Consider the following 72,089-nt stretch of genomic DNA (forward strand, 5'->3'; position numbering starts at 1 on the left):
GGATTTGAAGCTAAGCCTTCTACTTCGCATTGATTTGAAGCAAAATCATGTGTTTCGCATGGATTTGATGCTAACTCGTTTGTATCGCGTGGATTTGAAGCTACGCCTTCTACTTCGCAGTGATTTGAAGCTAAATCATGTGTTTCGCATGGATTTGATGCTAACTCGTTTGTATCGCATGGATTTGAAGCTAAGCCTTCTACTTCGTATTGATTTGAAATTAAATCATGTGTTTCGCTTGGATTTGAAGCTAGGTCGATTGTTTCGCCTGCAGTTGACACTATATCAATTATATCGCAAGTATGTGAAGCTAAATCATTTGTTTCGCATGGATTTGAAGCTAAGCCTTCTATTTCGCATTGATTTGAAACTAAATCATGTGTTTCGCTTGGATTTGAAGCTAACTCGTTTGTTTCGCCAGCATTTGAAGCTATATTATTTATATCGCAAGTATTTGAAGCTAAATCATTTGTGTCGCATGGATTTGCAGCTAAGCCTTCTACTTCGCATTGATTTGAAACTAAATCATGTGTTTCGCTTGGATTTGAATCTAACTCGTTTGTTTCGCGTGCATATGAAGCTTTATCAATTATATCGCAAGTATTTGAAGCTAAATCATTTGAGTCGCATGGATTTGAAGCTACGCCTTCTACTTCGCATTGATTTGAAGCTAAATCATGCGTTTCGCATGGATTTGAAGCTATATCATTTGATTCCCTTGCATTTGAAGCTAACTCGATTCTTTCGCATGCAGTTGAAGCTAAATCATGTTTATCACAAGTATCTGAAGCTAAACCACTTGTTTCGCAAGAATATGAAGCTAAACCACGTGTTTCGCATTGTTTTGAAGCTAAATCATGTCTTCCGCATGGATTTGACGCTAACTCGTTTGTTTTGCCTGCATTTGAAGCTAGTTCATTTATATCGCAAGTATTTGAAGCTAAATCATTTGTTTCGCATGGATTAGAAGCTAAGCCTACTGCTCCGCATTGATTTGAAGCTAAATGATGTGTTTCGCATGCATTTGTAGATAACTCGCTTGTTTTGCCTGCATCTGAAACTATATCTCTTGTATCGCAAGTATCTGATGCTAAATCATTTGTTTCTCATGTATTTGAAGCTAAGCCTTCTACTTCGTATTGATTTGAAGATAAATCATGTGTTGCTCATGGATTTGAGGCTAACTCGTTTGTTTCGCCTGCATTTGGAGCTATATCACTTATATTCGCAAGTATTTGAATCTAAATCTTTCGTTTTGAACCTAAATAATGTGTTTCGCATGGATTTGAAGATAACTCGTTCTTTACGCCCGCATTTGATGCTATATCACTTACATCGCCAGTATCTGAAGATAAATCGTTTGTTTCGCATGAATTTGAAGCTATGACATCAAATGCGCAGTGATTTGAAATTAAATCATGTGTTTCGCATGGATTAGAAGCTAACTCGTTTGTTTCGCCTGCATTTTAAGCTTTATCAATTATATCGCAAGTATTTGAAGCTAAAACATTTGTGTCGCATGGATTTGAAGCTACGCCTTCTACTTCGCATTGATTTGAACCTAAATCATGCGTTTCGCAAGGATTTGAAGCTAACTCGTTTGTTTCGCATGCAGGTGAATGTAAATCATATATACCACGAGTATTTGAAGCAAAAGCATTTGTTTCGCATGAATTTTAAGCTAAAGCTTCTTCTTCGCATTGATTTGAAACTAAATCATGTGTTTCGCTTGGATTTGAAGCTAATTCGTTTGTTTCGCCAGCATTTGAAGCTATATCAATTATATCGCAAGTATTTGAAGCTAAATCATTTGTGTCGCATGGCTTTGAAGGTAAGCCTTCTGCTTTGCATTAATTTGAAGGTAAATCATGTTTTTCGCTTGGATTTGATGGTAACTCGTTTCTTTCGCCTGCATTTGAAGCTATATCATTTATATCGCAAGTATTTGAAGCTAAATCATTTGTGTCGCATTGATTTGAAGCTAAGCCTTCTACTTCGCATTGATTTGAAACTAAATCATGTATTTCGCTTGGATTTGAAGCTAACTCGTTTGTTTCGCCTGCATTTGAAGCTACAACACTTGTATCGCTAGTATTTGAAGAAAAATCGTTTGATTCGCACGGATATGATGGCAAGCCTTCTACTACGTATTGATTTTAAGATAAATCATGTGTTTCGCATGGATTTGAAGCTAACTCGCGTGTTCCGCCTGCATTTGAAGTTATATCACTTGTATCGCAAGTATCTGAAACTAAATCATGTGTTTCGCTTGGGTTTGAAGCTAACTCGTTTGTTTCGCATGCACTTGAAGCTAAATCATGTATATCATAAGTATTTGAAGCCAAATTATTTGTTTCGCTTGGATTTGAAGCCAAGCCTTCTACTTCGCATTGATTTGAAGCTAAATCATGTGTGTCGCATGAATTTGAATCTAAATCGTGTGTATCGCTTGGATTTGAAGCTAACTCGTCTGTTTCGCATGCAGTTGATTCTAAATCATATATACCACAAGTATCTGAAGCTAAATCATTTGTTTCGCACGAATTTGAATCTAATCCATGTGTTTCGCATGAATTTTAAGCTAAATCATGTGTTTCGCATGGACTTGAAGCTAAGCCTTCTACTTCGCATTGAGTTGAAACTAAATCATGTGTTTCGCTTGGATTTGAAGCTAACACGTTTGTTTCGCCTGCATTTGAAGCTTTATCAATTATATCGCAAGTATTTGAAGCTAAATCGTTTGTGTCGCATGTATTTTAAGCTACGCCTTCTACTTCGCATTGATTTGAAGCAAAATCATGTGTTTCGCATGGATTTGAAGCTAACTCGTTTGTTTCGCGTGTAGTTGAAGCTAAATCATGTATATCACGCGTATTTTAAACTAAGTGATCTGATTCTCATTGATTTGAAGCTACGCCTTCTACTTCGCATTGCTTTGAAGCTAAATCATGTGTTTCGCTTGGATTTGCAGCTAACGCGATTGTTTCGCATGCAGTTGAAGCTAAACCATTTGTTTCGCAAGAATATGAAGCTAAACCATGTGTTTCTCATGGATTTGAAGCTAAATTATGTTTTTCGTATGAATTTGAAGCTAACTCGTTTGTTTCGCCTGCATTTGAAGCTATATCACTTATATCGCAAGTATTTGAAGCTAAGTCATTTGATTCGCATGGATATGAAGCTAAGCCTTCTACTTCGCATTGATTTGAAGCTAAATCATGTGTTTCGCTTGGTTTTAAAGCTAACTCGTTTGTTTCGCATTCGGTAGAAGCTATATCAAGTTTATCACAAGTATAAGAAGCTAAACCATTTGTTTCGCAAGTATGAAACTAAACCATGTGTTTCGCTTGGATTTGAAGCTAAATCATGTGTTTCGCATAGACTTGAAGCTCCCTCGTTTGTTTCGCCTGCATTTGAAGCTATATCAATTATATCGCAAGTATTTGAAGCTAAATCATTTGCGTCGCATGGCTTTGAAGATAAGCCTTCTACTTTGGATTCATTTGAAGGTAAATCATGTGTTTCGCTTGGATTTGAAGCTAACTCGTTTGTTTCGCCTGCATTTGAAGCTATATCATTTTTGTCGGAAGTATGTGAAGCTAAATCATTTGTTTCGCATGGATTTGAAGTTAAGCCATCTACTTCGCATTGTTTTGAAACTAAATCATGTGTTTCGCTTGGATTTGAAGCTAACTCGTTTGTTTCGCCTGCATTTGAAGCTATATCAATTATATCGCAAGTATTTGAATCTAAATCATTTGTGTTGCATGGGTTTAAAGCTAACTCGTTTGTTTCGCCTGAATTGAAGCTATATCACTTCTATCGCAAGTATTTGAAGCTAAACGATTTGTGTCGCATGGCTTTGAGGATAAGCCATCTACTTCGCATTGATTTTAAACTAAACCATGTGTTTCTCTTGGATTTCAAGCTAACTCGTTTGTTTCGCCTGCATTTGAAGCTATATCATTTATATCGCAAGTATATGAAGCTAAACCATTTGTTTCGCAAGAATATGAAGCTATGCCTGCTACTTCGCATTGATTTGAAACTAAATCATGTGTATCGCATGGATTTGAAGCTAAATCAAGGGGTTTCGCATGGATTTGAAACTAACTCGTTTGTTTCGCCTGCATTTGAAGCTAAATCATGTTTATCACAATTATCGGAATCTAAACCATTTGTTTCGCAAGAATGTGAAGCTAAACCATGTGTTTCGCATGAATTTGAAGCTAAATCATGTGTTTCGCACAGATTTGAAGCTAACTCGTTTGTTTCGCCCTTATTTGAAGCTATATCATTTATATCGCAAGTCTGTGAATCTAAATCATTTGTTTCGCATGGAGTTGAAGCTAAGGCTTCTACTTCGCATTGATTTGACACTAAATCATGTGTTTCGCTTGGATTTGAATCTAACTCGATTGTTTCGCCTGCATTTGAAGCTTTATCAATTATATCGCAATTATCTGAAGCTAAATCATTTGTTTCTCATGTATGTGAAGCTAAGCCTTCTACTTCGCATTGATTTGAAACTAAACCATGTGTTTTGCTTGGATTTGGAGCTAACTCGATAGTTTCTCCTGCATTTGAAGCTTTATCACTTATATCGCAAGTATCTGAACCTAAAGCATTTGTTTCGCATGGGTTTGATGCTAACTCGTCTGTTTCACCTGCTTTTGGTGCTATATCATTTATATCGCAATTATCTGAAGCTAAATCATTTGTTTCTCATGTATTTGTAGCTAAGCCTTCTACTTCGCAATGATTTGAAGCTACAATAATTGTTTCGCATGGATTTGAAGCTAACTCGTTTGTTTCGCATGCAGTTGAAGCTATATCACTTATATCGCAAGTATTTGAAGCTAAATCATTTGTGTTGCATGGGTTTAAAGCTAACTCGTTTGTTTCGCCTGAATTGAAGCTATATCACTTCTATCGCAAGTATTTGAAGCTAAACGATTTGTGTCGCATGGCTTGGAGGATAAGCCATCTACTTCGCATTGATTTTAAACTAAACCATGTGTTTCGCTTGGATTTCAAGCTAACTCGTTTGTTTCGCCTGCATTTGAAGCTATATAATTTATATCGCAAGTATATGAAGCTAAACCATTTGTTTCGCAAGAATATGAAGCTATGCCTGCTACTTCGCATTGATTTGAAACTAAATCATGTGTATCGCATGGATTTGAAGCTAAATCAAGGGGTTTCGCATGGATTTGAAACTAACTCGTTTGTTTCGCCTGCATTTGAAGCTAAATCATGTTTATCACAATTATCGGAATCTAAACCATTTGTGTCGCAAGAATGTGAAGCTAAACCATGTGTTTCGCATGAATTTGAAGCTAAATCATGTGTTTCGCACAGATTTGAAGCTAACTCGTTTGTTTCGCCCTTATTTGAAGCTATATCATTTATATCGCAAGTCTGTGAATCTAAATCATTTGTTTCGCATGGAGTTGAAGCTAAGGCTTCTACTTCGCATTGATTTGACACTAAATCATGTGTTTCGCTTGCATTTGAAGTTAACTCGTTTGTTTCGCATGCAGTCGAAGTTGAATCATGAATATCACAAGTATTTGAAGATAACACATTTTTTTCGCAAGAATATGAAGCTAAACAATGTGTTTCGCATCGATATGAAGCTAAATCATGTTTATCACAAGTATCTGAATCTAAACCATTTGTTTCGCAAGAATATGAACTAAACCATGTGTTTCGCATGAATTTAAAGCTAAATCATGTGTTTCGCACAGATTTGTAGCTAACTCATTTGTTTCGCCTGCATTTGAAGCTATATCAATTATATCGCAAGTATTTGAAGCTAAATCATTTGTGTCTCATGGCTTTGAAGATAAGCCATCTACTTTGCATTAATTTGAAGGTAAATAATGTGTTTCGCTTGAATTTGAAGGTAACTCGTTCCTTTCGTCTGCATTTGAAGCTATATCATTTATATCGCAAGTATGTGAAGCTAAATCATTTGTTTCGTATGGATTTGAAGCTAAGCCTTCTACTTCGCATTGATTTGAAACTAAATCATGTGTTTCGCTTGGATTGGAAGCTAACTCGATTGTTTCGCATGCAGTTGAAGCTAAATCATGTTTATCACAAGTATCTGAAGCTGAACCACTTGTTTCGCAAGTATATGAAGCTAATCCATGTATTTCGCATGAATTTGGAGCTAAATCATGTGTTTGGCCTGCATTTGAAGCTAACTCGTTTGTTTCGCCTGCGTTTGAAGCTATATCATGTATATCACAAGAATTTGAAGCAAAATCATTTGATTCGCATGGATTTGAAGCCAAGCCTTCTACTTCGCATTGGTTTGAAGCAAAATCATGTGATTCGCATGAATTTGAAGCTAACTCGTTTGTTTCGCGTGTAGTTGTAGCTAAATCATGTATATCACGAGTATTTGAAGCTAAAGGATCTGATTCTAATGGATTTGAAGCTAAGCCTTCTACTTCGCATTGATTTGTAGCTAAATCATCTGTTTCGCTTGGATTTGATGCTAACTCGTTTGTTTCGGATGCAGTTGAAGCTAAATCCTGTATATCATAAGTATCTGAAGCTAAATAATTTGTTTCGCATGTATTTCATGCTAAACCACGTGTTTCCCATGAATTTGTACCTGAATCATGTGTTTCGCATGCATTTGAAGCTTAATCATGTGTTTTGCATGGATTTGAATCTAAGTCATTTGTTTCGCATGGATTTGAAGCAAATTCGTTTGTTTCGCCTGCATTTGAAGCTTTATCAATTATATCGCAAGTATTTGAAGCAAAATCATTTTTGTCACGTGGATTTGAAGCTTCGCCTTCTACTTCGCATTGATTTGAAACTAAACCATGTGTTGCGCTTGGATTTGAATCTAACTCGTTTGTTTCGCCTGCATTTGAAGCTATATCACTTATATCGCAAGTATTTGAAGCTAAGTCATTTGATTCGCATGGATATGAAGCTAAGCCTTCCACTTCGCATTGATTTGAAGCTAAATCATGTGTTTCGCTTGGTTTTAAAGCTAACTCGTTTGTTTCGCATTCGGTTGAAGCTATATCAAGTTTATCACAAGTATATGAAGCTAAACCATTTGTTTCGCAAGTATGAAACTAAACCATGTGTTTCGCTTGGATTTGAAGCTAAATCATGTGTTTCGCATAGACTTGAAGCTCCCTCGTTTGTTTCGCCTGCATTTGAAGCTACATCAATTATATCGCAAGTATTTGAAGCTAAATCATTTGCGTCGCATGGCTTTGAAGATAAGCCTTCTACTTTGGATTCATTTGAAGGTAAATCATGTGTTTCGCTTGGATTTGAAGCTGACTCGTTTGTTTCGCCTGCATTTGAAGCTATATCATTTTTGTCGCAAGTATGTGAAGCTAAATCATTTGTTTCGCATGGATTTGAAGTTAAGCCATCTACTTCGCATTGTTTTGAAACTAAATCATGTGTTTCGCTTGGATTTGAAGCTAACTCGTTTGTTTCGCATGCAGTCGAAGTTAAATCATGAATATCACAAGTATTTGAAGATAACACATTTTTTTCGCAAGAATATGAAGCTAAACAATGTGTTTCGCATCGATATGAAGCTAAATCATGTGTTCCTCTTGCATTTTAAACTAACTCATTTGTTTTGCATGCAGTTGAAGCTGAATCATGTTTATCACAAGTATCTGAAGCTAAATCACTTGTTTCGCAAGAATATGAAGCTACACCATGTGCATCGCATTGATTTGAAGCTAAATCATGTGTTCCGCATGGATTTGTAGCTAACACGTTTGTTTCGCCTGCAGTTGACTCTATATCATTTAATCGCAAGTATTTGAATCTAAATCATTGGTTCCGCATGGATTTGAAGCTAAGCCTTCTACTTCGCATTGATTTGTAGCTAAATCATTTGTTTCGCATGGATTTGGAGCTAACTCGATAGTTTCTCCTGCATTTGAAGCTTTATCACTTATATCGCAAGTATCTGAACCTAAAGCATTTGTTTCGCATGGGTTTGATGCTAACTCGTCTGTTTCACCTGCTTTTGGTGCTATATCATTTATATCGCAATTATCTGAAGCTAAATCATTTGTTTCTCATGTATTTGTAGCTAAGCCTTCTACTTCGCAATGATTTGAAGCTACAATAATTGTTTCGCATGGATTTGAAGCTAACTCGTTTGTTTCGCATGCAGTTGAAGCTATATCACTTATATCGCAAGTATTTGAAGCTAAGTCATTTGTTTCGAACGGATTTGAAGCTAAGCCTTCTACTTCGCATTGATTTGAAGCTAAGTCATCTGCTTCACTTGGATTTAAAGCTAACACGTTTGTTTCACATACAGTTGAACCTAAATCATGTATATCAACAAGTATTTAAAGCTGACCATTTTGTTTCGCAAGAATATTAAGCTAAGCCATTTGTTTCGCAAGAATATGAAGCTAAATCATGTGTTTCGCATGAGTTTGGAGCTAAATCATGTGTTTTGGATGGATTTGTAGCTAACTCGATTGTTTCCTCTGCATTTGAAGCTACATCACTTATATCGCAAGTATCTGATGATAAATCATTTGTTTCGCATGGATTTGGAGCAAAGCCTTCTACTTCGCATTGATTTTAAACTAAATCATGTGTTTTGCTTGGATTTGAAACTAACTCGTTTGTTTCGCCTGCATTTGAAGCTTTATCAATTATATCGCAAAATATTTGAAGCTAAATAAATTGTGTCGCATGGATTTGAAGCTACGCCTTTTATTTCACATTGATTTGAAACTAAATCATGTGTTTCGCATGGATTTGAAGCAGAATCTTCCACATCGCATTGATTTGTAGCTAAATCATGTGTTTCGCATGGATTTGGATCTAGACATTCTATATCGCATTGATTTGAAGTTAGTCATGTTTTTTGCATGGATTTGTAGCTAACACGTTTGTATCGCCTGCAGTTGACTCTATATCACTTAATCGCAAGTATTTGAATCTAAATTCATTGGTTCCGCATGGATTTAGAGCTGAGCCTTCTACTTGGCATTGATTTTAAGCTAAATCATGTGTTTCGCTTGGATTTGAAGCTAACTCGTTTATTTCGTATGCTGTTGAAGCTAAATCATGTATATATTACAAGTATTAGAAGCTAAACCATTTGATTCGCATGGATATGAAGCTAAGCCTTCTACTTCGCATTGATTTGAAGCTAAATCATGTGTTTCGCTTGGTTTTAAAGCTAACTCGTTTGTTTCGCATTCGGTTGAAGCTATATCAAGTTTATCACAAGTATATGAAGCTAAACCATTTGTTTCGCAAGTATGAAACTAAACCATGTGTTTCGCTTGGATTTGAAGCTAAATCATGTGTTTCGCATAGACTTGAAGCTCCCTCGTTTGTTTCGCCTGCATTTGAAGCTATATCAATTATATCGCAAGTATTTGAAGCTAAATCATTTGCGTCGCATGGCTTTGAAGATAAGCCTTCTACTTTGGATTCATTTGAAGGTAAATCATGTGTTTCGCTTGGATTTGAAGCTGATTCGTTTGTTTCGCCTGCATTTGAAGCTATATCATTTTTGTCGCAAGTATGTGAAGCTAAATCATTTGTTTCGCATGGATTTGAAGTTAAGCCATCTACTTCGCATTGTTTTGAAACTAAATCATGTGTTTCGCTTGAATTTGAAGCTAACTCGTTTGTTTCGCCTGCATTTGAAGCTATATCAATTATATCGCAAGTATTTGAATCTAAATCATTTGTGTTGCATGGGTTTAAAGCTAACTCGTTTGTTTCGCCTGAATTGAAGCTATATCACTTCTATCGCAAGTATTTGAAGCTAAACGATTTGTGTCGCATGGCTTTGAGGATAAGCCATCTACTTCGCATTGATTTTAAACTAAACCATGTGTTTCGCTTGGATTTCAAGCTAACTCGTTTGTTTCGCCTGCATTTGAAGCTATATCATTTATATCGCAAGTATATGAAGCTAAACCATTTGTTTCGCAAGAATATGAAGCTATGCCTGCTACTTCGCATTGATTTGAAACTAAATCATGTGTATCGCATGGATTTGAAGCTAAATCAAGGGGTTTCGCATGGATTTGAAACTAACTCGTTTGTTTCGCCTGCATTTGAAGCTAAATCATGTTTATCACAATTATCGGAATCTAAACCATTTGTTTCGCAAGAATGTGAAGCTAAACCATGTGTTTCGCATGAATTTGAAGCTAAATCATGTGTTTCGCACAGATTTGAAGCTAACTCGTTTGTTTCGCCCTTATTTGAAGCTATATCATTTATATCGCAAGTCTGTGAATCTAAATCATTTGTTTCGCATGGAGTTGAAGCTAAGGCTTCTACTTCGCATTGATTTGACACTAAATCATGTGTTTCGCTTGGATTTGAATCTAACTCGATTGTTTCGCCTGCATTTGAAGCTATATCAATTATATGACAAGTATTTGAAGCTAAATCATTTGTGTCTCATGGCTTTGAAGATAAGCCTTCTACTTTGCATTAATTTGAAGGTAAATAATGTGTTTCGCTTGAATTTGAAGGTAATTCGTTCCTTTCGTCTGCATTTGAAGCTATATCATTTATATCGCAAGTATGTGAAGCTAAATCATTTGTTTCGTATGGATTTGAAGCTAAGCCTTCTACTTCGCATTGATTTGAAACTAAATCATGTGTTTCGCTTGGATTGGAAGCTAACTCGTTTGTTTCGCCTGCATTTGAAGCTATATCAATTATATCGCAAGTATTTGAAGCTAAGTCATTTGTTTCTCATGTATTTGTAGCTAAGCCTTCTACTTCGCAATGATTTGAAGCTAAACCACTTGTTTCGCAAGAATATGAAGCTACACCATGTGCATCGCATTGATTTGAAGCTAATTCATGTGTTCCGCATGGATTTGAAGCTATCTCGTTTGTTTTGCCTGCTGTTGAAGGTATATCATTTATATCGCAAGTATTTGAAGCTAAATCATTTGTGTCGCTTGGCTTTGTGGCTAACCCTTCTACTTCGCATTGATTTGTAGCTAAATCATTTGTTTCCCTTGGATTTGAAGCTAACTCGATTGTTTCGCATGCAGTTGAAGCTAAATCATGTTTATCACAAGTATCTGAAGCTGAACCACTTGTTTCGCAAGTATATGAAGCTAATCCATGTATTTCGCATGAATTTGGAGCTAAATCACGTGTTTGGCCTGCATTTGAAGCTAACTCGTTTGTTTCGCCTGCGTTTGAAGCTATATCATGTATATCACAAGAATTTGAAGCAAAATCATTTGATTCGCATGGATTTGAAGCCAAGCCTTCTACTTCGCATTGGTTTGAAGCAAAATCATGTGTTTCGCATGAATTTGAAGCTAACTCGTTTGTTTCGCGTGTAGTTGTAGCTAAATCATGTATATCACGAGTATTTGAAGCTAAAGGATCTGATTCTAATGGATTTGAAGCTAAGCCTTCTGCTTCGCATTGATTTGTAGCTAAATCATCTGTTTCGCTTGGATTTGATGCTAACTCGTTTGTTTCGGATGCAGTTGAAGCTAAATCCTGTATATCATAAGTATCTGAAGCTAAATAATTTGTTTCGCATGTATTTCATGCTAAACCACGTGTTTCCCATGAATTTGTACCTGAATCATGTGTTTCGCATGCATTTGAAGCTTAATCATGTGTTTTGCATGGATTTGAATCTAAGTCATTTGTTTCGCATGGATTTGAAGCAAATTCGTTTGTTTCGCCTGCATTTGAAGCTTTATCAATTATATCGCAAGTATTTGAAGCAAAATCATTTTTGTCACGTGGATTTGAAGCTTCGCCTTCTACTTCGCATTGATTTGAAACTAAACCATGTGTTGCGCTTGGATTTGAATCTAACTCGTTTGTTTCGCCTGCATTTGAAGCTATATCACTTATATCGCAAGTATTTGAAGCTAAGTCATTTGATTCGCATGGATATGAAGCTAAGCCTTCTACTTCGCATTGATTTGAAGCTAAATCATGTGTTTCGCTTGGTTTTAAAGCTAACTCGTTTGTTTCGCATTCGGTTGAAGCTATATCAAGTTTATCACAAGTATATGAAGCTAAACCATTTGTTTCGCAAGTATGAAACTAAACCATGTGTTTCGCTTGGATTTGAAGCTAAATCATGTGTTTCGCATAGACTTGAAGCTCCCTCGTTTGTTTCGCCTGCATTTGAAGCTATATCAATTATATCGCAAGTATTTGAAGCTAAATCATTTGCGTCGCATGGCTTTGAAGATAAGCCTTCTACTTTGGATTCATTTGAAGGTAAATCATGTGTTTCGCTTGGATTTGAAGCTGACTCGTTTGTTTCGCCTGCATTTGAAGCTATATCATTTTTGTCGCAAGTATGTGAAGCTAAATCATTTGTTTCGCATGGATTTGAAGTTAAGCCATCTACTTCGCATTGTTTTGAAACTAAATCATGTGTTTCGCTTGGATTTGAAGCTAACTCGTTTGTTTCGCCTGCATTTGAAGCTATATCAATTATATCGCAAGTATTTGAATCTAAATCATTTGTGTTGCATGGGTTTAAAGCTAACTCGTTTGTTTCGCCTGAATTGAAGCTATATCACTTCTATCGCAAGTATTTGAAGCTAAACGATTTGTGTCGCATGGCTTTGAGGATAAGCCATCTACTTCGCATTGATTTTAAACTAAACCATGTGTTTCGCTTGGATTTCAAGCTAACTCGTTTGTTTCGCCTGCATTTGAAGCTATATCATTTATATCGCAAGTATATGAAGCTAAACCATTTGTTTCGCAAGAATATGAAGCTATGCCTGCTACTTCGCATTGATTTGAAACTAAATCATGTGTATCGCATGGATTTGAAGATAAATCAAGGGGTTTCGCATGGATTTGAAACTAACTCGTTTGTTTCGCCTGCATTTGAAGCTAAATCATGTTTATCACAATTATCGGAATCTAAACCATTTGTTTCGCAAGAATGTGAAGCTAAACCATGTGTTTCGCATGAATTGAAAGCTAAATCATGTGTTTCGCACAGATTTGTAGCTAACTCATTTGTTTCGCCTGCATTTGAAGCTATATCAATTATATGACAAGTATTTGAAGCTAAATCATTTGTGTCTCATGGCTTTGAAGATAAGCCTTCTACTTTGCATTAATTTGAAGGTAAATAATGTGTTTCGCTTGAATTTGAAGGTAACTCGTTCCTTTCGTCTGCATTTGAAGCTATATCATTTATATCGCAAGTGTGTGAAGCTAAATCATTTGTTTCGTATGGATTTGAAGCTAAGCCTTCTACTTCGCATTGATTTGAAACTAAATCATGTGTTTCGCTTGGATTGGAAGCTAACTCGTTTGTTTCGCCTGCATTTGAAGCTATATCAATTATATCGCAAGTATTTGAAGATAAATCATTTGTGTCGCATGGCTTTGAAGCTAACTCGTTTGTTTCGCCTGCATTTGGAGCTATATCACTTATATTCGCTAGTATTTGAATCTAAATCTTTCATTTTGAACCTAAATAATGTGTTTCGCATGGATTTGAAGATAATTCGTCCTTTACGCCCGCATTTGATGCTAGATCACTTACATCGCCAGTATCTGAAGATAAATCGTTTGTTTCGCATGAATTTGAAGCTATGACATCAAATGCGCATTGATTTGAAACTTAATCATGTGTTTCGCATGGATTAGACGATAACTCGTTTGTTTCGCCTGCATTTGAAGCTGTATCACTTATATCGCAAGTATTTGAAGCTAAGTCATTTGTGTCGCTTGGCTTTGTGGCTAACCCTTCTACTTCGCATTGATTTGTAGCTAAATCATTTGTTTCCCTTGGATTTGAAGCTAACTCGATTGTTTCGCATGCAGTTGCAGCTAAATCATGTTTATCACAAGTATCTGAAGCTGAACCACTTGTTTCGCAAGTATATGAAGCTAATCCATGTATTTCGCATGAATTTGGAGCTAAATCATGTGTTTGGCCTGCATTTGAAGCTAACTCGTTTGTTTCGCCTGCGTTTGAAGCTATATCATGTATATCACAAGAATTTGAAGCAAAATCATTTGATTCGCATGGATTTGAAGCCAAGCCTTCTACTTCGCATTGGTTTGAAGCAAAATCATGTGTTTCGCATGAATTTGAAGCTAACTCGTTTGTTTCGCGTGTAGTTGTAGCTAAATCATGTATATCACGAGTATTTGAAGCTAAAGGATCTGATTCTAATGGATTTGAAGCTAAGCCTTCTACTTCGCATTGATTTGAAACTAAACCATGTGTTGCGCTTGGATTTGAATCTAACTCGTTTGTTTCGCCTGCATTTGAAGCTATATCACTTATATCGCAAGTATTTGAAGCTAAGTCATTTGATTCGCATGGATATGAAGCTAAGCCTTCTACTTCGCATTGATTTGAAGCTAAATCATGTCTTTCGCTTGGTTTTAAAGCTAACTCGTTTGTTTCGCATTCGGTTGAAGCTATATCAAGTTTATCACAAGTATATGAAGCTAAACCATTTGTTTCGCAAGTATGAAACTAAACCATGTGTTTCGCTTGGATTTGAAGCTAAATCATGTGTTTCGCATAGACTTGAAGCTCCCTCGTTTGTTTCGCCTGCATTTGAAGCTATATCAATTATATCGCAAGTATTTGAAGCTAAATCATTTGCGTCGCATGGCTTTGAAGATAAGCCTTCTACTTTGGATTCATTTGAAGGTAAATCATGTGTTTCGCTTGGATTTGAAGCTGACTCGTTTGTTTCGCCTGCATTTGAAGCTATATCATTTTTGTCGCAAGTATGTGAAGCTAAATCATTTGTTTCGCATGGATTTGAAGTTAAGCCATCTACTTCGCATTGTTTTGAAACTAAATCATGTGTTTCGCTTGGATTTGAAGCTAACTCGTTTGTTTCGCATGCAGTCGAAGTTAAATCATGAATATCACAAGTATTTGAAGATAACTCATTTTTTTCGCAAGAATATGAAGCTAAACATTGTGTTTCGCATCGATATGAAGCTAAATCATGTGTTCCCCTTGCATTTTAAACTAACTCATTTGTTTTGCATGCAGTTGAAGCTGAATCATGTTTATCACAAGTATCTGAAGCTAAATCACTTGTTTCGCAAGAATATGAAGCTACACCATGTGCATCGCATTCATTTGAAGCTAAATCATGTGTTCCGCATGGATTTGTAGCTAACACGTTTGTTTCGCCTGCAGTTGACTCTATATCATTTAATCGCAAGTATTTGAATCTAAATCATTGGTTCCGCATGGATTTGAAGCTAAGTCATTTGATTCGCATGGATATGAAGCTAAGCCTTCTACTTCGCATTGATTTGAAGCTAAATCATGTCTTTCGCTTGGTTTTAAAGCTAACTCGTTTGTTTCGCATTCGGTTGAAGCTATATCAAGTTTATCACAAGTATATGAAGCTAAACCATTTGTTTCGCAAGTATGAAACTAAACCATGTGTTTCGCTTGGATTTGAAGCTAAATCATGTGTTTCGCATAGACTTGAAGCTACCTCGTTTGTTTCGCCTGCATTTGAAGCTGTATCAATTATATCGCAAGTATTTGAAGCTAAATCATTTGCGTCGCATGGCTTTGAAGATAAGCCTTCTACTTTGGATTCATTTGAAGGTAAATCATGTGTTTCGCTTGGATTTGAAGCTGACTCGTTTGTTTCGCCTGCATTTGAAGCTATATCATTTTTGTCGCAAGTATGTGAAGCTAAATCATTTGTTTCGCATGGATTTGAAGTTAAGCCATCTACTTCGCATTGTTTTGAAACTAAATCATGTGTTTCGCTTGGATTTGAAGCTAACTCGTTTGTTTCGCATGCAGTCGAAGTTAAATCATGAATATCACAAGTATTTGAAGATAACTCATTTTTTTCGCAAGAATATGAAGCTAAACAATGTGTTTCGCATCGATATGAAGCTAAATCATGTGTTCCCCTTGCATTTTAAACTAACTCATTTGTTTTGCATGCAGTTGAAGCTGAATCATGTTTATCACAAGTATCTGAAGCTAAATCACTTGTTTCGCAAGAATATGAAGCTACACCATGTGCATCGCATTCATTTGAAGCTAAATCATGTGTTCCGCATGGATTTGTAGCTAACACGTTTGTTTCGCCTGCAGTTGACTCTATATCATTTAATCGCAAGTATTTGAATCTAAATCATTGGTTCCGCATGGATTTGAAGCTAAGCCTTCTACTTCGCATTGATTTGTAGCTAAATCATTTGTTTCGCATGGATTTGGAGCTAACTCGATAGTTTCTCCTGCATTTGAAGCTTTATCACTTATATCGCAAGTATCTGAACCTAAAGCATTTGTTTCGCATGGGTTTGATGCTAACTCGTCTGTTTCACCTGCTTTTGGTGCTATATCATTTATATCGCAATTATCTGAAGCTAAATCATTTGTTTCTCATGTATTTGTAGCTAAGCCTTCTACTTCGCAATGATTTGAAGCTACAATAATTGTTTCGCATGGATTTGAAGCTAACTCGTTTGTTTCGCATGCAGTTGAAGCTATATCACTTATATCGCAAGTATTTGAAGCTAAGTCATTTGTTTCGAACGGATTTGAAGCTAAGCCTTCTACTTCGCATTGATTTGAAGCTAAGTCATCTGCTTCACTTGGATTTAAAGCTAACACGTTTGTTTCACATACAGTTGAACCTAAATCATGTATATCAACAAGTATTTAAAGCTGACCATTTTGTTTCGCAAGAATATTAAGCTAAGCCATTTGTTTCGCAAGAATATGAAGCTAAATCATGTGTTTCGCATGAGTTTGGAGCTAAATCATGTGTTTTGGATGGATTTGTAGCTAACTCGATTGTTTCCTCTGCATTTGAAGCTACATCACTTATATCGCAAGTATCTGATGATAAATCATTTGTTTCGCATGGATTTGGAGCAAAGCCTTCTACTTCGCATTGATTTTAAACTAAATCATGTGTTTTGCTTGGATTTGAAACTAACTCGTTTGTTTCGCCTGCATTTGAAGCTTTATCAATTATATCGCAAAATATTTGAAGCTAAATAAATTGTGTCGCATGGATTTGAAGCTACGCCTTTTACTTCACATTGATTTGAAACTAAATCATGTGTTTCGCATGGATTTGAAGCAGAATCTTCCACATCGCATTGATTTGTAGCTAAATCATGTGTTTCGCTTGGATTTGAAGCTAACTCGTTTATTTCGTATGCTGTTGAAGCTAAATCATGTATATATTACAAGTATTAGAAGCTAAACCATTTGATTCGCATGGATTTGTTGCTAAGCCTTCTACTTGGCATTGATTTGATGCAAAATCATGTGTCTCGCTTGCACTTGAAGCTTAATCAATTGTTTCTCATGGATTTGAAGCCTAATCATGTGTTTTGCATGGATTTTGAAGCTTGCTCGATTGATTCGTCTGCATTTGAAGCTATATCATTTATATCGTAAGTACATGAAGCTAAATCTTTCGATTCGCATGGCTTGGAAGATAAATCATGTGTTTTGCATGGATTTGAAGCTAACTCGTTTTTTTCGCCTGCATTTGAAGCTATTTCATTTATACCGCAAGTATTTGAAGCCAAATCATTCGTTTCGCATGGATTTGAAGCTAAGCCTTCTACTTCGCATTGATTTGAAGCTAAATCATATGTTTCGCATGGATTTGAAGCTAAGCCTTCTACTTCACATTGATTTGAAACTAAATCATGTGTTTCGCATGGATTTGAAGCTAAATCATATGTTTCGCACAGATTTGAAGCTGAGCCTTCTACTTCGCACTGATTTGAAGCATAATAATGTGTTTCGCTTGGATTTGAAACTAAATGATGTGTTTCGCATAGATTTGGAGATAACTCGTTTGTTTCGCATGCAGTTGAAGCTAAATCATGTATATCACAAGTATTTGAAGCTAAATCAATCGTTTCGCATGGGGATGAACCTAAGCCTTCTACTTCGCATTGATTTGAAGGTAAATCATTTGTTTCGCATGGATTAGTAGCTAACTCGTTTGTTTCACCTGCATTTGAAGCTGTATCACCTATATTCCAAGTGTTTGAAGCTCAATCATTTGTTCCACATGGGTTTGAAGCTAAACCTTATACATCGCATTGATTTGAAGCTAAATCTTGTGTATTGCATGGATTTGAAGCTAAACCTTCTACATAGCATTGATTTACAGCTAAGTCATGTGTTTCGCATGGATGTGAAGCTATCACATTTGTTTCGCCTGCCGTATAATCTTTATCACTTATATAGCAAGTATTTGAAGCTAAATCATTTCTGTCGCATGGCTTTGAAGCTAACTCGTTTGTTTCGCCTGCATTGAAGCTATATCACTTCTATCGCAAGTATTTGAAGCTAAATCATTTGTGTCGCACGGATTTGAAGCTAAGCCTTCTACTTCGCATTGATTTGAAACTAAATCATCTGTTTTGCTTGGATTTGAATCTAACTCGTTTGTTTCGCCTGCATTTGAAGCTATATCAATTATATCGCAATTATCTGAAGCTAAATCATTTGTTTCTCATGTATGTGAAGCTAAGCCTTCTACTTCGCATTGATTTGAAACTAAACCATGTGTTTCGCTGGGATTTGAAGCAAACTCGTTTGTTTCGCCTGCATTTGAGGCTATATCATTTATATCGCAAGTATGTGAAGCTAAATCAATTGTTTCGCATGGATATGAAGCTATGTCTACTAGTTCGCATTGATGTGAAACAAAATCATGTGTTTCGCATGGATTTGAAGCTAATTCATTTGTGTCGCATGGCTTTGAAGCTAACTCGTTTGTTTCGCCTGCATTTGATGCTATATCAATTTTATTGCAAGTATTTGAAGCTAAATCATTTGTGTTGCATGGCTTTGAAGATAAGCCTTCCACTTTGCATTAATTTGAAGGTAAATCATGTGTTTCGCTTGGATTTGAAGCTAAGCCTTCTACTTCGCATTGATTTGGAACTAAATCATGTGTTTCGCTTGGATTTGTAGCTAAGTTGTTTGTTTCGCATGCATTTGAAGCTAAATCAATCATATAGCAAGTATTTGAAGCAGAATCATTTGTGTCGCATGGCTTTGAGGATAAGCCTTCTACTTCGCATTGATTTGGAACTAAATCATGTGTTTCGCTTGGATTTGAAGCTAACTCGTTTGTTTCGCATGCATTTGAAGCTATATGAATTGTATCGCAAGTATTTGAAGCTAAATCATTTGTGTCGCATGGCTTTGAGGATAAGCCTTCCACTTCGCATTAATTTGAAGGTAAATCATGTGTTTCGCTTGGATTTGAAGCTAACTCGTTTGTTTCGCCTGCATTTGAAGCTATATCATTTATATCGCAAGTATGTGAAACTAAATCATTTGTTTCGCATGGATATGAAGCTATGCCTACTACTTCGCATTGATTTGTAACTAAATATGTGTTTCGCATGGATTTGATGGTAAATCATGTGTTACACGTGGATTTGAAACTAACACGTTTGTTTCGCCTGCATTTGAAGCTAAATCATGTTTATCACAACTATCTGAATCTAAACCATTTGTTTCGCAAGAATATGAAGCTAAACCATGTGTTCCGCATTGATTTGAAACTAAATCATGTGTTTCGCATGGATTTGAAGTTAAGTCAAGGGGTTTTGCATGGATTTGAAACTAACTCGTTCGTTTCGCCTGCATTTGAAGCTAAATCATGTTTATCACAAGTATCTGAATCTAAACCATTTGTTTCGCAAGAATATGAAGCTAAACCATGTGTTTCGCATGAATTTGAAGCTAAATCATGTGTTTCGCACAGATTTGAAGCTAACTCGTTTGTTTCGCCTGCATTTGAAGCTATATCAATTATATCGCAAGTATTTGAAGCTAAATCATTTGTGTCGCATGGGTTTGAAGCTAAGCCATCTACTTTGCATTAATTTGAAGGTAAATCATGTGTTTCGCTTGGATTTGAAGGTAACTCGTTTGTTTCGCCAGGATTTGAAGCTAAATCATGTTTATCACAATTATCAGAATCTAAACCATTTGTTTCGCAAGAATATGAAGCTAAACCATGTGTTTCGCATGAATTTGAAGCTAAATCATGCGTTTCGCACAGATTTGAAGCTAACTCGTTTGTTTCGCCCTTATTTGAAGCTATATCATTTATATCGCAAGTCTGTGAAGCTAAATCATTTGTTTCGCATGGAGTTGAAGCTAAGGCTTCTTACTTCGCATTGATTTGACACTAAATCATGTGTTTCGCATGGATTTGAAGCTAACTCGTTTGTTTCGCCTGCATTTGATGCTGTATCAATTATATCGCAAGTATTTGAAGCTAAATAATTTGTGTCGCATGGCTTAGAAGCTAACTCGTTTGTTTCGCCTGCATTGAAGCTATATCACTTCTATCGCAAGTATTTGAAGCTAAATCATTTGTGTCGCACGGATTTGAAGCTAAGCCTTCTACTTCGCATTGATTTGAAACTAAATCATCTATTTTGCTTGGATTTGAATCTAACTCGTTTGTTTCGCCTGCCTTTGAATCTTTATCAATTATATCGCAATTATCTGAAGCTAAATCATTTGTTTCTCATGTTTGTGAAGCTAAGCCTTCTACTTCGCATTGATTTGAAACTAAACCGTGTGTTTCGCTGGGATTTGAAGCTAACTCGTCTGTTTCGCCTGCATTTGAAGCTATATCATTTATATCGCAAGTATATGAAGCTAAACCATTTGTTTCGCAAGAATATGAAGCTAAACCATGTGTTTCGCATGGATTTGAAGCTAACTCGTTTGTTTCGCCTGCATTTGAAGCTAAATCAATTATATCGCAAGTATTTGAAGCTGAATCATTTGAGTCGCATGGCTTTGAGGATAAGCCTTCCACTTTGCATTAATTTGAAGGTAAATCATGTGTTTCGCTTGGATTTGAAGCTAAACCTCCTACTTCGCATTGATTTGTAACTAAATCATGTGTTTCGCTTGGATTTGAAGCTAACTCGTTTGTTTCGCCTGCATTTGAAGCTATATCATTTATATCGCAAGTATGTGAAACTAAATCATGTGTTTCGCATGGATTTGAAGCTAAGCCTTCTGCTTCGCATTGATTTGAATCTAAATCATGTGTTTCGCATGGATTTGAAGCTAAGCCTTCTACTTCACATTGATTTGAAACTAAATCGTGTGGTTCGCATGGATTTGAAGCTAAATCATGTGTTTCGCACAGATTTGAAGCTAAGCCTTCTGCTTCGCATTGATTTGAAACTAAATCATGTGTTTCGCTTGGATTTGAAAGTAACTCGTTTGTTTCGCATGTATTTGAAGCTACATCATTTATATCGCAAATATATGAAGCTAAACCATTTGTTTCGCAAGAATATGAAGCTAAACCATGTGTTTCGCTTGGATTTGGAGCTAACTCGTTTGTTTCGCCTGCATTTGAAGCTATATCAATTATATCGCAAGTATTTGAATCTGAATCATTTGTGTCGCATGGCTTTGAGGATAAGCCTTCTACTTCGCATTAATTTGAAGGTAAATCATGTGTTTCGCTTGGATTTGAAGCTAACTCGTTTGTTTCGCCTGCATTTGAAGCTATATCATTTATATCGCAAGTATGTGAAACTAAATCATTTCTTTCGCATGGATATGAAGCTATGCCTACTACTTCGCATTGATTTGTAACTAAATCATGTGTTTCGCATGGATTTGAAGGTAAATCATGTGTTTCGCATGGTTTTGAAACTATCTCGTTTGTTTCGCCTGCATTTGAAGCTAAATCAAGTTTATCACAAGTATCTGAATCTAAACCATTTGTTTCGCAAGAATATGAAGCTAAACCATGTGTTTCGCTTGGATTTGAAGGTAACTCGTTTGTTTCGCCTGCATTTGAAGCTATATCAATTATATCGCAAGTATTTGAAGCTAAATCATTTGTGTCTCATGGCTTTGCAGAAAGCCTTCTACTATGCATTAATTTGAAGGTAAATCATGCGTTTCGCTTGGATTTGAATGTAACTCGTTTGTTTCGCCTGCATTTGAAGCTAAATCATGTTTATCACAATTATCTGAATCTAAACCATTTGTTTCGCAAGAATATGAAGCTAAACCATGTGTTTCGCATGAATTTGAAGCTAAATCATGTATTTCGCACAGATTTGAAGCTAACTCGTTTGTTTCGCCTGCATTTGAAGCTATATCAATTATATCGCAAGTATTTGAAGCTAAATCATTTGTGTCGCATGGCTTTGAAGCTAAGGCTTCTACTTTGCATTAATTTGAAGGTAAATCATGTGTTTCGCTTGGATTTGAAGGTAACTCGATTGTTTCGCCTGTATTTGAAGTTAAATCATGTTTATCACAATTATCTGAATCTAAACCATTTGTTTCGCAAGAATATGAAGCTAAACCATGTGTTTCGCATGAATTTGAAGCTAAATCATGTATTTCGCACAGATTTAAGGCTAACTCGTTTGTTTTGCCTGCATTTGAAGCTATATCAATTATATGGCAAGTATTTGAAGCTAAATCATTTGTGTCGCATGGCTTTGAGGATAAGCCTTCCACTTTGCATTAATTTGAAGGTAAATCATGTGTTTCGCTTGGATTTGAAGCTAAACCTCCTACTTCGCATTGATTTGTAACTAAATCATGTGTTTCGCTTGGATTTGAAGCTAACTCGTTTGTTTCGCCTGCATTTGAAGCTATATCATTTATATCGCAAGTATGTGAAACTAAATCATTTGTTTCGCATGGATTTGAAGCTAAGCCTTCTGCTTCGCATTGATTTGAATCTAAATCATGTGTTTCGCATGGATTTGAAGCTAAGCCTTCTACTTCACATTGATTTGAAACTAAATCGTGTGGTTCGCATGGATTTGAAGCTAAATCATGTGTTTCGCACAGATTTGAAGCTAAGCCTTCTGCTTCGCATTGATTTGAAACTAAATCATGTGTTTCGCTTGGATTTGAAAGTAACTCGTTTGTTTCGCATGTATTTGAAGCTACATCATTTATATCGCAAATATATGAAGCTAAACCATTTGTTTCGCAAGAATATGAAGCTAAACCATGTGTTTCGCTTGGATTTGGAGCTAACTCGTTTGTTTCGCCTGCATTTGAAGCTATATCAATTATATCGCAAGTATTTGAATCTGAATCATTTGTGTCGCATGGCTTTGAGGATAAGCCTTCTACTTCGCATTAATTTGAAGGTAAATCATGTGTTTCGCTTGGATTTGAAGCTAACTCGTTTGTTTCGCCTGCATTTGAAGCTATATCATTTATATCGCAAGTATGTGAAACTAAATCATTTCTTTCGCATGGATATGAAGCTATGCCTACTACTTCGCATTGATTTGTAACTAAATCATGTGTTTCGCATGGATTTGAAGGTAAATCATGTGTTTCGCATGGTTTTGAAACTATCTCGTTTGTTTCGCCTGCATTTGAAGCTAAATCAAGTTTATCACAAGTATCTGAATCTAAACCATTTGTTTCGCAAGAATATGAAGCTAAACCATGTGTTTCGCTTGGATTTGAAGGTAACTCGTTTGTTTCGCCTGCATTTGAAGCTATATCAATTATATCGCAAGTATTTGAAGCTAAATCATTTGTGTCTCATGGCTTTGCAGAAAGCCTTCTACTATGCATTAATTTGAAGGTAAATCATGCGTTTCGCTTGGATTTGAATGTAACTCGTTTGTTTCGCCTGCATTTGAAGCTAAATCATGTTTATCACAATTATCTGAATCTAAACCATTTGTTTCGCAAGAATATGAAGCTAAACCATGTGTTTCGCATGAATTTGAAGCTAAATCATGTATTTCGCACAGATTTGAAGCTAACTCGTTTGTTTCGCCTGCATTGAAACTGTATCACTTATATCACTTATCTATCGCAAGTATTTGATGGTTTCGCTTGGATTTGAAGGTAACTCGTTTGTTTCGCCCTTATTTGAAGCTATATCATTTATATCGCAAGTCTGTGAAGCTAAATCATTTGTTTCGCATGGAGTTGAAGCTAAGGCTTCTACTTCGCATTGATTTGAAGCTAAATCATGTGTTTCGCTTGGCTTTAAAGCTAACTCGTTTGTTTCGCATGCGGTTGAAGCTAAATCAAGTTTATCACAAGTATATGAAGCTAAACCATTTGTTTTGCAAGAATATGAAACTAAACCATGTGTTTCGCTTGGATTTGAAGCTAAATCATGTGTTTCGCATAGACTTGAAGCTCCCTCGTTTGTTTCGCCTGCATTTGAAGCTATACCAATTATATCGCAAGTATTTGAAGCTAAATCATTTGCGTCGCATGGAGTTGAAGCTAAGGCTTCTACTTCGCATTGATTTGACACTAAATCATGTGTTTCGCTTGGATTTGAAGCTAACTCGTTTGTTTCGCCTGCATTTGAAGCTATATCAATTATATCGCAAGTATTTGAATCTGAATCATTTGTGTCGCATGGCTTTGAGGATAAGCCTTCTACTTCGCATTAATTTGAAGGTAAATCATGTGTTTCGCTTGGATTTGAAGCTAACTCGTTTGTTTCGCCTGCATTTGAAGCTATATCATTTATATCGCAAGTATGTGAAACTAAATCATTTGCTTCGCATGGATATGATGCTATGCCTACTACTTCGCATTGATTTGTAACTAAATCATGTGTTTCGCTTGGATTTGAAGCTAACTCGTTTGTTTCGCCTGCATTTGAAGCTATATCATTTATATCGCAAGTATGTGAAACTAAATCATTTGTTTCGCATGGATTTGAAGCTAAGCCTTCTGCTTCGCATTGATTTGAATCTAAATCATGTGTTTCGCATGGATTTGAAGCTAAGCCTTCTACTTCACATTGATTTGAAACTAAATCGTGTGGTTCGCATGGATTTGAAGCTAAATCATGTGTTTCGCACAGATTTGAAGCTAAGCCTTCTGCTTCGCATTGATTTGAAACTAAATCATGTGTTTCGCTTGGATTTGAAAGTAACTCGTTTGTTTCGCATGTATTTGAAGCTACATCATTTATATCGCAAATATATGAAGCTAAACCATTTGTTTCGCAAGAATATGAAGCTAAACCATGTGTTTCGCTTGGATTTGGAGCTAACTCGTTTGTTTCGCCTGCATTTGAAGCTATATCAATTATATCGCAAGTATTTGAATCTGAATCATTTGTGTCGCATGGCTTTGAGGATAAGCCTTCTACTTCGCATTAATTTGAAGGTAAATCATGTGTTTCGCTTGGATTTGAAGCTAACTCGTTTGTTTCGCCTGCATTTGAAGCTATATCATTTATATCGCAAGTATGTGAAACTAAATCATTTCTTTCGCATGGATATGAAGCTATGCCTACTACTTCGCATTGATTTGTAACTAAATCATGTGTTTCGCATGGATTTGAAGGTAAATCATGTGTTTCGCATGGTTTTGAAACTATCTCGTTTGTTTCGCCTGCATTTGAAGCTAAATCAAGTTTATCACAAGTATCTGAATCTAAACCATTTGTTTCGCAAGAATATGAAGCTAAACCATGTGTTTCGCTTGGATTTGAAGGTAACTCGTTTGTTTCGCCTGCATTTGAAGCTATATCAATTATATCGCAAGTATTTGAAGCTAAATCATTTGTGTCTCATGGCTTTGCAGAAAGCCTTCTACTATGCATTAATTTGAAGGTAAATCATGCGTTTCGCTTGGATTTGAATGTAACTCGTTTGTTTCGCCTGCATTTGAAGCTAAATCATGTTTATCACAATTATCTGAATCTAAACCATTTGTTTCGCAAGAATATGAAGCTAAACCATGTGTTTCGCATGAATTTGAAGCTAAATCATGTATTTCGCACAGATTTGAAGCTAACTCGTTTGTTTCGCCTGCATTGAAACTGTATCACTTATATCACTTATCTATCGCAAGTATTTGATGGTTTCGCTTGGATTTGAAGGTAACTCGTTTGTTTCGCCCTTATTTGAAGCTATATCATTTATATCGCAAGTCTGTGAAGCTAAATCATTTGTTTCGCATGGAGTTGAAGCTAAGGCTTCTACTTCGCATTGATTTGAAGCTAAATCATGTGTTTCGCTTGGCTTTAAAGCTAACTCGTTTGTTTCGCATGCGGTTGAAGCTAAATCAAGTTTATCACAAGTATATGAAGCTAAACCATTTGTTTTGCAAGAATATGAAACTAAACCATGTGTTTCGCTTGGATTTGAAGCTAAATCATGTGTTTCGCATAGACTTGAAGCTCCCTCGTTTGTTTCGCCTGCATTTGAAGCTATACCAATTATATCGCAAGTATTTGAAGCTAAATCATTTGCGTCGCATGGAGTTGAAGCTAAGGCTTCTACTTCGCATTGATTTGACACTAAATCATGTGTTTCGCTTGGATTTGAAGCTAACTCGTTTGTTTCGCCTGCATTTGAAGCTATATCAATTATATCGCAAGTATTTGAATCTGAATCATTTGTGTCGCATGGCTTTGAGGATAAGCCTTCTACTTCGTATTAATTTGAAGGTAAATCATGTGTTTCGCTTGGATTTGAAGCTAACTCGTTTGTTTCGCCTGCATTTGAAGCTATATCATTTATATCGCAAGTATGTGAAACTAAATCATTTGCTTCGCATGGATATGATGCTATGCCTACTACTTCGCATTGATTTGTAACTAAAACATGTGTTTCGCATGGATTTGAAGGTAAATCTTGTGTTTCACGTGGATTTGAAACTAACTCGTTTGTTTCGCCTGCATTTGAAGCTAAATCATGTTTATCACAAGTATCTGAATCTAAACCATTTGTTTCGCAAGAATATGAAGCTAAACCATGTGTTTCGCATGAATTTGAAGCTAAATCATGTGTTTCGCACAGATTTGAAGCTAACTCGTTTGTTTTGCCTGCATTTGAAGCTATATCAATTATATCGCAAGTATTTGAAGCTAAATCATGTGTGTCGCATGGCTTTGAAGATAAGCCATCTACTTTGCATTAATTTGAAGGTAAATCATGTGTTTCGCTTGGATTTGAAGGTAACTCGTTTGTATCGCCAGGATTTGAAGCTAAATCATGTTTATCACAATTATAAGAATCTAAACCATTCGTTTCGCAAGAACAAGAAGCTAAACCATGTGTTTCGCATGAATTTGAAGCTATATCACTTCTATCGCAAGTATTTGAAGCTAAATCATTTGTGTCGCACGGATTTGAAGCTAAGCCTTCTACTTCGCATTGATTTGAAACTAAATCATCTGTTTTGCTTGGATTTGAATCTAACTCGTTTGTTTCGCCTGCATTTGATGCTTTATCAATTATATCGCAATTATCTGAAGCTAAATCATTTGTTTCTCATGGATGTGAAGCTAAGCCTTCTACTTCGCATTGATTTGAAACTAAACCATGTGTTTCGCTGGGATTTGAAGCTAACTCGTTTGTTTCGCCTGCATTTGATGCTATATCAATTATATTGCAAGTATTTGAAGCTAAATCATTTGTGTTGCATGGCTTTGAAGATAAGCCTTCCACTTTGCATTAATTTGAAGGTAAATCATGTGTTTCGCTTGGATTTGAAGCTAAGCCTTCTACTTCGCATTGATTTGGAACTAAATCATGTGTTTCGCTTGGATTTGTAGCTAAGTTGTTTGTTTCGCATGCATTTGAAGCTAAATCAATCATATAGCAAGTATTTGAAGCAGAATCATTTGTGTCGCATGGCTTTGAGGATAAGCCTTCTACTTCGCATTAATTTGAAGGTAAGTCATGTGTTTCGCTTGGATTTGAAGCTATGTCTACTACTTCGCATTGATTTGAAACTAAATCATGTGTTTCGCATGGATTTGAAGCTAAATCATGTGTTTCCCATGGATGTGAAACTAACTCGATGTTTCGCCTGCATTTGAAGCTAAATCATGTTTATCACAAGTACCTGAATCTAAACCATTTGTTTCGCAAGAATATGAAGCTAAACCATGTGTTTCGCATGAATTTGAAGCTAAGTCATGTGTTTCGCACAGATTTGAAGCTAACACGTTTGTTTCGCCTGCATTTGAAGCTATATCAATTATATCGCAAGTATTTGAATCTGAATCATTTGTGTCGCATGGCTTTGAGGATAAGCCTTCTACTTCGCATTAATTTGAAGGTAAATCATGTGTTTCGCTTGGATTTGAAGCTAACTCGTTTGTTTCGCCTGCATTTGAAGCTATATCATTTATATCGCAAGTATGTGAAACTAAATCATTTCTTTCGCATGGATATGAAGCTATGCCTACTACTTCGCATTGATTTGTGACTAAATCATGTGTTTCGCATTAATTTGAAGGTAAATCATGCTTTTCGCTTGGATTTGAATGTAACTCGTTTGTTTCGCCTGCATTTGAAGCTAAATCATGTTTATCACAATTATCTGAATCTAAACCATTTGTTTCGCAAGAATATGAAGCTAAACCATGTGTTTCGCATGAATTTGAAGCTAAATCATGTATTTCGCACAGATTTGAAGCTAACTCGTTTGTTTCGCCTGCATTGAAACTGTATCACTTATATCACTTATCTATTGCAAGTATTTGATGGTTTCGCTTGGATTTGAAGGTAACTCGTTTGTTTCGCCCTTATTTGAAGCTATATCATTTATATCGCAAGTCTGTGAAGCTAAATCATTTGTTTCGCATGGAGTTGAAGCTAAGGCTTCTACTTCGCATTGATTTGAAGCTAAATCATGTGTTTCGCTTGGCTTTAAAGCTAACTCGTTTGTTTCGCATGCGGTTGAAGCTAAATCAAGTTTATCACAAGTATATGAAGCTAAACCATTTGTTTTGCAAGAATATGAAACTAAACCATGTGTTTCGCTTGGATTTGAAGCTAAATCATGTGTTTCGCTTGGATTTGAAGCTAACTCGTTTGTTTCGCCTGCATTTGAAGCTATATCATTTATATCGCAAGTATGTGAAACTAAATCATTTGCTTCGCATGGATATGATGCTATGCCTACTACTTCGCATTGATTTGTAACTAAAACATGTGTTTCGCATGGATTTGAAGGTAAATCTTGTGTTTCACGTGGATTTGAAACTAACTCGTTTGTTTCGCCTGCATTTGAAGCTAAATCATGTTTATCACAAGTATCTGAATCTAAACCATTTGTTTCGCAAGAATATGAAGCTAAACCATGTGTTTCGCATGAATTTGAAGCTAAATCATGTGTTTCGCACAGATTTGAAGCTAACTCGTTTGTTTTGCCTGCATTTGAAGCTATATCAATTATATCGCAAGTATTTGAAGCTAAATCATGTGTGTCGCATGGCTTTGAAGATAAGCCATCTACTTTGCATTAATTTGAAGGTAAATCATGTGTTTCGCTTGGATTTGAAGGTAACTCGTTTGTATCGCCAGGATTTGAAGCTAAATCATGTTTATCACAATTATAAGAATCTAAACCATTCGTTTCGCAAGAACAAGAAGCTAAACCATGTGTTTCGCATGAATTTGAAGCTATATCACTTCTATCGCAAGTATTTGAAGCTAAATCATTTGTGTCGCACGGATTTGAAGCTAAGCCTTCTACTTCGCATTGATTTGAAACTAAATCATCTGTTTTGCTTGGATTTGAATCTAACTCGTTTGTTTCGCCTGCATTTGATGCTTTATCAATTATATCGCAATTATCTGAAGCTAAATCATTTGTTTCTCATGGATGTGAAGCTAAGCCTTCTACTTCGCATTGATTTGAAACTAAACCATGTGTTTCGCTGGGATTTGAAGCTAACTCGTTTGTTTCGCCTGCATTTGATGCTATATCAATTATATTGCAAGTATTTGAAGCTAAATCATTTGTGTTGCATGGCTTTGAAGATAAGCCTTCCACTTTGCATTAATTTGAAGGTAAATCATGTGTTTCGCTTGGATTTGAAGCTAAGCCTTCTACTTCGCATTGATTTGGAACTAAATCATGTGTTTCGCTTGGATTTGTAGCTAAGTTGTTTGTTTCGCATGCATTTGAAGCTAAATCAATCATATAGCAAGTATTTGAAGCAGAATCATTTGTGTCGCATGGCTTTGAGGATAAGCCTTCTACTTCGCATTAATTTGAAGGTAAGTCATGTGTTTCGCTTGGATTTGAAGCTATGTCTACTACTTCGCATTGATTTGAAACTAAATCATGTGTTTCGCATGGATTTGAAGCTAAATCATGTGTTTCCCATGGATGTGAAACTAACTCGATGTTTCGCCTGCATTTGAAGCTAAATCATGTTTATCACAAGTACCTGAATCTAAACCATTTGTTTCGCAAGAATATGAAGCTAAACCATGTGTTTCGCATGAATTTGAAGCTAAGTCATGTGTTTCGCACAGATTTGAAGCTAACACGTTTGTTTCGCCTGCATTTGAAGCTATATCAATTATATCGCAAGTATTTGAATCTGAATCATTTGTGTCGCATGGCTTTGAGGATAAGCCTTCTACTTCGCATTAATTTGAAGGTAAATCATGTGTTTCGCTTGGATTTGAAGCTAACTCGTTTGTTTCGCCTGCATTTGAAGCTATATCATTTATATCGCAAGTATGTGAAACTAAATCATTTCTTTCGCATGGATATGAAGCTATGCCTACTACTTCGCATTGATTTGTGACTAAATCATGTGTTTCGCATTAATTTGAAGGTAAATCATGCTTTTCGCTTGGATTTGAATGTAACTCGTTTGTTTCGCCTGCATTTGAAGCTAAATCATGTTTATCACAATTATCTGAATCTAAACCATTTGTTTCGCAAGAATATGAAGCTAAACCATGTGTTTCGCATGAATTTGAAGCTAAATCATGTATTTCGCACAGATTTGAAGCTAACTCGTTTGTTTCGCCTGCATTGAAACTGTATCACTTATATCACTTATCTATTGCAAGTATTTGATGGTTTCGCTTGGATTTGAAGGTAACTCGTTTGTTTCGCCCTTATTTGAAGCTATATCATTTATATCGCAAGTCTGTGAAGCTAAATCATTTGTTTCGCATGGAGTTGAAGCTAAGGCTTCTACTTCGCATTGATTTGAAGCTAAATCATGTGTTTCGCTTGGCTTTAAAGCTAACTCGTTTGTTTCGCATGCGGTTGAAGCTAAATCAAGTTTATCACAAGTATATGAAGCTAAACCATTTGTTTTGCAAGAATATGAAACTAAACCATGTGTTTCGCTTGGATTTGAAGCTAAATCATGTGTTTCGCATAGACTTGAAGCTCCCTCGTTTGTTTCGCCTGCATTTGAAGCTATACCAATTATATCGCAAGTATTTGAAGCTAAATCATTTGCGTCGCATGGAGTTGAAGCTAAGGCTTCTACTTCGCATTGATTTGACACTAAATCATGTGTTTCGCTTGGATATGAAGCTAACTCGTTTGTTTCGCCTGCATTTGATGCTGTATCAATTACATAGCAAGTATTTGAAGCTAAATCATTTCTGTCGCATGGCTTTGAAGCTAACTCGTTTGTTTCGCCTGCATTGAAGCTATATCACTTCTATCGCAAGTATTTGAAGCTAAATCATTTGTGTCGCACGGATTTGAAGCTAAGCCTTCTACTTCGCATTGATTTGAAACTAAATCATCTGTTTTGCTTGGATTTGAATCTAACTCGTTTGTTTCGCCTGCATTTGAAGCTTTATCAATTATATCGCAATTATCTGAAGCTAAATCATTTGTTTCTCATGTATGTGAAGCTAAGCCTGCTACTTCGCATTGATTTGAAACTAAACCATGTGTTTCGCTGGGATTTGAAGCTAACTCGTTTGTTTCGCCTGCATTTGAAGCTATATCATTTATATCGCAAGTATATGAAGCTAAACCATTTGTTTCGCAAGAATATTAAGCTAAACCATGTGTTTCGCTTTCGATTTGAAACTAACTCGTTTGTTTCGCCTGCATTTGAAGCTATATCAATTATATCGCAAGTATTTGAATCTGAATCATTTGTGTCGCATGGCTTTGAGGATAAGCCTTCTACTTCGCATTAATTTGAAGGTAAATCGTGTGTTTCGCTTGGATTTGAAGCTAACTCGTTTGTTTCGCCTGCATTTGAAGCTATATCATTTATATCGCAAGTATGTGAAAGTAAATCATTTGTTTCGCATGGATATGAAGCTATGCCTACTACTTCGCATTGATTTGTATCTAAATCATGTGTTTCGCATGGATTTGAAGGTAAATCATGTGTTTCGAATGGATTTGAAATTAACTCGTTTGTTTCGACTGCATTTGAAGCTAAATCATGTTTATCACAAGTATCTGAATCTAAACCATTTGTTTTGCAAGAATATGAAGCTAAACCATGTGTTTCGCATGAATTTGAAGCTAAATCATGTGTTTCGCACAGATTTGAAGCTAACTTGTTTGTTTCGCCTGCATTTGATGCTGTATCAATTATATCGCAAGTATTTGCAGCTAAATAATTTGTGTCGCATGGCTTTGAAGCTAAATCGTTTGTTTCGCCTGCATTTGAAGCTTTATCAATTATATCGCAATTATCTGAAGCTAAATCATTTGTTTCTCATGTATGTGAAGCTAAGCATTCTACTTCGCATTGATTTGAAACTAAACCATGTGTTTCGCTGGGATTTGAAGCTAACTCGTTTGTTTCGCCTGCATTTGAGGCTATATCATTTATATCGCAAGTATGTGAAGCTGAATCAATTGTTTCGCATGGATATGAAGCTACGTCTACTACTTCGCATTGATGTGAAACAAAATCATGTGTTTCGCATGGATTTGAAGCTAAATCATTTGTGTCGCATGGCTTTGAAGCTAACTCGTTTGTTTCGCCAGCATTGAAGCTATATCACTTCTATCGCAAGTATTTGAAGCTAAATCATTTGTGTCGCATGGATTTGAAGCTAACTCGTTTGTTTCGCCTGCATTGAAGCTATATCACTTCTATCGCAAGTATTTGAAGCTAAATCATTTGTGTCGCACGGATTTGAAGCTAAGCCTTTTACTTCGCATTGATTTGAAACTAAATCATCTGTTTTGCTTGGATTTGAATCTAACTCGTTTGTTTCGCCTGCATTTGAAGCTTTATCAATTATATCGCAATTATCTGAAGCTAAATCATTTGTTTCTCATGTATGTGAAGCTAAGCCTGCTACTTCGCATTGATTTGAAACTAAACCATGTGTTTCGCTGGGATTTGAAGCTAACTCGTTTGTTTCGCCTGCATTTGAAGCTATATCATTTATATCGCAAGTATATGAAGCTAAACCATTTGTTTCGCAAGAATATTAAGCTAAACCATGTGTTTCGCTTTCGATTTGAAACTAACTCGTTTGTTTCGCCTGCATTTGAAGCTATATCAATTATATCGCAAGTATTTGAATCTGAATCATTTGTGTCGCATGGCTTTGAGGATAAGCCTTCTACTTCGCATTAATTTGAAGGTAAATCGTGTGTTTCGCTTGGATTTGAAGCTAACTCGTTTGTTTCGCCTGCATTTGAAGCTATATCATTTATATCGCAAGTATGTGAAAGTAAATCATTTGTTTCGCATGGATATGAAGCTATGCCTACTACTTCGCATTGATTTGTATCTAAATCATGTGTTTCGCATGGATTTGAAGGTAAATCATGTGTTTCGAATGGATTTGAAATTAACTCGTTTGTTTCGACTGCATTTGAAGCTAAATCATGTTTATCACAAGTATCTGAATCTAAACCATTTGTTTTGCAAGAATATGAAGCTAAACCATGTGTTTCGCATGAATTTGAAGCTAAATCATGTGTTTCGCACAGATTTGAAGCTAACTTGTTTGTTTCGCCTGCATTTGATGCTGTATCAATTATATCGCAAGTATTTGCAGCTAAATCATTTGTGTCGCATGGCTTTGAAGCTAAATCGTTTGTTTCGCCTGCATTTGAAGCTTTATCAATTATATCGCAATTATCTGAAGCTAAATCATTTGTTTCTCATGTATGTGAAGCTAAGCATTCTACTTCGCATTGATTTGAAACTAAACCATGTGTTTCGCTGGGATTTGAAGCTAACTCGTTTGTTTCGCCTGCATTTGAGGCTATATCATTTATATCGCAAGTATGTGAAGCTGAATCAATTGTTTCGCATGGATATGAAGCTACGTCTACTACTTCGCATTGATGTGAAACAAAATCATGTGTTTCGCATGGATTTGAAGCTAAATCATTTGTGTCGCATGGCTTTGAAGCTAACTCGTTTGTTTCGCCAGCATTGAAGCTATATCACTTCTATCGCAAGTATTTGAAGCTAAATCATTTGTGTCGCATGGATTTGAAGCTAACTCGTTTGTTTCGCCTGCATTGAAGCTATATCACTTCTATCGCAAGTATTTGAAGCTAAATCATTTGTGTCGCATGGATTTGAAGCTAAGCCTTCTCCTTCGCATTGATTTGAAACTAAATCATCTGTTTCGCTTGGATTTGAAGCTAACTCGTTTGTTTTTCCTGCATTTGAAGCTTTATCAATTATATCGCAAGTATTTGAAGCTAAACGATTTGTGTCGCATGGCTTTGAGGATAAGCCTTCTACTTCGCATTGATTTGAAAATAAACCATGTGTTTCGTATGGATTTGAAGTCATCTCGTTTGTTTCGCATGCAGTCGAAGTTAAATCATGCATATCACAAGTATTTGAAGATAACCCATTTGTTTCGAAAGAATATGAAGCTAAACAATGTGTTTCGCATCGATATGAAGCTAAATCATGTGTTTCTCTTGGATTTGAAGTTAACTCGTTTTTTTCGCCTGCATTTGAAGCTACTTCATTTATACCGCAAGTATTTGAAGCTAAATCATTCGTATCGTATGGATTTGAATCTAAGCCTTCTACTTCGCATTGATTTGAAGCTAAATCATGTGTTTCTCTTGCATTTTAAACTAACGCGTTTGTTTCGCATGCAGTTGAAGCTAAATCATGTTTATCACAAGTATCTGAAGCTAAACCACTTGTTTCGCAAGAATATGAAGCTAAACCATGTGCATCGCATTGATTTGAAGCTAAATCATGTGTTCCGCATGGATTTGAAACTAACTCGTTTGTTTTGCCTGCATTTGAAGTTATATCATTTATATCGCAAGTATTTGAAGCTAAATCATTTGTGTCGCATGACTTTGAATCTAAGCCTTCTACTTCGCATTGATTTGAAACTAAATCATCTATTTTGCTTGGATTTGAATCTAACTCGTTTGTTTCGCCTGCCTTTGAAGCTTTATCAATTATATCGCAATTATCTGAAGCTAAATCATTTGTTTCTCATGTTTGTGAAGCTAAGCCTTCTACTTCGCATTGATTTGAAACTAACCCATGTGTTTCGCTGGTATTTGAAGCTAACTCGTCTGTTTCGCCTGCATTTGATGCCATATCAATTATATCGCAAGAATATGAAGCTAAACCATGTGTTTCGCATGGATTTGAAGTTAACTCGTTTGTTTCGCCTGCATTTGAAGCTAAATCAATTATATCGCAAGTATTTGAAGCTGAATCATTTGTGTCGCATGGCTTTGAGGATAATCCTTCTACTTCGCATTAATTTGAAGGTAAATCATGTGTTTCGCTTGGATTTGAAGCTAACTCGTTTGTTTCGACTGCATTTGAGGCTATATCATTTATATCGCAAGTATGTGAAGCTAAATCATTTGTTTCGCATGGATATGAAGCTATATCTACTACTTCGCATTGATTTGAAACTACATCATGTGTTTCGCATGGATTTGAAGCTAAATCATGTGTTTCGCATGGATGTGAAGCTAACTCTGTTTCGCCTGCATTTGAAGCTAAATTATGTTTATCACAAGTATCTGAATCTAAACAATTTGTTTCGCAAGAATATGAAGCTAAACCATGTGTTTCGCATGAATTTTAAGCTAAATCATGTTTATCACAAGTATCTGTATCTAAACCATTTGTTTCGCAAGAATATGAAGCTAAACCATGTGTTTCGCTTGGATTTGAAGGTAACTCGTTTGTTTCGCCTGCATTTGAAGCTATATCAATTATATCGCAATTATTTGAAGCTAAATCATTTGTGTCGCATGGCTTTGAACATAAGCCTTCTACTTTGCATTAATTTGAAGGTAAAACATGTGTTTCGCTTGGATTTGAAGGTAACTCGATTGTTTTGCCTGCATTTGAAGCCAAATCATGTTTATCACAATTATCTGAATCTAAACCATTTGTTTCGCAAGAATATGAAGCTAAACCATGTGTTTCGCATGAATTTGAAGCTAAATCATGTATTTCGCACAGATTTGAAGCTATCTCGTTTGTTTTGCCTGCATTTGAAGCTATATAAATTATATGGCAAGTATTTGAAGCTAAATCATTTGTGTCGCATGGCTTTGAGGATAAGCCTTCCACTTTGCATTAATTTGAAGGTAAATCATGTGTTTCGCTTTAATTTGAAGCTAAACCTTCTACTTCGCATTGATTTGTAACTAAATCATATGTTTCGCTTGGATTTGAAGCTAACTCGATGTTTCGCCTGCATTTGAAGCTAAATCATGTTTATCACAAGTACCTGAATCTAAACGATTTGTTTCGCAAGAATATGAAGCTAAACCATGTGTTTCGCATGAATTTGAAGCAAAGTAATGTGTTTCGCACAGATTTGAAGCTAACTCGTTTGTTTGCCTGCATTTGAAGCTATATCAATTATATCGCAAGTATTTGAAGCTAAATCATTTGTGTCGCATGGCTTTGAAGATAAGCCTTCTACTTTGCATTAATTTGAAGGTAAATCATGTGTTTCGCTTGGATTTGAAGGTAACTCGTTTGTTTCGCCTGCATTTGAAGCTATATCATTTATATCGCAAGTATGTGAAACTAAATCACTTCTTTCGCATGGATATGAAGCTATGCCTACTACTTCGCATTGATTTGTAACTAAATCATGTGTTTCGCATGGATTTGAAGGTAAATCATGTGTTTCGCATGGATTTGAAACTATCTCGTTTGTTTTGCCTGCATTTGAAGCTAAATCATGTTTATCACAAGTATCTGAATCTAAACCATTTGTTTCGCAAGAATATGAAGCTAAACCATGTGTTTCGCTTGGATTTGGAGGTAACTCGTTTGTTTCGCCTGCATTTGAAGCTATATCATTTATATCGCAAGTATGTGAAGCTAAATCATTTGTTTCGCATGGATTTTAAGCTAAGCCTTCTGCATCGCATGAATTTGAAGCTAAATCATGTATTTAGCACAGATTTGAAGCTAACTCGTTTGTTCCGCCCTTATTTGAAGCTATATCATTTATATCGCAAATCTGTGAAGCTAAATCATTTGTTTCGCATGGAGTTGAAGCTAAGGCTTCTACTTCGCATTGATTTGACACTAAATCATGTGTTTCGCATGGATTTGAAGCTAACTCGTTTGTTTCGCCTGCATTTGATGCTGTATCAATTATATCGCAAGTATTTGAAGCTAAATCATTTGTGTCGCATGGCTTTGAAGCTAACTCGTTTGTTTCGCCTGCATTGAAGCTATATCACTTCTATCGCAAGTATTTGAAGCTAAATCATTTGTGTCGCATGGATATGAAGCTATGTCTACTACTTCGCATTGATATGAAACTAAATCATGTGTTTCGCATGGATTTGAAGCTAAATCATGTGTTTCGCATGGATGTGAAACTAACTCGATGTTTCGCCTGCATTTGAAGCTAAATCATGTTTATCACAAGTACCTGAATCTAAACCATTTGTTTCGCAAGAATATGAAGCTAAACCGTGTGTTTCGCATGAATTTGAAGCTAAGTCATGTGTTTCGCACAGATTTGAAGCTAACTCGTTTGTTTCGCCTGCATTTGAAGCTATATCATTTATATCGCAAGTATGTGAAACTAAATCATTTCTTTCGCATGGATATGAAGCTATGCCTACTACTTCGCATTGATTTGTAACTAAATCATGTGTTTCGCATGGATTTGAAGGTAAATCATGTGTTTCGCATGGATTTGAAACTATCTCGTTTGTTTCGCCTGCATTTGAAGCTAAATCATGTTTATCACAAGTATCTGTATCTAAACCATTTGTTTCGCAAGAATATGAAGCTAAACCATGTGTTTCGCTTGGATTTGAAGGTAACTCGTTTGTTTCGCCTGCATTTGAAGCTATATCAATTATATCGCAAGTATTTGAAGCTAAATCATTTGTTTCGCAAGAATATGAAGCTAAACCATGTGTTTCGCTTGGATTTGAAGGTAACTCGTTTGTTTCGCCTGCATTTGAAGCTATATCAATTATATCGCAATTATTTGAAGCTAAATCATTTGTGTCGCATGGCTTTGAACATAAGCCTTCTACTTTGCATTAATTTGAAGGTAAAACATGTGTTTCGCTTGGATTTGAAGGTAACTCGATTGTTTTGCCTGCATTTGAAGCCAAATCATGTTTATCACAATTATCTGAATCTAAACCATTTGTTTCGCAAGAATATGAAGCTAAACCATGTGTTTCGCATGAATTTGAAGCTAAATCATGTATTTCGCACAGATTTGAAGCTACCTCGTTTGTTTTGCCTGCATTTGAAGCTATATCAATTATATGGCAAGTATTTGAAGCTAAATCATTTGTGTCGCATGGCTTTGAGGATAAGCCTTCCACTTTGCATTAATTTGAAGGTAAATCATGTGTTTCGCTTTTATTTGAAGCTAAACCTTCTACTTCGCATTGATTTGTAACTAAATCATGTGTTTCGCTTGGATTTGAAGCTAACTCGTTTGTTTCGCCTGCATTTGAAGCTATATCATTTATATCGCAAGTATGTGAAACTAAATCATTTGTTTCGCATAGATTTGAAGCTAAGCCTTCTGCTTCGCATTGATTTGAAACTAAATCATCTGTTTTGCTTGGATTTGAATCTAACTCGTTTGTTTCGCCTGCATTTGAAGCTTTATCAATTATATCGCAATTATCTGAAGCTAAATCATTTGTTTCTCATGTATGTGAAGCTAAGCCTTCTACTTCGCATTGATTTGAAACTAAACCATGTGTTTCGCTGGGATTTGAAGCTAACTCGTTTGTTTCGCCTGCATTTGATGCTATATCAATTATATTGCAAGTATTTGAAGCTAAATCATTTGTGTTGCATGGCTTTGAAGATAAGCCTTCCACTTTGCATTAATTTGAAGGTAAATCATGTGTTTCGCTTGGATTTGAAGCTAAGCCTTCTACTTCGCATTGATTTGGAACTAAATCATGTGTTTCGCTTGGATTTGTAGCTAAGTTGTTTGTTTCGCATGCATTTGAAGCTAAATCAATCATATAGCAAGTATTTGAAGCAGAATCATTTGTGTCGCATGGCTTTGAGGATAAGCCTTCTACTTCGCATTAATTTGAAGGTAAGTCATGTGTTTCGCTTGGATTTGAAGCTATGTCTACTACTTCGAATTGATTTGAAACTAAATCATGTGTTTCGCATGGATTTGAAGCTAAATCATGTGTTTCGCATGGATGTGAAACTAACTCGATGTTTCGCCTGCATTTGAAGCTAAATCATGTTTATCACAAGTACCTGAATCTAAACCATTTGTTTCGCAAGAATATGAAGCTAAACCATGTGTTTCGCATGAATTTGAAGCTAAGTAATGTGTTTCGCACAGATTTGAAGCTAACTCGTTTGTTTCGCCTGCATTTGAAGCTATATCAATTATATCGCAAGTATTTGAAGCTAAATCATTTGTGTCGCATGGCTTTGAAGATAAGCCTTCTACTTTGCATTAATTTGAAGGTAAATCATGTGTTTCGCTTGGATTTGAAGGTAACTCGTTTGTTTCGCCTGCATTTGAAGCTATATCATTTATATCGCAAGTATGTGAAACTAAATCATTTCTTTCGCATGGATATGAAGCTATGCCTACTACTTCGCATTGATTTGTAACTAAATCATGTGTTTCGCATGGATTTGAAGGTAAATCATGTGTTTCGCATGGATTTGAAACTATCTCGTTTGTTCCGCCCTTATTTGAAGCTATATCATTTATATCGCAAGTCTGTGAAGCTAAATCAATTGTTTCGCATGGAGTTGAAGCTAAGGCTTCTACTTCGCATTGATTTGACACTAAATCATGTGTTTCGCATGGATTTGAAGCTAACTCGTTTGTTTCGCCTGCATTTGATGCTGTATCAATTATATCGCAAGTATTTGAAGCTAAATCATTTGTGTCGCATGGCTTTGAAGCTAACTCGTTTGTTTCGCCTGCATTGAAGCTATATCACTTCTATCGCAAGTATTTGAAGCTAAATCATTTGTTTCGCAAGAATATGAAGCTAAACCATGTGTTTCGCATGAATTTGAAGCTAAATCATGTGTTTCGCACAGATTTGAAGCTAACTCGTTTGTTTCGCCTGCATTTGATGCTATATCAATTATATTGCAAGTATTTGAAGCTAAATCATTTGTGTTGCATGGCTTTGAAGATAAGCCTTCCACTTTGGTTTAATTTGAATGTAAATCATGTGTTTCGCTTGGATTTGAAGCTAAGCCTTCTACTTCGCATTGATTTGGAACTAAATCATGTGTTTCGCTTGGATTTGTAGCTAAGTTGTTTGTTTCGCATGCATTTGAAGCTAAATCAATCATATAGCAAGTATTTGAAGCAGAATCATTTGTGTCGCATGGCTTTGAGGATAAGCCTTCTACTTCGCATTAATTTGAAGGTAAGTCATGTGTTTCGCTTGGATTTGAAGCTATGTCTACTACTTCGCATTGATTTGAAACTAAATCATGTGTTTCGCATGGATTTGAAGCTAAATCATGTGTTTCGCATGGATGTGAAACTAACTCGATGTTTCGCCTGCATTTGAAGCTAAATCATGTTTATCACGAGTACCTGAATCTAAACCATTTGTTTCGCAAGAATATGAAGCTAAACCATGTGTTTCGCATGAATTTGAAGCTAAGTCATGTGTTTCGCACAGATTTGAAGCTAACTCGTTTGTTTCGCCTGCATTTGATGCTATATCATTTATATCGCAAGTATTTAAAGCTAAATCATTTGTGTCGCATGGCTTTGAAGATAAGCCTTCTACTACGCATTGATTTGACGCTAAATCATGTGTTTCGCACAGATTTGAAGCTAACTCGTTTGTTTCGCCTGCATTTTATGCTATATCAATTATATTGCAAGTATTTGAAGATAAATCATTTGTGTTGCATGGCTTTGAAGATAAGCCTTCCACTTTGCATTAATTTGAAGCTAAACCATGTGTTTCGCTTTGATTTGAAGGTAACTCGTTTGTTTCGCCTGCATTTGAAGCTATACCAATATTATCGCAAGTATTTGAAGCTAAATCATTTGTGTCTCATGGCTTTCAAGAAAGCCTTCTACTATGCATTAATTTGAAGGTAAATCATGCGTTTCGCTTGGATTTGAAGGTAACTCGTTTGTTTCGCCTGCATTTGAAGCTAAATCATGTTTATCACAATTATCTCAATCTAAACCATTTGTTTCGCAAGAATATGAAGCTAAACCATGTGTTTCGCATGAATTTGAAGCTAAATCATGTATTTCGCACAGATTTGAAGCTAACTCGTTTGTTTCGCCTGCATTGAAACTGTATCACTTATATCACTTATCTATCGCAAGTATTTGATGGTTTCGCTTGGATTTGAAGGTAACTCGTTTGTTTCGCCCTTATTTGAAGCTATATCATTTATATCGCAAGTCTGTGAAGCTAAATCATTTGTTTCGCATGGAGTTGAAGCTAAGGCTTCTACTTCGCATTGATTTGGAACTAAATCATGTGTTTCGCTTGGATTTGTAGCTAAGTTGTTTGTTTCGCATGCATTTGAAGCTAAATCAATCATATAGCAAGTATTTGAAGCAGAATCATTTGTGTCGCATGGCTTTGAGGATAAGCCTTCTACTTCGCATTGATTTGGAACTAAATCATGTGTTTCGCTTGGATTTGAAGCTAACTCGTTTGTTTCGCATGCATTTGAAGCTATATGAATTGTATCGCAAGTATTTGAAGCTAAATCATTTGTGTCGCATGGCTTTGAGGATAAGCCTTCTACTTCGCATTAATTTGAAGGTAAATCATGTGTTTCGCTTGGATTTGAAGCTAACTCGTTTGTTTCGCCTGCATTTGAAGCTAAATCATGTTTATCACAACTATCTGAATCTAAACCATTTGTTTCGCAAGAATATGAAGCTAAACCATGTGTTTCGCATTGATTTGAAACTAAATCATGTGTTTCGCATGGATTTGAAGTTGAATCAAGGGGTTTTGCATGGATTTGAAACTAACTCGTTTGTTTCGCCTGCATTTGAAGCTAAATCATGTTTATCACAAGTATCTGGATCTAAACCATTTGTTTCGCAAGAATATGAAGCTAAACCATGTGTTTCGCATGAATTTGAAGCTAAATCATGTGTTTCGCACAGATTTGAAGCTAACTCGTTTGTTTCGCCTGCATTTGAAGCTATATCAATTATATCGCAAGTATTTGAAGCTAAATCATTTGTTTCGCAAGAATATGAAGCTAAACCATGTGTTTCGCATGAATTTGAAGCTAAATCATGTGTTTCGCACAGATTTGAAGCTAACTCGTTTGTTTCGCCTGCATTTGATGCTATATCAATTATATTGCAAGTATTTGAAGCTAAATCATTTGTGTTGCATGGCTTTGAAGATAAGCCTTCCACTTTGGTTTAATTTGAATGTAAATCATGTGTTTCGCTTGGATTTGAAGCTAAGCCTTCTACTTCGCATTGATTTGGAACTAAATCATGTGTTTCGCTTGGATTTGAAGCTATGTCTACTACTTCGCATTGATTTGAAACTAAATCATGTGTTTCGCATGCATTTGAAGCTAAATCAATCATATAGCAAGTATTTGAAGCAGAATCATTTGTGTCGCATGGCTTTGAGGATAAGCCTTCTACTTCGCATTAATTTGAAGGTAAGTCATGTGTTTCGCTTGGATTTCAAGCTATGTCTACTACTTCGAATTGATTTGAAACTAAATCATGTGTTTCGCATGGATTTGAAGCTAAATCATGTGTTTCGCATGGATGTGAAACTAACTCGATGTTTCGCCTGCATTTGAAGCTAAATCATGTTTATCACAAGTACCTGAATCTAAACCATTTGTTTCGCAAGAATATGAAGCTAAACCATGTGTTTCGCATTAATTTGAAGGTAAATCATGTGTTTCGCTTGGATTTGAAGCTAACTCGTTTGTTTCGCCTGCATTTGAAGCTAAATCATGTTTATCACAACTATCTGAATCTAAACCATTTGTTTCGCAAGAATATGAAGCTAAACCATGTGTTTCGCATTGATTTGAAACTAAATCATGTGTTTCGCATGGATTTGAAGTTGAATCAAGGGGTTTTGCATGGATTTGAAACTAACTCGTTTGTTTCGCCTGCATTTGAAGCTAAATCATGTTTATCACAAGTATCTGGATCTAAACCATTTGTTTCGCAAGAATATGAAGCTAAACCATGTGTTTCGCATGAATTTGAAGCTAAATCATGTGTTTCGCACAGATTTGAAGCTAACTCGTTTGTTTCGCCTGCATTTGAAGCTATATCAATTATATCGCAAGTATTTGAAGCTAAATCATTTGTGTCGCATGGCTTTGAAGATAAGCCTTCTACTTTGCATTAATTTGAAGGTAAATCATGTGTTTCGCTTGGATTTGAAGGTAACTCGTTTGTTTCGCCTGCATTTGAAGCTATATCATTTATATCGCAAGTATGTGAAACTAAACCATTTGTTTCGCAAGAATATGAAGCTAAACCATGTGTTTTGCTTGGATTTGAAGCTAACTCGATTGTTACGCCTGCATTTGAATCTATATAAATTATATCGCAACTATTTGAAGCTGAATCATTTGTGTCATATGGCTTTGAGGATAAGCCTTCTACTTCGCATTAATTTGAAGGTAAATCATGTGTTTCGCTTGGATTTCAGCTAACTCGTTTGTTTCGCCTGCATTTCAAGCTATATCATTTATATCGCAAGTATGTGAAGCTAAATCATTTGTTTCGCATGGATTTGGAGCTATGCCTACTACTTGGCATTGATTTGAAACTAAATCATATGTTTCGCTTGGATTTGAAGCTAACTCGTTTGTATCGCCTGCATTTGAAGCTATATCATTTATATCGCAAGTATGTGAAGCTAAATCATTTGTTTCGCATGGATTTGGAGCTATGCCGACTACTTCGCTTTGATTTGAAACTAAATCATGCGTTTCGCTTGGATTTGAAGTTAACTCGTTTGTTTCGCCTGCATTAGAGGCTAAATCATGTTTATCACAAGTATCTGAATCTCAACCATTTGATTCGCAAGAATATGAACTACACCATGTGTTTCGCATGAATTTGAAGCTAAATCATGTGTTTCGCAAAAATTTGAAGCTAACTCGTTTGTTTCGCCTGCATTTGAAGCTATATCAATTATATCGCAAGTATTTGAAGCTAAATCATTTGTGTCGCTTGGCTATGAGGATAAGCCTTCTACTTCGCATTAATTTGAAGGTAAATCATGTGTTTCGCTTGGATTTGAAGCTAACTCGTTTGTTTCGCCTGCATTTGAACCTATAACATTTATATCGCAAGTATGTGGAGCTAAATCATTTGTTTCGCATGGATTTGTAGCTATGCCTACTACTTCGCATTGATTTGAAACTAAATCATGTGTTTCGCTTGGATTTGAAGCTAACTCGTTTGTAGCGCCTGCATTTGAAGCTATATCAATTATATCGCAATTATGTGAAGCTAAATCATTTGTTTCGCATGGATTTGAAGCTAATCATTCTACTTCGCATTGATTTGAAACTAAATCGTGTGTTTCGCTTGGATTTGAAGCTAACCCGTTTGTTTCGCCTGTATTTGATGCTATATCAATTATATCGCAAGTATTTGAAGCTAAATCATTTGTGTCGCATGGATTTAAAGCTAATCCTTCTACTTCGCATTGATTTGAAACTAAATCATGTGTTTCGCTTGGATTTGAAGCTAACTCGATTGTTTGGCCTGCATTTGAAGCTTTATCAATTATATCGCAAGTATTTGAAGGTAAATCATTTGTGTCGCATGGCTTTGAGGATAAGCCTTCTACTTCACATGGTTTTGAAACTGAACCATGTGTTTCGCTTGGATTTGAAGCTAACTCGTTTGTTTGGCCTGCATTTGAAGCTTTATCAATTATATCGCAAGTATTTGAAGGTAAATCATTTGTGTCGCATGGCTTTGAAGATAAGCCTTCTACAACGCATTGATTTGTAGCTAATTCATTTGTTTCGCTTGGATTTGAACCTAAACCATGTGTTTTGCATGAATTTGAATCTAAATCATGAGTTGCCATGAATTTCAATCTATCGCATTTGTTTCGCCAGCATTTGAAGCTATTTCATTTATATCTCAAGTATTTCAAGGTAACTCATATATTTCGCATGGATTTGAAGCTAACTCGTTTGTTTTGCATGGATTTGAAGATATCTCGTTTGTTACGACTTTATTTGACTATGTACCATTTATTTCGCAAGCATTTGAATCTAATTCATTTGTGTAGCATGGATTTGATGCTAAGCCTTCTGCTTCGCATTGATTTGAAGCTAAAACATGTGTCACGCATGGATTTGAAGCAGAATCATGTGTTTCGCATGGATTTGAAGCTAAGCCTTCTACGTCGCATTGATTTGTAGCTAAATTATGTGTGTCGCATCGATTAGAAGCAAACTCGTTTATTTCGCCCGCATTTGAAGATTTATCAATTATATCGCAAGTATTTGAAGCTAAATCATTTTTGTCGCATGGCTTTGAGGATAAGCCTTCTACTTCGCATTAATTTGAAGGTAAATCATTTGTGTCGCATGGATTTGAAGCTAACTCGTTTGTTTCGCCTGCATTGAAGCTATATCACTTCTATCGCAAGTATTTGAAGCTAAATCATTTGTGTCGCATGGATTTGAAGCTAAGCCTTCTACTTCGCATTGATTTGAAACTAATTCATGTGTTTCGCTTGGATTTGAAGCTAACTCGTTTGTTTCGCCTGCATTTGAAGCTTTATCAATTATATCGCAAGTATTTGAAGCTAAATCATTTGTGTCGCATGGATTTGAGCTACGCCTTCTACTTCGCAATTGATTTGAAACTAAATCATGCGTTTCGCATGGATTTGAAGCTAACTCGTTTGTTTCGCATGCAGGTGAATGTAAATCTAATATACCACGAGTATTTGAAGCAAAACCATTTGGTTCGCTTTGATTTGATGCTAAGCCTTCAACTTCGCATTGATTTGTAGCTAAATCAATTGTATCCCTTGGATTTGAAGCCAACTCGTTTGTTTCGCACGCGGTTGAAGCTAAATCATGTTTATCACAAGTATATGAAGCTAAACCATTTGTTTCGCAAGAATATGAAACTAAACCATGTGTTTCGCTTGGATTTGAAGCTAAATCATGTGTTTCGCATGGATTTGAAACTAACTCGTATGTTCCGCCTGCATTTGAAGCTATATCACTTCTATCGCAAGTATTTGAAGCTAAATCATTTGTTTCGCATGGCTTTGAGGATAAGCCTTCTACTTCGCATTGATTTGAAACTAAACCATGTGTTTCGCTTGGATTTTAAGCTAACTCGTTTGTTTCGCCTGCATTTGAAGCTACACCATTTATATCGAAAGTATATGAAGCTAAACCATTTGTTTCGCATGAATATGAAGCTAAACCATGTGTTTCGCTTGGATTTGAAGCTAACTCGTTTGTTTCGCCTGCATTTGAAGCTATATCAATTATATCACGAGTAATTGAAGTTGAATCATTTGTGTCGGTTGGCTTTGAGGATAAGTCTCCTACTTCGCATTAATTTGAAGGTAAATCATGTGTTTCGCTTGGTTTTAAATCTAATTCGATTGTTTCGCATGCGGTTGAAGCTAATTCATGTTTATCACAAGTATATGAAGCTAAACCATTTGTTTCGCAAGAATATGAAGCTAAACCATGTGTTTCGCTTGGATTTGAAGCTAAATCATGTTTATCATAAGTATTTGAATCTAAACCATTTGTTTCGCAAGAATATGAAGCTAAACCATGTGTTTCGCATGAATTTGAAGCTGTTTCATGTGTTTCGCACAGATTTGAAGCTAACTCGTTTGTTTTGCATGGATTTGAAGATATCTCGTTTTTTTCGACTTTATTTGAATATGTACCATTTATTTCGCAAGCATTTGAAGCTAATTCATTTGTGTCGCATGGATTTGATGCTAAGCCTTCTGCTTCGCATTGATTTGAAGCTAACACATGTGTCACGCATGGATTTGAAGCTGAATCATGTGTTTCGCATGGATTTGAAGCTAAGCCTTCTACGTCGCATTGATTTGTAGCTAAATTATGTGTGTCGCATGGATTTGAAGCTAACTCGTTTATTTCGCCTGCATTTGAAGCTATATCATTTATATCGAAAGTATATGAAGCTAAACCATTTGTTTCGCAAGAATATGAAGCTAAACCATGTGTTTTGCTTGGATTTGAAGCTAACTCGATTGTTACGCCTGCATTTGAATCTATATAAATTATATCGCAACTATTTGAAGCTGAATCATTTGTGTCATATGGCTTTGAGGATAAGCCTTCTACTTCGCATTAATTTGAAGGTAAATCATGTGTTTCGCTTGGATTTCAGCTAACTCGTTTGTTTCGCCTGCATTTCAAGCTATATCATTTATATCGCAAGTATGTGAAGCTAAATCATTTGTTTCGCATGGATTTGGAGCTATGCCTACTACTTGGCATTGATTTGAAACTAAATCATATGTTTCGCTTGGATTTGAAGCTAACTCGTTTGTATCGCCTGCATTTGAAGCTATATCATTTATATCGCAAGTATGTGAAGCTAAATCATTTGTTTCGCATGGATTTGGAGCTATGCCGACTACTTCGCTTTGATTTGAAACTAAATCATGCGTTTCGCTTGGATTTGAAGTTAACTCGTTTGTTTCGCCTGCATTAGAGGCTAAATCATGTTTATCACAAGTATCTGAATCTCAACCATTTGATTCGCAAGAATATGAACTACACCATGTGTTTCGCATGAATTTGAAGCTAAATCATGTGTTTCGCAAAAATTTGAAGCTAACTCGTTTGTTTCGCCTGCATTTGAAGCTATATCAATTATATCGCAAGTATTTGAAGCTAAATCATTTGTGTCGCATGGCTTTGAAGCTAACTCGTATGTTTCGCCTGCATTGAAGCTATATCACTTCTATCGCAAGTATTTGAAGCTAAATAATTTGTGTCGCATGGATTTGAAGCTAAGCCTTCTACTTCGCATTGATTTGAAACTAAATCATCTGTTTCGCTTGGATTTGAAGCTAACTCGTTTGTTTCGCCTGCATTTGAAGCTTTATCAATTATATCGCAAGTATATGAAGCTAAATCATTTGTGTCGCATGTATTTTCAGCTAAGCCTTCTACTTCGCCTTGATTTGAAGCTAAATCATTTGTTTCCCTTGGATTTGAAGCTAACTCGTTTGTTTCGCCTGCATTTGAAGCTATATCATTTATATCGCAAGTATGTGAAACTAAATCATTTGTTTCGCATAGATTTGAAGCTAAGCCTTCTGCTTCGCATTGATTTGAAACTAAATCATCTGTTTTGCTTGGATTTGAATCTAACTCGTTTGTTTCGCCTGCATTTGAAGCTTTATCAATTATATCGCAATTATCTGAAGCTAAATCATTTGTTTCTCATGTATGTGAAGCTAAGCCTTCTACTTCGCATTGATTTGAAACTAAACCATGTGTTTCGCTGGGATTTGAAGCTAACTCGTTTGTTTCGCCTGCATTTGATGCTATATCAATTATATTGCAAGTATTTGAAGCTAAATCATTTGTGTTGCATGGCTTTGAAGATAAGCCTTCCACTTTGCATTAATTTGAAGGTAAATCATGTGTTTCGCTTGGATTTGAAGCTAAGCCTTCTACTTCGCATTGATTTGGAACTAAATCATGTGTTTCGCTTGGATTTGTAGCTAAGTTGTTTGTTTCGCATGCATTTGAAGCTAAATCAATCATATAGCAAGTATTTGAAGCAGAATCATTTGTGTCGCATGGCTTTGAGGATAAGCCTTCTACTTCGCATTAATTTGAAGGTAAGTCATGTGTTTCGCTTGGATTTGAAGCTATGTCTACTACTTCGCATTGATTTGAAACTAAATCATGTGTTTCGCATGGATTTGAAGCTAAATCATGTGTTTCGCATGGATGTGAAACTAACTCGATGTTTCGCCTGCATTTGAAGCTAAATCATGTTTATCACGAGTACCTGAATCTAAACCATTTGTTTCGCAAGAATATGAAGCTAAACCATGTGTTTCGCATGAATTTGAAGCTAAGTCATGTGTTTCGCACAGATTTGAAGCTAACTCGTTTGTTTCGCCTGCATTTGATGCTATATCATTTATATCGCAAGTATTTAAAGCTAAATCATTTGTGTCGCATGGCTTTGAAGATAAGCCTTCTACTACGCATTGATTTGACGCTAAATCATGTGTTTCGCACAGATTTGAAGCTAACTCGTTTGTTTCGCCTGCATTTTATGCTATATCAATTATATCGCAAGTATTTGAAGCTAAATCATTTATGTCGCATGGCTTGGAAGATAAGCCTTCCACTTTGCATTAATTTGAAGCTAAACCATGTGTTTCGCTTTGATTTGAAGGTAACTCGTTTGTTTCGCCTGCATTTGAAGCTATACCAATATTATCGCAAGTATTTGAAGCTAAATCATTTGTGTCTCATGGCTTTCAAGAAAGCCTTCTACTATGCATTAATTTGAAGGTAAATCATGCGTTTCGCTTGGATTTGAAGGTAACTCGTTTGTTTCGCCTGCATTTGAAGCTAAATCATGTTTATCACAATTATCTCAATCTAAACCATTTGTTTCGCAAGAATATGAAGCTAAACCATGTGTTTCGCATGAATTTGAAGCTAAATCATGTATTTCGCACAGATTTGAAGCTAACTCGTTTGTTTCGCCTGCATTGAAACTGTATCACTTATATCACTTATCTATCGCAAGTATTTGATGGTTTCGCTTGGATTTGAAGGTAACTCGTTTGTTTCGCCCTTATTTGAAGCTATATCATTTATATCGCAAGTCTGTGAAGCTAAATCATTTGTTTCGCATGGAGTTGAAGCTAAGGCTTCTACTTCGCATTGATTTGGAACTAAATCATGTGTTTCGCTTGGATTTGTAGCTAAGTTGTTTGTTTCGCATGCATTTGAAGCTAAATCAATCATATAGCAAGTATTTGAAGCAGAATCATTTGTGTCGCATGGCTTTGAGGATAAGCCTTCTACTTCGCATTGATTTGGAACTAAATCATGTGTTTCGCTTGGATTTGAAGCTAACTCGTTTGTTTCGCCTGCATTTGAAGCTTTATCAATTATATCGCAAGTATTTGAAGCTAAATCATTTGTGTCGCATGGATTTGAGCTACGCCTTCTACTTCGCAATTGATTTGAAACTAAATCATGCGTTTCGCATGGATTTGAAGCTAACTCGTTTGTTTCGCATGCAGGTGAATGTAAATCTAATATACCACGAGTATTTGAAGCAAAACCATTTGGTTCGCTTTGATTTGATGCTAAGCCTTCAACTTCGCATTGATTTGTAGCTAAAATCATTTGTATCCCTTGGATTTGAAGCCAACTCGATTGTTTCGCATGCAGTTGGAGCTAAATCATGTTTATCACAAGTATCTGAAGCTAAACCACTTGTTTCGCAAGAATATTAATCTAAACCATGTGTTTCGCATTGATTTGAAGCTAAATCATGTCTTCCGCTTGGATTTGAAGCTAACTCGTTTGTTTCGGCTGCATTTGAAGCTTTATCAATTATATCGCTAGTATTTGAAGCTAAATCATTTGTGTCGCATTGATTGAAGCTAAGCCTTCTACTTCCCATTGATTGAAAGATAAATCGTTTGTTTAGCATGGATTTGAAGCTTACTCGTTTGTTTCGCAAGCAGTTGTAGGTAAATCATGTATACCACAAGTATTTGATGCTAAACCATTTGTGTCGCATTGATTTGAAGCTACGCCTTCTACTTAGCATTTATTTGAAGCTAAATCATGTGTTTCGCTTGGTTTTAAAACTAACTCGTTTGTTTCGCACGCGGTTGAAGCTAAATCATGTTTATCACAAGTATATGAAGCTAAACCATTTGTTTCGCAAGAATATGAAACTAAACCATGTGTTTCGCTTGGATTTGAAGCTAAATCATGTGTTTCGCATGGATTTGAAACTAACTCGTATGTTCCGCCTGCATTTGAAGCTATATCACTTCTATCGCAAGTATTTGAAGCTAAATCATTTGTTTCGCATGGCTTTGAGGATAAGCCTTCTACTTCGCATTGATTTGAAACTAAACCATGTGTTTCGCTTGGATTTTAAGCTAACTCGTTTGTTTCGCCTGCATTTGAAGCTACACCATTTATATCGAAAGTATATGAAGCTAAACCATTTGTTTCGCATGAATATGAAGCTAAACCATGTGTTTCGCTTGGATTTGAAGCTAACTCGTTTGTTTCGCCTGCATTTGAAGCTATATCAATTATATCACGAGTAATTGAAGTTGAATCATTTGTGTCGGTTGGCTTTGAGGATAAGTCTCCTACTTCGCATTAATTTGAAGGTAAATCATGTGTTTCGCTTGGTTTTAAATCTAATTCGATTGTTTCGCATGCGGTTGAAGCTAATTCATGTTTATCACAAGTATATGAAGCTAAACCATTTGTTTCGCAAGAATATGAAGCTAAACCATGTGTTTCGCTTGGATTTGAAGCTAAATCATGTTTATCATAAGTATTTGAATCTAAACCATTTGTTTCGCAAGAATATGAAGCTAAACCATGTGTTTCGCATGAATTTGAAGCTGTTTCATGTGTTTCGCACAGATTTGAAGCTAACTCGTTTGTTTTGCATGGATTTGAAGATATCTCGTTTTTTTCGACTTTATTTGAATATGTACCATTTATTTCGCAAGCATTTGAAGCTAATTCATTTGTGTCGCATGGATTTGATGCTAAGCCTTCTGCTTCGCATTGATTTGAAGCTAACACATGTGTCACGCATGGATTTGAAGCTGAATCATGTGTTTCGCATGGATTTGAAGCTAAGCCTTCTACGTCGCATTGATTTGTAGCTAAATTATGTGTGTCGCATGGATTTGAAGCTAACTCGTTTATTTCGCCTGCATTTGAAGCTATATCATTTATATCGAAAGTATATGAAGCTAAACCATTTGTTTCGCAAGAATATGAAGCTAAACCATGTGTTTTGCTTGGATTTGAAGCTAACTCGATTGTTACGCCTGCATTTGAATCTATATAAATTATATCGCAACTATTTGAAGCTGAATCATTTGTGTCATATGGCTTTGAGGATAAGCCTTCTACTTCGCATTAATTTGAAGGTAAATCATGTGTTTCGCTTGGATTTCAGCTAACTCGTTTGTTTCGCCTGCATTTCAAGCTATATCATTTATATCGCAAGTATGTGAAGCTAAATCATTTGTTTCGCATGGATTTGGAGCTATGCCTACTACTTGGCATTGATTTGAAACTAAATCATATGTTTCGCTTGGATTTGAAGCTAACTCGTTTGTATCGCCTGCATTTGAAGCTATATCATTTATATCGCAAGTATGTGAAGCTAAATCATTTGTTTCGCATGGATTTGGAGCTATGCCGACTACTTCGCTTTGATTTGAAACTAAATCATGCGTTTCGCTTGGATTTGAAGTTAACTCGTTTGTTTCGCCTGCATTAGAGGCTAAATCATGTTTATCACAAGTATCTGAATCTCAACCATTTGATTCGCAAGAATATGAACTACACCATGTGTTTCGCATGAATTTGAAGCTAAATCATGTGTTTCGCAAAAATTTGAAGCTAACTCGTTTGTTTCGCCTGCATTTGAAGCTATATCAATTATATCGCAAGTATTTGAAGCTAAATCATTTGTGTCGCATGGCTTTGAAGCTAACTCGTATGTTTCGCCTGCATTGAAGCTATATCACTTCTATCGCAAGTATTTGAAGCTAAATAATTTGTGTCGCATGGATTTGAAGCTAAGCCTTCTACTTCGCATTGATTTGAAACTAAATCATCTGTTTCGCTTGGATTTGAAGCTAACTCGTTTGTTTCGCCTGCATTTGAAGCTTTATCAATTATATCGCAAGTATATGAAGCTAAATCATTTGTGTCGCATGTATTTTGAGCTAAGCCTTCTACTTCGCCTTGATTTGAAGCTAAATCATTTGTTTCCCTTGGATTTGAAGCTAACTCGTTTGTTTCGCATGCAGTTGAATCTAAATCATGTATATCACAAGTATTTCAATCTAAACCATTTGTTCCGTATGGATTTGAAGCTAGCTCGTTTGTTTCGCATGCATTTCAAACTGTTTCATTTATACCGAAAGTATTTGAAGGTAAAAGATTTGTTTCGCATGGATTTGAAGTTAAACCTTCTACATCGCCTTGATTTGAAGCTAAATCATGTATTTTGCATGATTTGAAGCTAACTCGTTTGTTTCGCCTGCAATTTAAAGCTGTTTCATTCATACCGCAAGTATTTGAAGGTAAGTCATTTGTCTCGCACGGAATTGAATCTGAACCTTCTACTTCGCTTTGATTTGAAGGTAAATCATGTTTTTCGCATGGATTTGAAGGAAATCGTTTATTTCGCCTGCATTTGAAGCTAAATCATGTTTATCACAAGTATCTGAATCTAAACCATTTGTTTCGCAAGAATATGAACTACACCATGTGTTTCGCATGAATTTGAAGCTAAATCATGTGTTTCGCACAGATTTGAAGCTAACTCGTTTGTTTCGCCCTTATTTGAAACTATATCATTTATATCGCAAGTTTGTGAAGCTAAATCATTTGTTTCGCATGGATTTGAAGCTAACCCTTCTACTTCTCCTTGATTTGAAACTAAATCGTGTGTTTCGGTTGAATTTGAAACTAACTCGTTTGTTGGGCCTGCATTTGATGCTATATCAATTATATCGCAAGTATTTGAAGCTAAATCATTTGTGTCGAATAGCTTTGAAGCTAACTCGTCTGTTTCGCCTGCATTTGATGCCATATCAATTATATCGCAAGTATTTGAAGCAAAATCATTTGTGCCGCATAGCTTTGAAGCTAACTCGTTTGTTTCGCCTGCATTTGAAGCTATATCATGCATATCACAAGTATTTGAGACTAAATCATTTGATTCGCGTGGATTTGAAGCTAAGCTTTCTACTTCGCATTGATTTGAAGCTAAATCATGTGTTTCGCTTGGATTTGCAGCTAAGCCTTCTACTTCGCATTCATTAAAATCTAAGTCATGGGTTTCGCATGGATATGAAGCTAAGCCTTCTACTTCGCATTGATTTGAAGCTAAATCATGTGTTTGGCGTGGATATGAAGCTAACTCGTTTATTTATCCTGCATTTGAAACTATATTATGTATATCACAAGTATTTAAGACTAAATCATTTGATTCTCATGGATTTGAAGCTAACCTTTCTACTTCGCATTCATTTGAAGCTAAATCATGTGTTTCGCTTGGATTTGATGCTATCTCGTGTGTTTCTTATGCAGTTTAATTTAAATCATGTATATCGCAAGTATTTGAAGCTAAACCATTTGTTTCGCATTGATTTGAAGCTAAGCCTTCAACTTCGCATTGATTTGAATCTAAATCATGTGTTTCGCTTGCATTTTAAGCTAACTCGTTCGTTTTTCCTTCATTTGAAGCTATATCATTTAATCGCTAGTATGTGAAGCTAAATCATTTGTGTCGCATGTATTTGAAGCTACGCCTCCTACTTCGCATTGATTTGAATCTAAATCATGTGTTTCGCATACATTTGAAACTAACTCGTTTGTTTCGTATGCAGGTGAAGGTAAATCATGTATACCACAAGTATTTGAAGCTAAACCATTTGTTTCGCATTGATTTGAAGCTACGCCTTCAACTTCGCATTGATTTGAAGCTAAATTATTTGGTTCCCTTGGATTTGAAGCTAACGCGATTGTTTCGCATGCAGTTGAAGCTATAACATTTAATCGCAAGCATGTAAAGCTAAATCATTTGTTTCGCATGAATTTGAAGATAAGCCTTCTACTTCGCATTGATTTGAAGCTAAATCATGTGTTTGGCTTGGATTTGAAGCTAACTTGTTTGTTTCGCATGCAGTTGGATCCAAATCATGTATATCACAAGTATTTGAAGCTAAACCATCTGATTCGCACGGATTTGAAGCAAACTCGTTTGTTTCGCATGCAGTTGAAGCTAAATCATGTATATCACAAGTATTTGATGCTAAAACATTTGTTCCGCATGCATTTGAAGCTAAGCCTTCTACTTCGCATTGATTAGAAGCTAAATCATGTGTTTCGCATGGACTTGAAGCTAACTCGTTTGCTTCTCCTGCATTTGAAGCTGTATCACTTATATCGCATGAATTGGAAGCTAAATCATTTGTTTCGCATGGATTTGAAGCCAAACCTTCTGCATCGCATTGATTTGAAACTGAATTAAGTTTTTCGCTTGGATTTGAAACTAACTCACTGGTTTCGCATGCTGTTGAAGCTAAATCATGTATATCATAAGGATCTGAAGCTAAACAATTTGTTTCGCATGTATTTGATGCTAAACCACGTGTTTCCCACGAATTTGAACCTAAATCATGTGTTTCGCAAGCACTTGAAGCTAAATCATATGTTTCGCTTGGATTTGAAGCAAACTTGCTTGCTCCGCATGTAGTTGAAGCTAAATCATGTATATCACAAATGTTTGTAGCTAAACCATTTGTTTCGCATGGATTTGAAGCCAAGCCTTCTACTTCATATTGATTTGAAGCTAAATCATGTATTTCGCTTGGATTTGAAGCTAACTCGTTTTTTTCCGCCTGCATTTGAAGCTATATCATCTATAACGCAAGTATCTGAAACTAAACCATTTGTTTCGCAAGAATGTGAATCTAATCCATGTGTTTCGCACGCAGTTGAAGATAAATCATGTATATCACAAGTATTTGAAGCTAAACCATTTGGTCTACATGTATTTGAAGCTAAGCCTTCTACTTCGCATTGATTTGAAACTAAATCATGTGATCCCCTTGAATGTGAATCTAACTCGTTTGTTTCGTATGCAGATGAAGCTAAATCATGTTTATCACAATTATCTGAAACTAAACCATTTGTTTCACAAGAATATGAAGCTAAACCATTTGTTTCGCATGAATTTGATTCTAAATCATGAGTTTCCAATGGATTTGGTGCTAAATCATGTGTTTCGCATGGATTTGAAGCTAACTCGTTTGTTTTGCATGGATTTGACGATACCTCGTTTGTTTCGACTTTATTTGAATCTGTACCATTTATTTCGCAAGCATTTGAAGCTAATTCATTTTTGTTGCATGGATATGATGCTGAGGCTTCTGCTTCGCATTGATTTGAAGCTAAAACATGTGTTACGCATGGATTTGAAGCTAAATCATGTGTTTCGCATGGATTTGAAGCCATGCCTTCTACTTCGCATTGATTTGTAGCTAAATTATGTGTTTTGCATAGATTTGAAGCTAAGTCGTTTGTTGCGCCTGCATTTGAAGCTATATCATTTATATCGCAAGTATTTGAAGCTAAATCATTTGTTTCGCATTGCTTTGAAGCTAAGCCTTCTACTTCGCATTGATTTGAAACTAAATCATGTGTTTCGCTTGGATTTGAAGTAAATCCTGGCTTTCGCATGGATTTGAAGCTAAGCCTTTTACTTCGCATTGATTTGTAGCTAAATTATGTGTTTCGCATGCATTCGAAGCTTAATCATGTGTTCTGAATTGATTTGAAGCTAAGTCGTTTGCGTCGCCTGCATTTGTAGCTATTTCATTGTTGTGGCAAGTATTTGAAGCTAAACCATTTGATTCGCATGGATTTGATGCTAAGCCTTCCACTTGGCACTGATTTGAATCGAATTCATTTGTGTGGCATGGATTTGAAGATAAGCCTTCTACTTCGCATTGATGGTAGCTAAATCATGTGTTTTCCATGAATTTGAAGGTTACTTGTTTGTTTCGCATGTTGTTGGAGCTAAATCATGTAAATCACAAGTATTTGAAACTAAACCATTTGATTCGCATGGATTTGAAGCTAAGCCTTCTACTTCGCATTGATTTGAAGCTAAATCAAGTGTTTCGGTTAGATTTGAAGCTAACTCGTTTGTTTCGTATGCAGTTGAATCTAAATCATGTATATTACAAGTATGTGAAGCTAAACCATTTGATTCGCACGGATTTGATGCTAAACCACGTGTTTCCAATGAATTTGAACCTTAATCGTGTATTTCGCATGTATTTGAAGCTTAATCATGTCTTCTGAATGGATTTGAAGCTAAGTCGTTTGTGTCGCCTGCATTTGTAGCTATTTCATTTATGTGGCAAGTATTTGAAGCTAAATCATTTGTTTCGCATGGATTTGAAGCTAAACTTTCTGCATCGCATTGATTTGAAACTGAATCAAGTTTTTCTCTTGGATTGGAAGAAAACGCACTGGTTTCGCATGTAGTTGAAGCTAAATCATGTATATCACAAATGTTTGTAGCTAAACCATTTGTTTCGCATGGATTTGAAGCCAAGCCTTCTACTTCGCATTGATTTGAAACTAAATCATGTATTTCGCTTGGATTTGAAGCTATCTCGTTTGTTTCGCACGCAGTTGAATCTAAATCTCTTATATCACAAGTATTTGAAGCTAAACCATCTGATTCGCATGGATTTGATGCTAAACCACGTGTTTCCCATGAATTTGAAGCTAACTCGTTTGTTTTGCCTGCATTTGAAGGTATATCATTTATATCGCAAGTATGTGAAGCTAAATCATTTGTTACGCATGGATTTGGAGCTATGCCTACTACTTCGCATTGATTTGAAACTAAATCATGTGTTTCGCTTGAACTTGAAGGTAACTCGTTTGTTTCGACTGCATTTGAAGCTATATCAATTATATCGCAAGTATTTGAAGGTAAATCATTTGTGTCGCATGGCTTTGAGGATAAGCCTTCTACTTCACATGGTTTTGAAACTGAACCATGTCTTCCGCTTGGATTTGAAGCTAACTCGTTTGTTTCGCCTGCATTTGAAGCTATATCAATTATATCGCAAGTATTTGAAGCTAAATGATTTGTTTCGCATGAATTTTAAGCTAAGCCTTCTACATCGCATTTATTTGTAGCTAATTCATTTGTTTCGCTTGGATTTGAAGCTAAACCATGTGTTTTGCATGAATTTGAAACTAAATCATGAGTTTCCATGAATTTCAATCTATCGCATTTGTTTCGCCTGCATTTGACGCTATTTCATTTATATCTCAAGTATTTGAAGATATCTCATATATTTCGCATGAATTTGAAGCTAACTCGTTTGTTTTGCATGGATTTGAAGATATCTCGTTTTTTTCGACTTTATTTGAATATGTACCATTTATTTCGCAAGCATTTGAAGCTAATTCATTTGAGTCGCATGGATTTGATGCTAAGCCTTCTGCTTCGCATTGATTTGAAGCTAAAACATGTGTCACGCATGGATTTGAAGCTGAATTATGTGTTTCGCATGGATTTGAAGCTAAGCCTTCTACGTCGCATTGATTTGTAGCTAAATTATGTGTGTCGCATGGATTTGAAGCTAACTCGTTTATTTCGCCTGCATTTGAAGATTTATCAATTATATCGCAAGTATTTGAAGCTAAATCATTTGTGTCGCATGGCTTTGAGGATAAGCCTTCTACTTCGCATTGATTTGAAACTGAACCATGTGTTTCGCTTGGATTTTAAGCTAACTCGTTTGTTTCGCCTGCATTTGAAGCTATACCATTCATATCGAAAGTATATGAAGCTAAACCATTTGTTTCGCATGAATATGAAGCTAAACCATGTGTTTCGCTTGGATTTGAAGCTAACTCGTTTGTTTCGCCTGCATTTGAAGCTATATCAATTATATCACGAGTAATTGAAGTTGAATCATTTGTGTCGCTTGGCTTTGAGGATAAGTCTCCTACTTTGCATTAATTTGAAGGTAAATCATGTGTTTCGCTTGGATTTGAAGCTAACTCGTTTGTTTCGCCTGCATTTGAAGCTATATCATTTATATCGCAAGTATGTGAAGCTAAATCATTTGTTACGCATGGATTTGGAGCTATGCCTACTACTTCGCATTGATTTGAAACTAAATCATGTGTTTCGCTTGAACTTGAAGGTAACTCGTTTGTTTCGACTGCATTTGAAGCTATATCAATTATATCGCAAGTATTTGAAGCTAAATCATTTGTTTCGCATGGCTTTGAGGATAAGCCTTCTACTTCGCATTGATTTGAAACTAAACCATGTGTTTCGCTTGGATTTTAAGCTAACTCGTTTGTTTCGCCTGCATTTGAAGCTACACCATTTATATCGAAAGTATATGAAGCTAAACCATTTGTTTCGCATGAATATGAAGCTAAACCATGTGTTTCGCTTGGATTTGAAGCTAACTCGTTTGTTTCGCCTGCATTTGAAGCTATATCAATTATATCACGAGTAATTGAAGTTGAATCTTTTGTGTCGCTTGGCTATGAGGATAAGCCTTCTACTTCGCATTAATTTGAAGGTAAATCATGTGTTTCGCTTGGATTTGAAGCTAACTCGTTTGTTTCGCCTGCATTTGAACCTATAACATTTATATCGCAAGTATGTGAAGCTAAATCATTTGTTTCGCATGGATTTGTAGCTATGCCTACTACTTCGCATTGATTTGAAACTAAATCATGTGTTTCGCTTGGATTTGAAGCTAACTCGTTTGTATCGCCTGCATTTGAAGCTATATCAATTATATCGCAATTATGTGAAGCTAAATCATTTGTTTCGCATGGATTTGAAGCTAATCATTCTACTTCGCATTGATTTGAAACTAAATCGTGTGTTTCGCTTGGATTTGAAGCTAACCCGTTTGTTTCGCCTGTATTTGATGCTATATCAATTATATCGCAAGTATTTGAAGCTAAATCATTTGTGTCGCATGGATTTAAAGCTAAGCCTTCTACTTCGCATTGATTTGAAACTAAATCATGTGTTTCGCTTGGATTTGAAGCTAACTCGATTGTTTGGCCTGCATTTGAAGCTTTATCAATCATATCGCAAGTATTTGAAGGTAAATCATTTGTGTCGCATGGCTTTGAGGATAAGCCTTCTACTTCACATGGTTTTGAAACTGAACCATGTGTTTCGCTTGGATTTGAAGCTAACTCGTTTGTTTGGCCTGCATTTGAAGCTTTATCAATTATATCGCAAGTATTTGAAGGTAAATCATTTGTGTCGCATGGCTTTGAAGATAAGCCTTCTACAACGCATTGATTTGTAGCTAATTCATTTGTTTCGCTTGGATTTGAACCTAAACCATGTGTTTTGCATGAATTTGAATCTAAATCATGAGTTGCCATGAATTTCAATCTATCGCATTTGTTTCGCCAGCATTTGAAGCTATTTCATTTATATCTCAAGTATTTGAAGGTAACTCATATATTTCGCATGGATTTGAAGCTAACTCGTTTGTTTTGCATGGATTTGAAGATATCTCATTTGTTTCGACTTTATTTGAATATGTACCATTTATTTCGCAAGCATTTGAAGCTAATTCATTTGTGTAGCATGGATTTGATGCTAAGCCTTCTGCTTCGCATTGATTTGAAGCTAAAACATGTGTCACGCATGGATTTGAAGCAGAATCATGTGTTTCGCATGGATTTGAAGCTAAGCCTTCTACGTCGCATTGATTTGTAGCTAAATTATGTGTGTGGCATGGATTAGAAGCTAACTCGTTTATTTCGCCCGCATTTGAAGATTTATCAATTATATCGCAAGTATTTGAAGCTAAATCATTTTTGTCGCATGGCTTTGAGGATAAGCCTTCTACTTCGCATTAATTTGAAGGTAAATCATTTGTGTCGCATGGATTTGAAGCTAACTCGTTTGTTTCGCCTGCATTGAAGCTATATCACTTCTATCGCAAGTATTTGAAGCTAAATCATTTTTGTCGCATGGATTTGAAGCTAAGCCTTCTACTTCGCATTGATTTGAAACTAAATCATGCGTTTCGCATGGATTTGAAGCTAACTCGTTTGTTTCGCATGCAGGTGAATGTAAATCATATATACCACGAGTATTTGAAGCAAAACCATTTGGTTCGCTTTGATTTGATGCTAAGCCTTCAACTTCGCATTGATTTGTAGCTAAATCATTTGTATCCCTTGGATTTGAAGCCAACTCGATTGTTTCGCATGCAGTTGGAGCTAAATCATGTTTATCACAAGTATCTGAAGCTAAACCACTTGTTTCGCAAGAATATTAATCTAAACCATGTGTTTCGCATTGATTTGAAGCTAAATCATGTCTTCCGCTTGGATTTGAAGCTAACTCGTTTGTTTCGCCTGCATTTGAAGCTTTATCAATTATATCGCTAGTATTTGAAGCTAAATCATTTGTGTCGCATTGATTTGAAGCTAAGCCTTCTACTTCCCATTGATTTAAAGATAAATCGTTTGTTTAGCATGGATTTGAAGCTTACTCGTTTGTTTCGCACGCAGTTGTAGGTAAATCATGTATACCACAAGTATTTGATGCTAAACCATTTGTGTCGCATTGATTTGAAGCTACGCCTTCTACTTAGCATTTATTTGAAGCTAAATCATGTGTTTCGCTTGGTTTTAAAACTAACTCGTTTGTTTCGCACGCGGTTGAAGCTAAATCATGTTTATCACAAGTATATGAAGCTAAACCATTTGTTTCGCAAGAATATGAAACTAAACCATGTGTTTCGCTCGGATTTGAAGCTAAATCATGTGTTTCGCATGGATTTGAAACTAACTCGTATGTTCCGCCTGCATTTGAAGCTAAATCATGTTTATCATAAGTATTTGAATCTAAACCATTTGTTTCGCAAGAATATGAAGCTAAACCATGTGTTTCGCATGAATTTGAAGCTGTTTCATGTGTTTCGCACAGATTTGAAGCTAACTCGTTTGTTTTGCATGGATTTGAAGATATCTCGTTTTTTTCGACTTTATTTGATTATGTACCATTTATTTCGCAAGCATTTGAAGCTAATTCATTTGTGTCGCATGGATTTGATGCTAAGCCTTCTGCTTCGCATTGATTTGAAGCTAACACATGTGTCACGCATGGATTTGAAGCTGAATCATGTGTTTCGCATGGATTTGAAGCTAAGCCTTCTACGTCGCATTGATTTGTAGCTAAATTATGTGTGTCGCATGGATTTGAAGCTAACTCGTTTATTTCGCCTGCATTTGAAGCTATATCATTTATATCGAAAGTATATGAAGCTAAACCATTTGTTTCGCAAGAATATGAAGCTAAACCATGTGTTTTGCTTGGATTTGAAGCTAACTCGATTGTTACGCCTGCATTTGAATCTATATAAATTATATCGCAACTATTTGAAGCTGAATCATTTGTGTCATATGGCTTTGAGGATAAGCCTTCTACTTCGCATTAATTTGAAGGTAAATCATGTGTTTCGCTTGGATTTCAGCTAACTCGTTTGTTTCGCCTGCATTTCAAGCTATATCATTTATATCGCAAGTATGTGAAGCTAAATCATTTGTTTCGCATGGATTTGGAGCTATGCCGACTACTTCGCTTTGATTTGAAACTAAATCATGCGTTTCGCTTGGATTTGAAGTTAACTCGTTTGTTTCGCCTGCATTAGAGGCTAAATCATGTTTATCACAAGTATCTGAATCTCAACCATTTGATTCGCAAGAATATGAACTACACCATGTGTTTCGCATGAATTTGAAGCTAAATCATGTGTTTCGCAAAAATTTGAAGCTAACTCGTTTGTTTCGCCTGCATTTGAAGCTATATCAATTATATCGCAAGTATTTGAAGCTAAATCATTTGTGTCGCATGGCTTTGAAGCTAACTCGTATGTTTCGCCTGCATTGAAGCTATATCACTTCTATCGCAAGTATTTGAAGCTAAATAATTTGTGTCGCATTGATTTGAAGCTAAGCCTTCTACTTCGCATTGATTTGAAACTAAATCATCTGTTTCGCTTGGATTTGAAGCTAACTCGTTTGTTTCGCCTGCATTTGAAGCTTTATCAATTATATCGCAAGTATATGAAGCTAAATCATTTGTGTCGCATGTATTTTCAGCTAAGCCTTCTACTTCGCCTTGATTTGAAGCTAAATCATTTGTTTCCCTTGGATTTGAAGCTAACTCGTTTGTTTCGCATGCAGTTGAATCTAAATCATGTATATCACAAGTATTTCAATCTAAACCATTTGTTCCGTATGGATTTGAAGCTAGCTCGTTTGTTTCGCATGCATTTCAAACTGTTTCATTTATACCGAAAGTATTTGAAGGTAAAAGATTTGTTTCGCATGGATTTGAAGTTAAACCTTCTACTTCGCTTTGATTTGCAGCCAAATCATGTGTTTTGCATGAATTCGAAGCTAAACCTTCTACATCGCCTTGATTTGAAGCTAAATCATGTATTTTGCATGATTTGAAGCTAACTCGTTTGTTTCGCCTGCAATTTAAAGCTGTTTCATTCATACCGCAAGTATTTGAAGGTAAGTCATTTGTCTCGCACGGAATTGAATCTGAACCTTCTACTTCGCTTTGATTTGAAGGTAAATCATGTTTTTCGCATGGATTTGAAGGAAATCGTTTATTTCGCCTGCATTTGAAGCTAAATCATGTTTATCACAAGTATCTGAATCTAAACCATTTGTTTCGCAAGAATATGAACTACACCATATGTTTCGCATGAATTTGAAGCTAAATCATGTGTTTCGCACAGATTTGAAGCTAACTCGTTTGTTTCGCCCTTATTTGAAACTATATCATTTATATCGCAAGTTTGTGAAGCTAAATCATTTGTTTCGCATGGATTTGAAGCTAACCCTTCTACTTCTCATTGATTTGAAACTAAATCGTGTGTTTCGCTTGAATTTGAAACTAACTCGTTTGTTGGGCCTGCATTTGATGCTATATCAATTATATCGCAAGTATTTGAAGCTAAATCATTTGTGTCGAATAGCTTTAAAGCTAACTCGTCTGTTTCGCCTGCATTTGATGCCATATCAATTATATCGCAAGTATTTGAAGCAAAATCATTTGTGCCGCATAGCTTTGAAGCTAACTCGTTTGTTTCGCCTGCATTTGAAGCTATATCATGCATATCACAAGTATTTGAGACTAAATCATTTGATTCGCGTGGATTTGAAGCTAAGCTTTCTACTTCGCATTGATTTGAAGCTAAATCATGTGTTTCGCTTGGATTTGCAGCTAAGCCTTCTACTTCGCATTCATTAAAATCTAAGTCATGGGTTTCGCATGGATATGAAGCTAAGCCTTCTACTTCGCATTGATTTGAAGCTAAATCATGTGTTTGGCGTGGATATGAAGCTAACTCGTTTATTTATCCTGCATTTGAAACTATATTATGTATATCACAAGTATTTAAGACTAAATCATTTGATTCTCATGGATTTGAAGCTAAGCTTTCTACTTCGCATTCATTTGAAGCTAAATCATGTGTTTCGCTTGGATTTGATGCTATCTCGTGTGTTTCTTATGCAGTTTAATTTAAATCATGTATATCGCAAGTATTTGAAGCTAAACCATTTGTTTCGCATTGATTTGAAGCTAAGCCTTCAACTTCGCATTGATTTGAAGCTAAATCATTTGTTTCCCTTGGATTTGAAGCTAACGCGATTGTTTCGCATGCAGTTGAAGCTAAATCATGTTCATCAGAACTATCTGAAGCTAAACCATTTGTTTCGCAAGAATATGAAGCTAAACCATGTGTGTCTCATGGATTTGAAGCTAAATCATGTTTTTCGCGTGGATTTGAAGCCATCTCGTTTGCTTTGCCTGCACTTGAAGCTATATGATTTATATCGCAAGAATGTGAATCTAAATCATTTGCTTCGCATGGATTTGAAGCGAAGCCTTCTACTTCGCATTGATTTGAATCTAAATCATGTGTTTCGCTTGCATTTTAAGCTAACTCGTTCGTTTTTCCTTCATTTGAAGCTATATCATTTAATCGCTAGTATGTGAAGCTAAATCATTTGTGTCGCATGTATTTGAAGCTACGCCTCCTACTTCGCATTGATTTGAATCTAAATCATGTGTTTCGCATACATTTGAAGCTAACTCGTTTGTTTCGTATGCAGGTGAAGGTAAATCATGTATACCACAAGTATTTGAAGCTAAACCATTTGTTTCGCATTGATTTGAAGCTACGCCTTCAACTTCGCATTGATTTGAAGCTAAATTATTTGGTTCCCTTGGATTTGAAGCTAACGCGATTGTTTCGCATGCAGTTGAAGCTATAACATTTAATCGCAAGCATGTAAAGCTAAATCATTTGTTTCGCATGAATTTGAAGCTAAGCCTTCTACTTCGCATTGATTTGAAGCTAAATCATGTGTTTGGCTTGGATTTGAAGCTAACTTGTTTGTTTCGCATGCAGTTGGATCCAAATCATGTATATCACAAGTATTTGAATCTAAACCATCTGATTCGCACGGATTTGAAGCAAACTCGTTTGTTTCGCATGCAGTTGAAGCTAAATCATGTATATCACAAGTATTTGATGCTAAAACATTTGTTCCGCATGCATTTGAAGCTAAGCCTTCTACTTCGCATTGATTAGAAGCTAAATCATGTGTTTCGCATGGACTTGAAGCTAACTCGTTTGCTTCTCCTGCATTTGAAGCTGTATCACTTATATCGCATGAATTGGAAGCTAAATCATTTGTTTCGCATGGATTTGAAGCCAAACCTTCTGCATCGCATTGATTTGAAACTGAATTAAGTTTTTCGCTTGGATTTGAAACTAACTCACTGGTTTCGCATGCTGTTGAAGCTAAATCATGTATATCATAAGGATCTGAAGCTAAACAATTTGTTTCGCATGTATTTGAAGCTAAACCACGTGTTTCCCACGAATTTGAACCTAAATCATGTGTTTCGCAAGCACTTGAAGCTAAATCATATGTTTCGCTTGGATTTGAAGCAAACTTGCTTGCTCCGCATGTAGTTGAAGCTAAATCATGTATATCACAAATGTTTGTAGCTAAACCATTTGTTTCGCATGGATTTGAAGCCAAGCCTTCTACTTCATATTGATTTGAAGCTAAATCATGTATTTCGCTTGGATTTGAAGCTAACTCGTTTTTTTCCGCCTGCATTTGAAGCTATATCATCTATAACGCAAGTATCTGAAACTAAACCATTTGTTTCGCAAGAATGTGAATATAATCCATGTGTTTCGCATGCAGTTGAAGATAAATCATGTATATCACAAGTATTTGAAGCTAAACCATTTGGTCTACATGTATTTGAAGCTAAGCCTTCTACTTCGCATTGATTTGAAACTAAATCATGTGATCCCCTTGAATGTGAATCTAACTCGTTTGTTTCGTATGCAGATGAAGCTAAATCATGTTTATCACAATTATCTGAAACTAAACCATTTGTTTCACAAGAATATGAAGCTAAACCATTTGTTTCGCATGAATTTGATTCTAAATCATGAGTTTCCAATGGATTTGGTGCTAAATCATGTGTTTCGCATGGATTTGAAGCTAACTCGTTTGTTTTGCATGGATTTGACGATACCTCGTTTGTTTCGACTTTATTTGAATCTGTACCATTTATTTCGCAAGCATTTGAAGCTAATTCATTTTTGTTGCATGGATATGATGCTGAGCCTTCTGCTTCGCATTGATTTAAAGCTAAAACATGTGTTACGCATGGATTTGAAGCTAAATCATGTGTTTCGCATGGATTTGAAGCCATGCCTTCTACTTCGCATTGATTTGTAGCTAAATTATGTGTTTTGCATGGATTTGAAGCTAAGCCGTTTGTTGCGCCTGCATTTGAAGCTATATCATTTATATCGCAAGTATTTGAAGCTAAATCATTTGTTTCGCATTGCTTTGAAGCTAAGCCTTCTACTTCGCATTGATTTGAAACTAAATCATGTGTTTCGCTTGGATTTGAAGTAAATCCTGGCTTTCGCATGGATTTGAAGCTAAGCCTTTTACTTCGCATTGATTTGTAGCTAAATTATGTGTTTCGCATGCATTCGAAGCTTAATCATGTGTTCTGAATTGATTTGAAGCTAAGTCGTTTGCGTCGCCTGCATTTGTAGCTATTTCATTGTTGTGGCAAGTATTTGAAGCTAAACCATTTGATTCGCATGGATTTGATGCTAAGTCTTCCACTTGGCACTGATTTGAATCGAATTCATTTGTGTGGCATGGATTTGAAGATAAGCCTTCTACTTCGCATTGATGGTAGCTAAATCATGTGTTTTCCATGAATTTGAAGGTTACTCGTTTGTTTCGCATGTTGTTGGAGCTAAATCATGTAAATCACAAGTATTTGAAACTAAACCATTTGTTTCGCATGGATTTGAAGCTAAACTTTCTGCATCGCATTGATTTGAAACTGAATCAAGTTTTTCTCTTGGATTTGAAGAAAACGCACTGGTTTCGCATGTAGTTGAAGCTAAATCATGTATATCACAAATGTTTGTAGCTAAACCATTTGTTTCGCATGGATTTGAAGCCAAGCCTTCTACTTCGCATTGATTTGAAACTAAATCATGTATTTCGCTTGGATTTGAAGCTAACCCGTTTGTTTCGCCTGTATTTGATGCTATATCAATTATATCGCAAGTATTTGAAGCTAAATCATTTGTTTCGCATGGATTTGAAGCTAATCATTCTACTTCGCATTGATTTGAAACTAAATCGTGTGTTTCGCTTGGATTTGAAGCTAACCCGTTTGTTTCGCCTGTATTTGATGCTATATCAATTATATCGCAAGTATTTGAAGCTAAATCATTTGTGTCGCATGGATTTAAAGCTAAGCCTTCTACTTCGCATTGATTTGAAACTAAATCATGTGTTTCGCTTGGATTTGAAGCTAACTCGATTGTTTGGCCTGCATTTGAAGCTTTATCAATTATATCGCAAGTATTTGAAGGTAAATCATTTGTGTCGCATGGCTTTGAGGATAAGCCTTCTACTTCACATGGTTTTGAAACTGAACCATGTGTTTCGCTTGGATTTGAAGCTAACTCGTTTGTTTGGCCTGCATTTGAAGCTTTATCAATTATATCGCAAGTATTTGAAGGTAAATCATTTGTGTCGCATGGCTTTGAAGATAAGCCTTCTACAACGCATTGATTTGTAGCTAATTCATTTGTTTCGCTTGGATTTGAACCTAAACCATGTGTTTTGCATGAATTTGAATCTAAATCATGAGTTGCCATGAATTTCAATCTATCGCATTTGTTTCGCCAGCATTTGAAGCTATTTCATTCATATCTCAAGTATTTGAAGGTAACTCATATATTTCGCATGGATTTGAAGCTAACTCGTTTGTTTTGCATGGATTTGAAGATATCTCGTTTGTTTCGACTTTATTTGTATATGTACCATTTATTTCGCAAGCATTTGAAGCTAATTCATTTGTGTAGCATGGATTTGATGCTAAGCCTTCTGCTTCGCATTGATTTGAAGCTAAAACATGTGTCACGCATGGATTTGAAGCAGAATCATGTGTTTCGCATGGATTTGAAGCTAAGCCTTCTACGTCGCATTGATTTGTAGCTAAATTATGTGTGTCGCATGGATTAGAAGCTAACTCGTTTATTTCGCCCGCATTTGAAGATTTATCAATTATATCGCAAGTATTTGAAGCTAAATCATTTTTGTCGCATGGCTTTGAGGATAAGCCTTCTACTTCGCATTAATTTGAAGGTAAATCATTTGTGTCGCATGGATTTGAAGCTAACTCGTTTGTTTCGCCTGCATTGAAGCTATATAACTTCTATCGCAAGTATTTGAAGCTAAATCATTTTTGTCGCATGGATTTGAAGCTAAGCCTTCTACTTCGCATTGATTTGAAACTAATTCATGTGCTTCGCTTGGATTTGAAGCTAACTCGTTTGTTTCGCCTGCATTTGAAGCTTTATCAATTATATCGCAAGTATTTGAAGCTAAATCATTTGTGCCGCATGGATTTGAGCTACGCCTTCTACTTCGCAATTGATTTGAAACTAAATCATGCGTTTCGCATGGATTTGAAGCTAACTCGTTTGTTTCGCATGCAGGTGAATGTAAATCATATATACCACGAGTATTTGAAGCAAAACCATTTGGTTCGCTTTGATTTGATGCTAAGCCTTCAACTTCGCATTGATTTGTAGCTAAATCATTTGTATCCCTTGGATTTGAAGCCAACTCGATTGTTTCGCATGCAGTTGGAGCTAAATCATGTTTATCACAAGTATCTGAAGCTAAACCACTTGTTTCGCAAGAATATTAATCTAAACCATGTGTTTCGCATTGATTTGAAGCTAAATCATGTCTTCCGCTTGGATTTGAAGCTAACTCGTTTGTTTCGCCTGCATTTGAAGCTTTATCAATTATATCGCTAGTATTTGAAGCTAAATCATTTGTGTCGCATTGATTTGAAGCTAAGCCTTCTACTTCCCATTGATTTAAAGATAAATCGTTTGTTTAGCATGGATTTGAAGCTTACTCGTTTGTTTCGCAAGCAGTTGTAGGTAAATCATGTATACCACAAGTATTTGATGCTAAACCATTTGTGTCGCATTGATTTGAAGCTACACCTTCTACTTAGCATTTATTTGAAGCTAAATCATGTGTTTCGCTTGGTTTTAAAACTAACTCGTTTGTTTCGCACGCGGTTGAAGCTAAATCATGTTTATCACAAGTATATGAAGCTAAACCATTTGTTTCGCAAGAATATGAAACTAAACCATGTGTTTCGCTTGGATTTGAAGCTAAATCATGTGTTTCGCATGGATTTGAAACTAACTCGTATGTTCCGCCTGCATTTGAAGCTATATCACTTCTATCGCAAGTATTTGAAGCTAAATCATTTGTTTCGCATGGCTTTGAGGATAAGCCTTCTACTTCGCATTGATTTGAAACTAAACCATGTGTTTCGCTTGGATTTTAAGCTAACTCGTTTGTTTCGCCTGCATTTGAAGCTACACCATTTATATCGAAAGTATATGAAGCTAAACCATTTGTTTCGCATGAATATGAAGCTAAACCATGTGTTTCGCTTGGATTTGAAGCTAACTCGTTTGTTTCGCCTGCATTTGAAGCTATATCAATTATATCACGAGTAATTGAAGTTGAATCATTTGTGTCGGTTGGCTTTGAGGATAAGTCTCCTACTTCGCATTAATTTGAAGGTAAATCATGTGTTTCGCTTGGTTTTAAATCTAATTCGTTTGTTTCGCATGCGGTTGAAGCTAATTCATGTTTATCACAAGTATATGAAGCTAAACCATTTGTTTCGCAAGAATATGAAGTTAAACCATGTGTTTCGCTTGGATTTGAAGCTAAATCATAAGTTTCGGATCGATTTGAAACTAACTCTTATGTTTCGCCTGCATTTGAAGCTAAATCATGTTTATCATAAGTATTTGAATCTAAACCATTTGTTTCGCAAGAATATGAAGCTAAACCATGTGTTTCGCATGAATTTGAAGCTGTTTCATGTGTTTCGCACAGATTTGAAGCTAACTCGTTTGTTTTGCATGGATTTGAAGATATCTCGTTTTTTTCGACTTTATTTGAATATGTACCATTTATTTCGCAAGCATTTGAAGCTAATTCATTTGTGTCGCATGGATTTGATGCTAAGCCTTCTGCTTCGCATTGATTTGAAGCTAACACATGTGTCACGCATGGATTTGAAGCTGAATCATGTGTTTCGCATGGATTTGAAGCTAAGCCTTCTACGTCGCATTGATTTGTAGCTAAATTATGTGTGTCGCATGGATTTGAAGCTAACTCGTTTATTTCGCCTGCATTTGAAGCTATATCATTTATATCGAAAGTATATGAAGCTAAACCATTTGTTTCGCAAGAATATGAAGCTAAACCATGTGTTTTGCTTGGATTTGAAGCTAACTCGATTGTTACGCCTGCATTTGAATCTATATAAATTATATCGCAACTATTTGAAGCTGAATCATTTGTGTCATATGGCTTTGAGGATAAGCCTTCTACTTCGCATTAATTTGAAGGTAAATCATGTGTTTCGCTTGGATTTCAGCTAACTCGTTTGTTTCGCCTGCATTTCAAGCTATATCATTTATATCGCAAGTATGTGAAGCTAAATCATTTGTTTCGCATGGATTTGGAGCTATGCCGACTACTTCGCTTTGATTTGAAACTAAATCATGCGTTTCGCTTGGATTTGAAGTTAACTCGTTTGTTTCGCCTGCATTAGAGGCTAAATCATGTTTATCACAAGTATCTGAATCTCAACCATTTGATTCGCAAGAATATGAACTACACCATGTGTTTCGCATGAATTTGAAGCTAAATCATGTGTTTCGCAAAAATTTGAAGCTAACTCGTTTGTTTCGCCTGCATTTGAAGCTATATCAATTATATCGCAAGTATTTGAAGCTAAATCATTTGTGTCGCATGGCTTTGAAGCTAACTCGTATGTTTCGCCTGCATTGAAGCTATATCACTTCTATCGCAAGTATTTGAAGCTAAATAATTTGTGTCGCATGGATTTGAAGCTAAGCCTTCTACTTCGCATTGATTTGAAACTAAATCATCTGTTTCGCTTGGATTTGAAGCTAACTCGTTTGTTTCGCCTGCATTTGAAGCTTTATCAATTATATCGCAAGTATATGAAGCTAAATCATTTGTGTCGCATGTATTTTCAGCTAAGCCTTCTACTTCGCCTTGATTTGAAGCTAAATCATTTGTTTCCCTTGGATTTGAAGCTAACTCGTTTGTTTCGCATGCAGTTGAATCTAAATCATGTATATCACAAGTATTTCAATCTAAACCATTTGTTCCGTATGGATTTGAAGCTAGCTCGTTTGTTTCGCATGCATTTCAAACTGTTTCATTTATACCGATAGTATTTGAAGGTAAAAGATTTGTTTCGCATGGATTTGAAGTTAAACCTTCTACTTCGCTTTGATTTGCAGCCAAATCATGTGTTTTGCATGAATTTGAAGCTAAACCTTCTAC

Source organism: Megalopta genalis, unplaced genomic scaffold (genome assembly GCF_051020955.1).
Source record: "Megalopta genalis isolate 19385.01 unplaced genomic scaffold, iyMegGena1_principal scaffold0216, whole genome shotgun sequence".
Lineage (NCBI taxonomy): Eukaryota > Metazoa > Arthropoda > Insecta > Hymenoptera > Halictidae > Megalopta > Megalopta genalis.